This window comes from Pleurodeles waltl, unplaced genomic scaffold (genome assembly GCF_031143425.1).
Source record: "Pleurodeles waltl isolate 20211129_DDA unplaced genomic scaffold, aPleWal1.hap1.20221129 scaffold_67, whole genome shotgun sequence".
Classification (NCBI taxonomy): domain Eukaryota; kingdom Metazoa; phylum Chordata; class Amphibia; order Caudata; family Salamandridae; genus Pleurodeles; species Pleurodeles waltl.
In genome coordinates this window covers 1986819-2058907 of record NW_027150384.1, presented here as the reverse complement: position 1 = coordinate 2058907, position 72089 = coordinate 1986819, and the positions used below count along the sequence as shown (strand labels likewise).

The 72089-nt window shown below is 46.9% G+C and overlaps 6 non-coding genes across 6 annotated transcripts; 4 read left to right on the top strand and 2 right to left on the bottom strand.

The window, feature by feature from the left end:
* The first annotated feature begins 295 nt into the window (after positions 1-295).
* On the top strand, positions 296-367 carry TRNAD-GUC (transfer RNA aspartic acid (anticodon GUC)). Its single transcript has one exon. It is a non-coding gene; the product is annotated as a tRNA-Asp (tRNA).
* A 961-nt stretch (positions 368-1328) lies between these two features.
* TRNAE-CUC (transfer RNA glutamic acid (anticodon CUC)) lies at positions 1329-1400 on the top strand. Its single transcript has one exon. It is a non-coding gene; the product is annotated as a tRNA-Glu (tRNA).
* A 19783-nt stretch (positions 1401-21183) lies between these two features.
* TRNAP-AGG (transfer RNA proline (anticodon AGG)) lies at positions 21184-21255 on the top strand. The gene has a single exon. It is a non-coding gene; the product is annotated as a tRNA-Pro (tRNA).
* A 20911-nt stretch (positions 21256-42166) lies between these two features.
* Positions 42167-42239, bottom strand: TRNAV-AAC (transfer RNA valine (anticodon AAC)). Its single transcript has one exon. It is a non-coding gene; the product is annotated as a tRNA-Val (tRNA).
* Positions 42240-43869: 1630 nt separating this feature from the next.
* On the top strand, positions 43870-43942 carry TRNAK-UUU (transfer RNA lysine (anticodon UUU)). Its single transcript has one exon. It is a non-coding gene; the product is annotated as a tRNA-Lys (tRNA).
* Positions 43943-65102: 21160 nt separating this feature from the next.
* TRNAG-CCC (transfer RNA glycine (anticodon CCC)) lies at positions 65103-65173 on the bottom strand. The gene has a single exon. It is a non-coding gene; the product is annotated as a tRNA-Gly (tRNA).
* Between the last annotated feature and the right edge of the window lie 6916 nt (positions 65174-72089).

Here is a 72089-nt window from a genome sequence, read left to right as displayed (position 1 = left end):
GCCGGTGCCCCCCACCCCCGGCTGAAGCAGCCCCGGAGCTGCTTGTTGTGAGTGTGGAAGGTGATGCTGCTGGGAGCTGCTGAGAGCGTCTGCTGGGAGGGGAGAAGGCTGTGTGAAGTGTTTCAGAGCAGCGGGTTTGTGTGTGTGTTTTGTGCAGTGAGTGTGTGTGTTGAGCCTGTTACACACTGTGTTGGTGTGAAGGAGCTGGGAAATGTGAAGAGTCAGACACTAGGTCAGGACAGAGCAGATTGACGGAAATGTCGAGGAGTTACAGAGGAGTCAGCTTTCTACCAGTTCCTCGTTAGTATAGTGGTCAGTATCCCCGCCTGTCACGCGGGAGACCGGGGTTCAATTCCCCGACGGGGAGGATGGATTTTTTTTGTTTTAAATTTATGATGTCACAATGACACTTTAGGGGGCTGATATTTTTTATTTATGGCCACAGCTCCCACAAGCTGAAATATTTACTAATGCAGCTTTTAAAATCTATCACGGGCAATAAGTAAGGGCTTCATCTTTTGGGACTCTGTGTACTTTCTTGAAAATGGAAAGGTGTAATGAAAGTTTATTATTGAGATAAAAATCAAAGTACCAAATAATAAATACCATGCGTTTTAACACGCGAAATAAATGAAATATAATGGAGGGCTATTTTAGATGGAAATTATAAAGTATTTCGTGACAAATAAATGAAATGCTGGGCGGGCTCTGAATGGGGAATCGTTTAACCCGAAGGTAAACGATTTTTCTTTATTTACGTGCAATAATTCAGAATTTATAGACACATTGTGAGAGCAAAGAAACACTGACCTCCGACGTGGCCGTCCCACCATCCTCATGAGCTCCAGGTGTTTACACTGCATTCTGGGACTTGTAGTCCTGTTTATAACACTCTCACGTTAGGGCCACGGGTTCCAGCATCCAGTGAGGGGCTCTAGCCAGGGGGAGCTGCTCGTGCACCTGGAAACCTAAGAGCTGCCCTTAGGGAGCCCTGAGAAGAAGCACTGACCCCTTTTAATTGCACTTACTATGTATCTTGATGGTTAATTGGTGATTGATGGTTTCATTCTCCAGTATGTGATATGTGAGCCTCATACACCTTGGAGACTGGGAACTCTCAGCAGATTTCAGTCCATTTAAGGTGCAGTCTTTTTTTTTTCCTCACAGTCTTCCTTCATGTAGTGTGTTTTCTGTGTCTACTGCTATTTTCCCCCCTTTAATTACCACCAGTGTTTTCTACCTTATTTAGTTCCTGATATAAAACTGGACACACAACATACATGTCCACAGCACATTATTAGAGAGGTTTAGGCATCATTCTCACACAGTCCCTGGTGGTCTAGTGGTTAGGATTCGGCGCTCTCACCGCCGCGGCCCGGGTTCGATTCCCGGTCAGGGAAGGTTTCATTTTATTTTTTCAATTCTATTAGCGCGCACTTTATTACTTTTGAAATTGGAACTGTTTCATTACATGTACTTCTTCTTCACTTGAGTTGTCACCAGTAACTAAACATTTTATGGACAGTCACAAACCACTGCCAGAGGAGTGAGTGACTGCTGGTTCACAAAGCTTATCAGTGGCTTAGTACATCCAGGAGACCTTTTCTGAAGTCTTTTCCTGCTTACTGGTGTGAAACTATTAAAGTTTATTTTAGAAGAGAAATCAATATTAATATCACGTGACACAGGATGGCGTTTAAACAACATGAAGGACAGTGTAAGCAGGTTTAAATATTAGCAATAGCTCACGTGAGTGATTTTTATTAATAGAAAATTAGCGCCCCCCCAATGATTTCATCATCACTTCAATTCTTTATTAAAGTGCATCTTTCATTCACTTCGGTTTTCTGTTTGGTCTCTTGCAAATCCCTCAAGTTATCATAAAGTTCAGTTCGCATCTCCTCGACTTTGACATCCGTCTCTTTCGGTTTCTTCCTCTCGTTGCTGCCATCATCTTAGTCCCACAAGTTTTCCCTTCAATTATGAAAGTCTTTTGCAACATTTCAAGAAAATAAACACACGTACAATACCGACTAATGTGACAAACATTGGTGCTAACAGCAACTTCTAAACTCCACCATCTGCACCACCAGCCATTGGCCCATCTACCCAAACCTGTGACCGACCGATCCCAAAAATGATCTGGATTCTTCCCATGCACCTGTCTCTTCTGCTTCAGTTAATTCATGCTTTATGTGTGTAATATTAACAATATAGCCATTAAGCTTATAATTTATGAGAGGAATGTAAGCACAGCACTCTCGAGCATCAGTGGCGGCTGCCTCAAATCTCAAAAGGGGGGTAAAGGTGAGGGGGAAATACTAAAATATATATTTTGTTAAACATACCTATCTTCGGTCTCTGGCTGCCCTGCTCCTCTCTCGATGGAGTTGGTGTCCCAGCACTCCCTGGGACACCAGCACAGACTCCCACTCAATCCTGGAGCTGCTCTCATTCTTTACCTTGCATGAGAGCAGCGTCAGGATTGGTCTGAGCGGTGCCTGTGTTGTTTCTCCAACCCGGGTGCACAACACAGCCAGGGTGAAGAAACCCAATTGTGCATGTCAGTTTGCCGGGCTAAGACAGCTGGCCAAACTGACATACGCACTTTTAAGTGCACTCACTCCCCTCCTCCTCCCTCCTCCCATGGCCCAGCCCCCCCCTGCCGATGCTGGCTCAGCCAGCAGCTGAAAATTAAAACAATAATTAAATATTGTTTTATTTTTGAGCTGCTTGCTCTGAGCCAGTGGGCGACGCTTCTGCGCCATTGCGAACGAGCCGCCCCTATCGAGAATTGAAGGCTTTGCAAACTCCGTATTTGTTTGGGAGGAGCAAATCCAACATAAGACGGTTTTGTGTAATCATAGCCCGTATTGCAAGCATCCCTTTATTAATCAGTGTGCGTACAGTGTGAGTAGCAAGCTGTCAACCAAGGCAGACATTTTTCTAATCTTTATATCATTCAGCGCTATTCCTACAGATGGTATTAATGCTCCAAAAATATCAATAAGAATCTACTTAAAGCTTCCTCTACTTATTTTAATATAATTATCAAGAGGAGAATCTAATTAATTAATTTTGTAAATTTGAAGAAAACCTAATGCAGCATAGAAACTTCCTACTTAATTAGGTGGTCACTGAAAATAAGCTGATTGACCAAATACATAATGTAGGTCTTTAATGCTAGCTTCTACAGTGGAAAGGGCCTTTCCTTTTACTAAATAGCTGTGTCCACACTCACTGCATCCTAATTTCTCGACTGTCTCATTTCCCTCTGGCTGACATACTGTATACAGTGCTCCTTTTCTTATTCACTTCAAGACTCAATTCAGGAGGAGTTTCCTTTAAAATCTCCTCTCCGTTCCCAATAATACGGACATCATTCATTTTCTCTTCTCTTTCTTCACCTACTCTTATCCTTTCATTCAATTCATCTGTGAATATTCTTTTGTCTGGGTTAATTTTACAGGCTACATCGTGCACATTATGATCAGTATTGATCTTGTTAGTTAAAGGAGTAAACAATGTCATTATTAGAAATGGGGTCTCTAGTTGGCGGTGGTTTTCACCTTGTCCAAGTAGGGACCCTCACTCTAGTCAGGGTGAGGGAGTCATACAGCTAAGATAACCCCTGTTCACCCCTCTGGTAGCTTGGCTCAAACAGTCTGACTTATCTCAGAGGCATTGTATAAAGTATTTGTACACACACACATAGTAACACAGTGAAAACACCACCAAAGTACTCCACACCAGTTTAGAAAAATAGCCAATATTTATCTGAGTAAAACAAGACCAGATCAGCAAAATCCAACATTCACAAGTAAAGATACACATTTTTAAAGATTAAATGTAGTATAGCACTGAGAAACACAATAGCTCCAACTGGGGCTATCACAACGTCTTGACAGGGTCATCTCCAGTCTGACGCCACTCGCGAGGGCGGGCCGGTCAAAGAGTCCCACGGACTCCGGTTACTGTACCTTGGAAAACTATGAGGAAACAAAGATGTTTCAGAGTATGGGAAGTGAGGCTTTGCTGGAGCTGGTGCGACATTGGTTCCTTACCGCCACCGGGGAGTTGAGGCTTCGGTTCCTTACGGTTGTAGGGGAGGTGATGCGGCATTGGCGGAAAGGCATCGGTTCCTTATGACATGGCGGGGTCGATGGATCCAGCACCTGAATACGTGAGGTGTTGACTTTGTGTGCCACGATCACACCACAGGCCACATTTGCTGCGGCAGAGTCGGAGTCGGGTGCCATGAATGTCAGTGACGTGGCGCTTGAGACTCATGTTGTGGCAAGACTTTGAAGGTGCTGCAGCAGCGTCGGGCCTGCGGTGAAGGTCGCAGTCATTGCACTGAGCGAGGAACATGGCTCTGGTGCAGGCAGTGGCACAGAGTCACAGAGCGGTGCCGATCCTGATGTCATTCTGGACATCGATGCACTAGTTTGTTTTTGGTTGCACCAGAACTCTTTTGCAAGGGCCCAGGAACTGGTTTTAGCTCCACTTGTCAAGTCACGACATTCAACAAGAGAGCACATGTCCTGGTAAGTGAAGTCTTTGAGGGCCCTGAGACTCCCTAACAGGAGGCAAGCTCAGTTCAAGTGCTTGGAGATCTTTGGAATGCAGGATGTAGAAAGCAAAGTCCAGTCCTTTCACTCCCAGGACAGAAGCAGCAAGAAGCAGGCCAACACAACAAAGCAACAAGCAGAGTGACAGTCCCTCCTACAGCATCATGCTCTTCTTCCTGGAAGAATGTCCTCAGTTCAAAAGTGTTCTAGCTATGTGGTGTCAGAGGTCCAGTACTTATACCAATTTCTGTCTTTGAAGTTGGCAAACTTCAAAGTGAAGTTTTTGTAGTGCACAAGTCCCTGTCTTTCCCTACCCTGTCCCCAGGCACACTCCAGAGGGTTGGAGACTGCTTTGTGTGAGGACAGGCCCAGCCCTATTTAGGTGCAAGTGTCAGCTCCTCCCACAACTCTAGCACAGGAAGACCTATCATCCTGGTAATGGGCCATCAAGATAAGCACGGCACACCCCAACTCCATCTGTGTGACTTTCTAGAGTGAATGCACAAATATGATTTTTTTTAATATCTTTTAGTCATCGAGTGCATGCCTCTTACATTCCATGTGAGGAATTTATATGAATTTAATGTTGTCATATTGGTGTTTCCCTCTCCCCACCTGGCCAAGTACCCCTTCACTAGCACTGCCACTCGTTCCTCCCAGTTTAGTAGATATCCATGTTAGCGCCTTGTTTGTAGAAATTCTTATCAGAAGCTCAGTTGTCCCCACCCCTAAACCCCTATAACTAACATCCAAACTCCCCATCCCCAGGACAAAAGTAGGAACGTCTCTCGCCCAAACCAAAGAAAAGCTATAATCCAATGTGTCAAATAGGGGGGGGATGCTCTTATCTCAAATCTAAGGTGCACTGTGACACCATCTCCCCGTCCCGGGGCAGGTAATATACTGGATCAACATTGTTCCTGTGTTTTTGCAAGTTCAGTTATTGTTACACAGTAGGGCCCAGAGATGATCTCAGATTAGCTCTTCAACGTCTCATTGCTTGTAACATCCTCTCAATTTTGGCCTTGCTATTTTCAATAATCAAGTTCAGACAACGTCTCCTCAAGTGATGCAGTCTGAGGTGCCAGGTGTCACACTGGGGCCAACTTTATCCGGCGAGCGTGATAGATCCGATTCTAGCTCAGATCCTGACAATTCGGGTTCCTCTTGTGTCGGTTTATAGGAGTCCGGGTCTTGGCTCCCAAAGGAGGCAGGTGCCTCCATCGCCTTTTGTCTCTCTTTCAATATTTCGGATAGAGACGGGCTACCCATTCTGCTGGTTCTACTGCGGTTTACTTTCTTCCGCCGTTCTGACTGAGAGATCTCAGAGCTCTGTAACTGTTCTTCCTGGGATTGTGTGTCAATCCATTGCCTGGTTTCTTCGGCTGTGTTGAAAAATTGTATGCCCGCTTTGGTCACCCCTCTCAGTCTGGCCGGGAACATCATTCCATATTGAATCCCCATTTTATGGAGTCTCTGTTTGGCATCCCTAAAGGAAGCTCTTTGTTTCTGTACCTCTTTGGAGAAGTCTGGGAAGATGCGGACCACTTGGTTATCTATCGTGTTGTCTCCTCTCTTCCTGCTCTGGTTCAGTATGAAGTCTCGATCCCTGTAGTGAACCAATTTAGCTATTATTGGTCGTGGTGAGGGCCCCAGAGGGGTGGGGCAAGCCGGAACTCGATGTGCTCTCTCAATTGCAAAAAAGGAGGAGAAACCATTCTCAGCCACCTCCTCTCTCAGCCAGCGCTCAAGGAAGTCCACCAAGTTAGGTTTTTCTGCCCGCTCAGGTAATCCAATTACCCGAATATTGTTCCGGCGAGAGCGGTTTTCTGCATCTGCTCGTAGTTCTAGTATTTGGATCCTTTTTTCCATTTGCAGCGTTGTTTTGATGTTGTCTTTGATCTCGGACCGTAGTTCCTCAAGTTGTTTGTCTGTGGCATTCACTCTCTCAGCCAGGCGACGATGATCATCCCTAAGTACCGTAAAATCAGAGGCCAGCGCGTCGATTTTCCCTTCCAGGGTGACCAGGGATGCCGAGATAGCTAGTAGGACATCTTGAAGAGTGGGGTCTCCTCCCCTCCCCTCTGGAGCGGGATCTAATGGATCTCCCAGATCTGCCATCTCTCTCGGAAAGGGTCCACTTTTTGTTTCTAGTTCTTTTTTCTTGCCCGTCCTACCCATCCTGTTCATTTTTCAAGATAGACACTGTGTTAGGTTCTGTTCCAGATCAGTGGGGGTCCTTTCACATAAGGGGTCAGGCTTGTTCTGTTTGTGGGATTGTTTCTCTCCTTATAGCCCCTTCTTTCTTCCCAAGCGCCTAGCAGTGGTCTCCACCAACTTTCGTCCTAACTCACCGCTCAGGTGTTCAGTATTTCGTTCTGCTCCAATGGGGCTTCAGGTCTGCCCCGCTCGATCCCTCCCACGGTCATCAACAAGGCCGCTCTTTTCCTTTCCTTTCCTGCAGGAAGATGCGGTCCTGGGGGGGGTGGGGGGAACCAGGTTTTAATAGTTCTAGTGGCTTTCTCCTCGTATCTCCAAAGGGGTGAGGTCTTTTGTGCGCCTCTTATTGGAAGTTTTTGAACAATTTACCAGGTGGTCGATGCTATACCTGGGGTTCCCGCGGTTGAGCGCCTCTTGGAATGTTGCTTTTACACTCCGTTCAACTCAGTTTGTGTCCCCCTGGCCTTCGTTCCATTTGGGTTCAGATCAAATCAAAGTAGGGGGTTTTCAAGTTTGGTTGCGCTCTTCGAATTTGGGCTCGGCAAGTCCTCGGGCGTCCATCTGCCCCCACGCCGCTCCCACTGGCCGATCCTGCGGCTCGGGCGGTCCCTGAACTGACAGTTTCCTAGCCGGGTCGTCCGGGCGATCTCCGCCGCGTCAGCGCGGTTTCAGCGCGGTGCCAGAGATGGCAGCTGCCATCTTGGATCACTCGCGGCTCCACGACGATCGAAATATCAGCCTCAAAAAATGGTCCCTGGGGCTAAAAGCGCTCCCGCAGTGCTTTCGCTGGACACTCCATATCTTCAGCCCCACTGCCAGCTGGTTTGTAGGGCCCATGCAGGTCAGGATCTCCTGGGACAGGGAGAGAAGGACGGGAGCCTCATAGGGAGGCTGCTACCGTCATGGCGCCCAGCCACGCCCCCCCGTTGGGGGTCTTTTAGATTCTATAATCCAAGCTATCTTTCCTGGCCCTTTGCATTATTGGGCTTTACAGAGTTTGAAGGCGAAACATTTAAAAGATGGTTTACACTATTCAAAATCTGCATGTCTGACTTTAAAAGCAAAAGAGGAATTGACATGGTGGATGAGGAATATCGAGGTATGGAATGGATGCACAATTATTGGAGAGAATACGGACTTGATTGTGGAATCAGATGTAATTTTGGGATGTTGGGGTGCGAGATGATGATCAAAATGCACTGGGGGGTCATTGGACAGAACAGGAAAAGAATTTGCATATAAACTGTTTAGAACTTTTAGCAAGATCCTTCTATGTGAGATGTTTTGCAGACAAAATTGTCAAGTGTTCTGTACTGCTGAGAATTGACAATGTCTCAGCAGTGAGATATGTCAACAAACTAGGAGGTGCACGTTGAAGGGGCTTAGCAGATTTAGCAAAGATATTTTGGGACTATTGTCTTCAGTGAGGTCTGAAAGTTCAGGCGGAACATATTCCAGGTCTACGGAAAGCAGAGGCAGATTGTCAAGGAATTTCCTAGATTCAAGCGATTAAATGGTGGATCGGAATGTTTTAAGAGAGCTAGAGAGGTTTAGAGGTCCATTTCTGGTAGATGTTTTTGCAAACAGAGTAAAAGCTCCTTTGAAAAGATTTTCAGTTGGAGGCCAGATCCGGAGGCAGAAGAGGTAGATCCCTTCCTTCAGGATTGGAGAGGTCTTCGCCCATAAGCTTTTCCACTTTTTGCATTAATAAGCAGGGTAATGGGCATGATACGCAGATGGAAAGAGAAAGTTGTGGTAGTAACTCCATTGTGGAGGTCCCACGCTTGGGACCCGATCATGTTGTAGATGAGTGTAGATTATCCTCTGTTGCTCCCTCAGTTTCCAGAAATCTTACAAGGGCCAGAGGGAGCCATTCACTATCTAGTAATTTCCGACCAGTTAATACTGGTGGGGTGGGATCTTTCAGGAGAGTTTGGAGGAAGCCAGGCCTTTCATCAGAGGCTTCTGGACTTATCAAAGAATTGTGGGCAACAGGAACTAGAAAGAGGAATAGATTGGCAATGGACAAATGGGTTTGCTGTTGAATGGACAGAGATCTGGATCCCGTTTCAGTGGATGTAGCTGAGATAATACATTTTCTATCTCAGTTATTTGAGAAAGGCTTGGCTTACAGAACAGTAAACATGTCTAAGTCGGCAATTGCTGCCGGACATTTTTTGGTCAAAGGGTTATCGGTAGGTCAGGATATTATGGTTAGGAGACTTTTGTGCAGTATTAGAATTGCTAAGCCACCAGGGCTGAGATAAACTTCACTTTGTGATGTTGCCAAAGTTCTGAGGTTCAATGAAAGTTGGAAATATAAGGAGAAATTAAGTGGAAGAGATTTGTCTTTCAAGCTAGCAATGTTGCTGTGTTTGATCTTTTTAGAAGAATGTCTGATGTACAAGCCTTGGAAATATCTCAAAGATCTTATACTCCAGAAGTAATATGTTTTCATTTAAGGCAGATAACTAAGACGTATTCAATTTGAATTTGTTATTCATATTTTGAAGAAAGAAAGGACTTGTGTGTGGTTAATTGTGTGAAAGAGTATGAAAATAGAACTGAATGTTTGAGACAGGCTGGAGTGACTCAGATTCTCATTTCACTTAAACAACCACACAAAGGGGTGTCTGCACCTAGTCTAGCTAGATGGGTGACAGAATTAATGTACAGAGCTGGTGTAGACGTGAATGTGTTTGGTGCCCATTCGGTGAGAGGAGCTGCAGTTTCCAAGGCTTGTTTGTTGGAGGCAAGCTTGCAAGATATCCTATATTGTGCTGACTGGTCTTCTGTTTCTACTTTTCAACACTTTTATTTCATACTAATAGATAATGCAGCAAAGTCATTGATTGCAAAGCTTTGAACTTGCATACTGTCAGCCTCTGGGTCCTGACATAAAATGTAGATTTTCATCAGCTTTGGTGAACAGAAAATCTGGATTTTATTAAAGACACGGCGTATTATCCCTCCCTGTTGTCTATCCCTCTCTAATTTGTTTGCTTTTTCTCGCAGGTCAAGATTAAGCGGACGTGGACATATACAGGATTTTGACGTGTGAGGAGGATTCCGTTTGGAACAAGTTCTGCTTCATGAAGTAACCTCGCAGCTTCAATAAAAGAAGGAGGTGGACCGGGTGCCAAGGAGTTTGATAGTCTTTGGAATATTTAGAATGTTGTGAGTTCTGGTGACTTCATAATGGCTGCTGGGTGGTAGCAGTAAATGAATTACTACATAATATTAGCCTCTGTGTCTTTAACAAAATCCAGATTTTTTGTTTACCAAAGCGGATGAAAAGCTTCATTTCATTTTTAAAACTGTCTCTATTCGTTCATGAGACACTTGTTGCGCTCCTTTTGATATTTGGTGACCTAGGTACGTGACTACCTCCTGACAGTGCTGAAACGTCTCAGGCAAAACCTAATGTCCATTCAGAGCTAACTGATTAGGTAAAGCCGTGGTGTCTTGTCTGCAAGCTTCCTTTTTCATTGACACAACGAGTAGATCATGTATTGGATTAGAGTCGAGCTACAAGATAACTGCAAAGTCACTAAATTATTTTTAAGAATTTGAAGGACTCTCTGTATAGCCTTGTGGGGCGCAGCTCCACACAAGGTTTTTCACTTGGGACTGAAACGCGAGGAGATACTGGCTCTCTTCAAGCCACAAACAGAGAAAAATGCCTGGCAAAGATCAATGACCGTAAACTACTCTGTACCTGAGGGAATATGAAACAATATCACAGCAGGGTTTGGTACCCCAGGAAATCATGGAATGACAATCTGATTAATCTTTCGGGGGTCTTGTACAATCCTTCATTTCTTATTTGATTTTTGTAAGGGCAATATAGGTGAATTACACAGACCTCCAATTACTTCTTTCAAGATTCCTTTTCTCTATGATAATCTCAATAACAGGGGTGATTCCTTCAGTGGCGTCTGGGGTCATTTTACATGGGCGAATTTGAGTGTAAACAGCATTAGGATTGAACATTGTCTGGACTGACTGTTCTGTGGAACCGCTTCTCTGCTTTGCTCCTCTGCTCGGCTGCCTGCCGGTCTCTGCCCTGCTGAGGACAAGGACTTGACCCCGAAGTGACTCCAAGGACTTGCTAGCTTGCCTCCTGTTTACTGAAGTCTCCGGAACACAAAATACTTTTTGCAACTCTGCTGGTGCTGCTGGACACTGTCATCTGTGAATCCTACCCTTACCTGAGGTGCCACAGAAGTGGGCTCTGTAGCTGCTTTCTGCAAAAACGGATGCATCGTCACCACTATGCCTGTCGGAACAGATGCATCGTCCTTCGACGCAGAGGCCGTTCAGCGACAGTTGATTAACAGCTTGCACGACTTAATGACGACGCTCTGCTCTGCTCGATGATGGCGCATTGTCTGGATTCCAATGGAGCCAAAGATGCAGACCCGTCTGCATGGAACAGGTCAATGCATCGTGTCCTCGACGTTGATGCTTTGCTCCATCTGAGGTACTTTTTCAGTGGACCCTGCTTGGGTTCTTCGGGTGGCCTTCCCTCCATCGCGGTCGGCCTGAACTTCAGATTAGCAGCGGTCCCCCGTGACCTGAAGTAACCTTTTGACAGCTAGTGACTTCTAAGCACTATTTTCAGTTTATTCTTTAAAAATATCATATCTCGACTTCTATTTATTGGGGTTTTGTCATTTTGGTCTTGTGTTGCTCAGATAAACATTCTCTATTTTTCCAAACCCTTGTAGAGTATTTTTCTGGTGTTTTCATTGTGTTACTGTGTGTGTATTGCCCAAATACTTTACACATTGCCTCTTAAATTAAGCCTGCCTGCTTTATGCCAGGCTATCAGAGGGTGAGCACAGGTTAATTTAAAGTGTGTATCTGACTTACCCTGACTAGAGTGGTGGTTCCTGCTTGTATAGGGTACACACTCTGACAACCAGAAACCCAATTTCTAACAACAAACATACTGCTAATATCGAAAGTTTGGATTCTAAGTGGGACATATGTCACTCTTAGCTATTGCTCTTTACTGCTGTTGCACAATTTGGAAATGGGAGCAGCAATTTTAAACACATGAGTTATTGTGCTAGTAAGAAATGAAGTTAGCCTGATAATGTTAGTACTGATGAGATTGGTTTTAACTTTGAGTTTTTTACATAATTTGCAGCCCAAAGTGATTGTGGCCTGTTTCTGCTTTTTTAACTCTGTCTCTATGATCCAAGACTACAAATTCTCTCTGCACTTGCACTTTTATTGTTTTAAGTGGAACCCCTCCTCTAAGCATTTGCACTTATTAATGAGGATATTGTATTTGTTTTAGTATGCATTGCATAACTTAACCTAAAACTTTCAAGGGAAGGCTGGTGGTATCTTCTGAAACAACAATAGTCATCAAGTATGGCAACTGACTTGTTAATTTGATTCTGTGCATAATTGATTTGATTTTATAATTAATTTTAATCCCGGCGCCCTCTATTCATAGCTCCAAGCAATTATGTTGTAGTACTACTCGAGCAAGATTTGTGAAGAATTACGTATTACTGACCTTTGAGTTATGTTTTTTGTTTATGTGTACACTACTGTGATCATTTTTTGCTTTGTTTGTACTTTTATGATCTTGGTGATTGAAATAAAGTTATTATGATGATGACACAGCACAATCATATACCCTTAGCTCCAAGAAACAACCACACAGCACATCAGGACTGGGATCAGAAAACAACAAACACAACATCCTGTCATGAGCCGGATCAGACTCTGACCCAGCGGCGCCCGGTGCGCTGCACAAATGCCCGGAACAGGCGGTCGCCGCTTTTTACATCCAGAAGGATGAAGGATCAGGGCTTGTGTGACTGTCTTAAAGACGAGAGCCCTGAACGTAAATCATGTAAAACTAGAGAATTTACATGGAAAATCCCCACAGGTAAATCTACACATGACTAGGTTGAAAGTGCAAACCACGAAGGTTTATTTAAACATAAAAAATCAATGCAGAATAGAAAGAAGGGAATTCAAAACGTGCAACGTGCAAATAAATGTAAGATATCATTGGCAGCGGGAATTGAACCCTTCTGTGATCAGTTGTCAGGCCTGGTCACGGTCTAGCATGAGGCAAATGAGAGCCACGGCGCATGCGTCATGCTGCTCAGTATAGGCGAGAATAAAACATTTGAAACATGTTCCAGTTGCAGATTGATAAACAGACTAACCTGGAGTCTGCTCTCTAAGCGGGATGTGAAAGAACGTGGCTCATTTCCGACACTGTGAGTTTTTTTACACTTTTGAACAGAGAAACTGAACAGGTTGTGTGGTTTGATGAAGGAAGTTGCATTATATAACCCAACAGTACAACAGAAACCACATCACATGGTCACATGACTTTCCCTCTACATCTAATGAGTAACTCTGCATTTGTCCTACAGAGAGAACAATTCCACATTCAAAAATATACACAGTACCTCAGTCCGGCCTCAGGAACCGGCCTTCAGTTGTGTACAGTTGTAAATCTGTCCTCTCCAGTAACATCATGAACATAAAAATAATACAACATAATAATGTTGCAGTGCAAACAAGGCCATAGAGCTACTGAATTTTGTGCAATTAATCAAGTAATGAAGGTCACATTTGAGGCTTTTAATGCACTGTCGGGGGGAGGGGGAGGAAAGAATGAGCGTCAGGCACTGAGTCTCGCACATTTGAAATGTGCAGTTTGAACACACACGTAGGGCAAGGCCAAGGTTAACATATCTGTTATATTAAACACAGTAAAAAGACTGCATTTGTGACTCTTTAGTATCAATTAAAACACAGACGGGAGCACCGCCAACAGGCTGGCGGTGCCCCGCAGGGCATTCTGACCGCGGCGGTTTGGCCGCGGTCAGAAGAGGAAAACCGGCGGTCTCCCGCCGGTTTTCCGCTGCCCAAAAGAATCCTCCATGGCGGCGCAGCTCGCTGCGCTGCCATGGGGATTCTTACACCCCATACCGCCATCCTGTTCCTGGCGGCTCTGCCGCCAGGAACAGGATGGCGGTATGGGGTGTCGTGGGGCCCCTGGGGGCCCCTGCTGTGCCCAAGCCAATGGCATGGGCACTGCAGGGGCCCCCGTAAGAGGGCCCCACTTTGAATTTCACTGTCTGCATTGCAGACAGTGAAATTCGCGACGGGTGCAACTGCACCCGTCGCACCTTCCCACTCCGCCGGCTCCATTCAGAGCCGGCGTCCTCGTGGGAAGGTTGTTTTCCACTGGGCTGGCGGGCGGCCTTTTGGCGGTCGCCCGCCAGCCCAGTGGAAAACCCAGAATCACCGCAGCGGTCTTATGACCGCGGAGCGGTGTTCTGGAGTGTGGAACTCTGGCGGGCGGCCTCCGCCGCCCGTCAGGGTTAGAATCACCCCCAGAATGATTAATTGTGGAGTCTGCTCCCACAACCGCATAACAACAGCTGAGCCAATAACACTGCATGACCACAGCAGAGATAATAACACTGCACGACCACAGCAGAGTCAATAACACTGCATGACCACAGCAGAGTCAATAACACTGCACAACCACAGCAGAGATAATAACACTGCATGACCACAGCAGAGTCAATAACACTGCATGACCACAGCAGAGATAATAACACTGCATGACCACAGCAGAATCAATAACACTGCATGACCACAGCAGAGATAATAACACTGCATGACCACAGCAGAGATAATAACACTGCATGGCCACAGCAGAGTCAGTAACACTGCATGACCACAGCAGAGTCCATAACACTGCATGACCACAGCAGAGATAATAACACTGCATGACTACAGCAGAGATAATAACACTGCATGACCACAGCAGAGTCAATAACACTGCGTGACCACAGCAGAGTCAGTAACACTGCGTGACCACAGCAGAGATAATAACACTGCATGACTACAGCAGAGTCAATAACACTGCATGACCACAGCAGAATCAATAACACTGCATGACCACAGCAGAGATAATAACACTGCATGACCACAGCAGAGATAATAACACTGCATGGCCACAGCAGAGTCAGTAACACTGCATGACCACAGCAGAGTCCATAACACTGCATGACCACAGCAGAGATAATAACACTGCATGACTACAGCAGAGATAATAACACTGCATGACCACAGCAGAGTCAATAACACTGCGTGACCACAGCAGAGTCAGTAACACTGCGTGACCACAGCAGAGATAATAACACTGCATAACTACAGCAGAGTCAATAACACTGCATGACCACAGCAGAGATAATAACACTGCATGACTACAGCAGAGTCCATAACACTGCACGACCACAGCAGAGATAATAACACTGCATGACCACAGCAGAGATAATAACACTGCATGACCACAGCAGAGAGAATAACACTGCATGACCACAGCAGAGTCAATAACACTGCATGACCACAGCAGAGATAATAACACTGCATGACTACAGCAGAGAGAATAACACTGCATGACCACAGCAGAGTCAATAACCCTGCATGACTACAGCAGAGATAATAACACTGCATGACCACAGCAGAGATAATAACACTGTATAACTACAGCAGAGATAATAACACTGCATGACCACAGCAGAGATAATAACACTGCAGGACCACAGCAGAGATAATAACACTGTATAACTACAGCAGAGATAATAACACTGCATGACCACAGCAGAGATAATAACACTGCATGACCACAGCAGAGATAATAACACTGCATGACTACAGCAGAGTCAATAACACTGCATGACCACAGCAGAGTCAATAACCCTGCAGGACTACAGCAGTCAATAACACTGCATGACCACAGCAGAGTCAATAACACTGCATGACTACAGCAGAGATAATAACACTGCATGACCACAGCAGAGATAATAGTACTGCATGACCACAGCAGAGTCCATAACACTGCATGACTACAGCAGAGTCAATAACACTGCATGACTACAGCAGAGATAACAACACTGTATAACCACAGCAGAGATAATAACACTGCATGACCACAGCAGAGATAATAACACTGAATAACTACAGCAGAGATAATAACACTGCATAACTACAGCTGAGATATTAACACTGCATGACCACAGCAGTCAGTAATACTGTATAACTATAGCAGAGATAATAACACTGCATGACCACAGCAGAGATAAGAACACTGCATGACTAAAGCAGAGTCAATAACACTGCATGACCACAGCAGAGATAACAACACTGCATGACCACAGCAGAGATAATAACACTGAATAACTACAGCAGAGATAATAACACTGAATAACGACAGCAAGGATAAAAACGCTGTATAACTGCGGCAGAGATAATAACTGCATAACTACAGCACAGTCAATAACACTGTATAACTAGAGGTGAGATAATAACACTGCATGACCACAGCTGAGATAATTACTCTGTATAACTACAGCAGAGACAATAGCACTAAATAACCACAGCAGAGATAATAACACAGTATAACCACAGCAGGAATAATAACACGGTATAACCACAGCAGAGTCAGTAACACTGCATGACTACAGCAGAGTCAATAACACTGCATGACCACATGAGAGTCAGTAACACTGCACGGCCACAGCAGAGATAATAACACTGCACGACCACAGCAGAGATAATAACACTGCACGACCACAGCAGAGTCAATAACACTGTATAACCACAGCAGAGATAATAACACTGCACAACCACAGCAGAGATAATAACACTGCACGACCACAGCAGAGTCAATAACACTGCATGACCACAGCAGGGATAATAACACCGCATAACTACAGCAGAGTCAATAACACTGCATAACTACAGTTGAGCTATTAACACTGCATGACCACAGCAGAGTCAATAACACTGCATGACCACAGCAGAGCCAATAACACTGTATAACTACAGTTGAGATAATAACACTGTATAACTGCAGCAGAGATAATAACACTGCATGACCACAGCAGAGTCAAAAACACTGCATGATTACAGCAGAAACAATAACAGTGTATAACCACAGCAGGGATAATAACACAGCATAACTACAGCAGAGTCAATAACACTGCATAACTACAGCTGAGATATTAACACTGCATGACCACAGCAGTCAGTAATACTGTATAACTATAGCAGAGATAATAACACTGCATGACCACAGCAGAGATAATAACACTGCATGACTAAAGCAGAGTCAATAACACTGCATGACCACAGCAGAGATAATAACACTGCATGACCACAGCAGAGATAATAACACTGAATAACTACAGCAGAGATAATAACACTGCATAACTACAGCTGAGATATTAACACTGCATGACCACAGCAGTCAGCAATACTTCTTGCAACGCCAACAACGACAACTCTCCTCTCACCCCTGGTGCACCAACTCCTGCTCTCACCCTAAACCTTTCCCCACCTCTGAACCCTATACCCCTACTCCCCTCCCGTCCCCCCACCTCTTCCTGCCGTACACTGCCTAGTGCACCCCCTCCTGTTTCCATCGAGCCACCCATTACGCCGTGCTCTTCGTTACTCTCTCTGGAAAAAAAGCTAGGCTCTCTAATCACCGCCATCTCCCAACTTGAAGCTACCATTTTAGTTTTAAGCTCCAAGATCTCGACTTTTCCACACACCTCAATTCCTTTGGCTAACACTCACCCTTCCACGAGATGCACCTCACCACCACACCCCACTATAGCTAAACATAGCCAGTCGTCTGCAAATCCACACAAGCACTCGAACGCCACCCTTCCTTCACTTCCACTTCCCAGTAACCCTGTAATCTACACTATTCCGACCATCTCCTCTGTCAGAACCACTCGCCCACCTAAATCCTCCCGAGCGCCCTCATATAAGCACAATATCCCTATCACCCCTCATAGCCCAAGTGCCCCCGTCACCAAAACAGTTGCGTCAGAGCTGCGCTGTCTGCTCCACAACTGCAGATCTGCAATAAAACACAAACTTGAAATCTCCGATACCATCAACCAGCACAATATTGACATGATCTTCCTCACAGAGACCTGGTTCAACGATTCCTCTCACTCTATGTTTGATCTCCTTGTACCCACAGGCTATTCTATACTTAGAAATGACAGAATTGACAAAGTGGGGGGAGGTGTTGCGGTCATCTTTAGAAACTCCCTTCAACTTAAGGCCCTTCCTAACAGCTCCTGCCACACTTTTGAATGCCTATCACTTGAGCTTCAATTGCACCACCGCTCACCTCTCAGATTCCATGCTATTTACCACCCGCCTGGTAGCAGCCCTTCGTTTATGGAGGAACTCACGGACTGTATCAGCGACCAATTCACGCAAAGTGACAATCAGATCTTCGTGGGTGACTTCAATGTCCACTGGGGCTCGCCTCAAGACACAAATGCGAATTTGCTGGCCACCTTCCTCTCTGCAAACGATCTTATCCAACACTGCACAGAAACAACACACTCTAAAGGCTCAATCCTAGACCTTGTCATTTCTAAAGCAGGCTTGCTGACTATCGCTACCCCTATTCATGTAGACTGGTCGGACCACCTCCTCATCCCATTCTCTCTTCACCTATCACACTCTATAACTCTGGGCCAGCCTAAGAGGGCTACTTCCTGGTTCCGTGACACTAAAAATATTTACCTCAGTACCCTCTGTAATTCTGCCTTGCTATCACTTCCAAGGCTAGACCCGGACCTAGAGGTCAACGAACTCACCTCCCAATGCCTCACAGTCCTTGCAGTCGAAATCAATAATGTCGCTCCTCTCCAAAGCAAAAAGAAAAGGCCCACTCCCTCAGCACCTTGGTTCAACAAATCCCTCTATGAAGAAAGGAAGCTCATAAGAGCCCTTGAGAAACAATGGAGACAAGCACCCTCCACTGAAAATTTGGCCACGCTTCGTTCAGCAAGATCCAAGTACCACAATCTCATCTTCCTTGGAAAAGCGTCGCACTACAAATCCCTCCTTGACTCAGCCAAAAATAGACCCAAAAAACTATTCGACCTCATCAAGAACCCAAACAGCTCTCACCCAACCTCCAAATTGGAAGATTCCACAAAGAAAGCAGCGGAATTCGCTATATTCTTTGACGAAAAGGTAAAATCACTTGTAGATCAGGTCATTCATCCTACCCCCACAGAGGAGTGCAAATCCTTAACCATTTGGCAAAACTTTGACCCCATCTCTGACGATGCTCTCCTCAAATGCATCCTCGATACAAAGCCCTCTAACCATTCTCTTGACCCCATCCCTAGTGCCATTGCCATTGACTTCTATACTAATTCTCTTTCCTACTGGACCACTCTGGTCAACCTCTCCCTCAGTCAAGGCTCCCTTCCTGTGTCCTTCAAAACTGGGCAGGTCACCCCTCTGCTAAAAAAACCCACTGCTGATGCGAACGACCTCAACAACTACCGTCCCATCACTAACCTACCCTTTCTTGCGAAAATCACAGAAAAATGTGTAGCGAAACAACTCTCTCGCCATATCAAGGAAAATGATCTTCTTGACAATTTCCAGTCTGGCTTCATTCAAAACCGCAGCACTGAAACAGCCCTGCTGCTAGTGATTGATGACGCGCTGCGGATACTCGATTCAGGGGAGTCTTGTCTTCTAATTCTTCTTGACCTTTCTGCAGCCTTTGACACTGTCAATCACAACACTCTCCTTAACACCCTTCAACAGAGAATGGGCATGGAGGGCACTGTGCTCAAATGGTTTGCCTCCTTCCTCTCTGATAGATCCCAAATGGTCAAAATAGCTAACAGTCTTTCAGCTCCTGTAGCAGTCAGTCAAGGTGTTCCTCAAGGCTCCATACTTGCACCCACACTGTTCAATCTCTATTTAGAACCGTTGGGAAATCTGCTGAGTAAATCCGGGATCCACTATCATCTATATGCGGATGACACTCAGATTTACCTTAAGGTGGCCTCCAATCACGATCTCTCCTTCCTTAGCTCTACCCTCGACTCCATTCAAAACTGGATGGTAACTCATCAACTGATCCTGAATCCCTCCAAAACAGAATTCCTCCTCCTTTCCTCCTCCCTTTCTCATCCCCCAGTGCAAACATGGATGGATCAGATCAATCTAATGAACAATAAGCCCATCATTGTCGAGAGCGCAAAATCCCTGGGTGTCATTCTCGACAAAAAACTTAATCTACTCTCCCACATTAACTCCATAGCAAAGTCTGCTCGACACCAACTGCGCCTTCTTTGGGGGATTCGTCGCTTCTTCCCGGAGTACGACCTTAAAACCCTGGTCCAAGCGCTGGTTCTCTCCAGATTGGACTACTGCAACTCTCTTCTTACTGGCCTTCCCAAATCCCACCTTTCCCCCCTGAAGTCTATTCTCCATTCAGCAGCGCGTTTCATATATGGGGCCAAAAGAAGCGACCACATCACACCCATTTTATCCACCCTCCGTTGGCTTCCCATAGAGGCAAGATCTATCTACAAAACTGCATGTATCACCCACAAAGCCTTGCACTCCTCTTCCCCTCGCTACCTGGTGAATAAACTGAAACTCTCTGGGGGCTCCAGACCTTCACGTAATGCAGAAAAGTTATTGCTTGAACCTCCCATTTTCAAGAAGGAAAGATTGATGGCCCAATCCTTTTCAGGCAACGCGGTGAGAATCTGGAACTCACTTCCGCCTCAGCTTCGGACCACCTCCTCTTCCCAGGCCTTCAAAACTGACCTCAAAGCTCTCCTCCTTCAAAGACACCTCCTAAGTTAATTCAAGCCCTCTGTTTTCAGAAGGAAGTCCTTCCATTATAGGATATTCTGTTCTCCATGCCTATAGAAGTGCCTTCCCAGGGTGTTTTTGTGTTTTGAGTGTCTGCCATTTAGTGCAGTATTTTACCTCTACCTGTATCTTGTACTCGTTTGTAACATGCACACGGCACCTTTCCTTTTCAACGTATCATTTGCTACCTCTTATATCTTGTTTGCTTTTGATACATGCACAACGGCCACCACTGCCTCATGTAACGTAACTATTGTTTTAGTGTTTTGAGTGTCTACCATTGATTGCAACTTTTTTACCTCTATTCGTACTTTATTTTCTCTCGTATCCTGCACACGTCACTTTTTCCTCTCATAACGTATCGTTTGCTACCTCGTTTATTTTTTGCTCTTGATACGTGCACAATTATCACGATTGCCTCTTGTAATTTAACGCTTGTTTTTGTAACAGGCTCACTTGTAATTTGTCTCCTCTTGTATCTTTACTTTGCCTATTGTGAAGCGCTCTGACACCTTCGGGTAAAAGTCCGCGCTATATAAAAACGCATTAAATAAATAAATAAATAAATAAATAAATAAATAAATAAATAAATAAATAAATAGGTACAGACAGGAAGAGTGCCTGACACGTGGTAAACACAACATATACCATGTGTAACGTGTAGCTGTCAGCTGGCTCGTTGGTCTAGGGGTATGATTCTCGCTTAGGGTGCGAGAGGTCCCGGGTTCAAATCCTGGACGAGCCCTCTTTTCTTTTCCTAAATTTACTCATTCTTAAAGTCACATTTCAATAAATAGAAAGCAGACGATTCAGGAAACAAACTACTTTGAAATAACCTCTGATGGTTGTGAATTTCAACCCAGGACCTGCTGCACTAGAATCGGAGCCCCAGACCAGCTGCAGAAACAGCTGGAGGGGGAGCTACCCTGCCACATCAGCATTGGAGGGGGACTGTATGTTACATGCGTAGAATCCTACAGCAGGGGATGCACATCTCGTGTTAAACCCACACTCTGGGGGCAGCAGGGTGAGCCGTGGGGGTGCACAGGAGAGTGAGACACTGGGAAGGGTGAGGGGATTGTGAGGACCCCAGCAGCCGGGCCCAGACCCCACCCAGCTGAGGGGTAAGAGGACGGTGTGTTCCATGGAGTGTCTGCTCGTGAGACGCACATATAATGCATGACCCGTACTGCCCTGTTCTGTACTCCTGCCCCCCTGCGAGTGTCTGTACCTATACACATGGACGTACGGGGGCACCGAAGGGGCAGGAGAGAGTGCAGGAAGAGGTCAGACACCTGTGAGGCTGGTGACACCGGGAGGTGATGCTGGAGTCAGCTGGTGATCGATGTCTGACGGGCCAGACACCAAACTGACCCTGGTGAAAAGGGGGTCGAAGTGGAGGGATTGAGTGAGGTCTGACGGGTCAGACACCGAACGGGCCCCGGTGGGCTGGTTTCTGATGTCACGTGATGCCTTCTCAGGAGTCTCTCCTGGAGCCTTCGATAGCTCAGTGGGTGGAGCGGAGGCCTGTGGTGGAAGAACTGACATCCTCAGGTCACAAATGCGGCTCCCAGGACTTTTCCTCAGTCTGCTCTGTTTCCTCTGCTTTCCAATCCAAAGCAGCTCCTTTCTCGGACACCTTGACTTTTTCTGCCTCCTCTCTTCCCCTTCCCAGTCCAGCTCCCTCCTCCAGCTGAGGGGGGGGGGCGGGGGAGGGAGAGTCATCCCTCAGTCCCTCTGTGCAACCCCCCCTTAATGAGACAGAGCCGTGGCCCAGGGTGAGCCGTGGGAGTGCACACGAGTGTGAAACGTGTGCACTCCCACGTGTGAGGGGATTGTGAGGACACCAGCAGCCGGGCCCAGACCCCACCCACCCTACACGTCTGTGCTTACACACATGGGAGGTAACAGCAAAGGTGGACCCAGAGCAGGAAGAGGTCAGACACCTGTGAGTGCTGTTTTTGGCGTCATGTTTAAGGCCTACTCACAGCAGGTATTAAATGGACGCACCCATTGAGCCCAATGGGCCTCCTTGCACTTTGCTACTCTAGCGCCAACATTTTTTACGCTAGTGCAACAAAGCGCCACAATAGCATTAAAAAATGGATTCTATTGTCCTAATGTGCGCCATGGTGCGCCACATGGTGTCGTTAGGTGCCGGTGGGAGGAGCACAAGAAAAGCGGCGCATCAATGCTGGTGCGCCACTTTCTTGTAAATCTGGCCCTTAGTTTTAGCGCCTTGTCACTGTTAGAACTCTCCAGACACTCTCTCACAGCCCCTTCCACCCCCAGGGGCAACAAAATGCCTCAAACGAGCTAACTCCACAATCTTTCTATGTAAAGAACCAGGACCACCAATCTGGGTCACTCTCAGACAGTTCATCCGTAACCAATCCCTGAAGTTTCAATCCTTTCACTAACGTCTTCTGAGATGTATCATCCTTCAAACACCTGACCATCTCCACCAATATGAGGCCCCCCTGAACTACCCTCTTCCAGTCCTCCTCCTGCATCCCCCATCAGTAACAGCGCACACTCCAACCTTAGGGCAGTGGCCGCTCCTCCGCTATGGGCGCAGGAGCGTCGCCCCCTGCCGGCAGCAACCACTGCAAATACTTTAACAACGAAAGGATAATAAACTAGAGTTTATTATCCTTCGTACAGTTTATTATCCTTCGTTGTTAAAGGGGCGGGGCATTGGGGATGACGAGCACTGAGGGGAGTGCACTGTGCACTCTCCTCTGCGCATGTGTGTTTGGCCGGACGTCTTGAGCCAGCCAAACACACATGCGCACTGTGCTCTCTCCAGCCCAGCACTGTGTTGCCGGTGTGGAGAGAGCAGACACAGACCCCGTCTGCCTGGGATTGCCTGGGTGCTCCCAGCCAATCCCAATGCTGCTCTGAGCAGCGTCAGGATTGGCCGCAGGGCAGGCTGGGAGCCTGTGCCTGCTGAGGAGACAGAGGAGCGGCAGAGTGGCATGGCATGGAGCAAAGTATTTTTAAAAAACATTTTGATATCCCCCCCTGCGTGCCGCCCCGCCCCCCTGTAACGCCAGCGAGCTGTGACTTACCTTCAACTCCAGCCCAACATGTGCCTCAGCAGAGTCCACAGACAGCTAGCCCCTTGTTGCTATGGTGTGTGTATTTGTAAAGCACACTATCACCCACAAGGGTACCCTGGCATTGAGTAGCTGTGTGTGCTTAGCCCTGCCAATGGTAGGTTGGATGATTGAAAAGCCAGGTCTTCAGCTTTTTGCAGAAAAGAAGAGAGGAGGCTCTAACATGGAGTGGGGGGCCGCTCCATACTCTAGGAGTGATGTAAGTGAAGTCCGTCCTCCTGATTTGGTTCTGTGGATGCATTGAATGTGTACAAGTCGGAGTCCTGCATAGCGGAGATGTCTGGGTGGTTGTAGAAGAAGATGCAACTGTTTAGGTAGTTGGGGCCTAATCTGTGTAGTGCCTGGAATGTGTGAAGAGTTTGAAATAAGCACATTTGTATGTTATAAGCCAGCCAAGCTCACTTAGGTGTGTGTGATGTGAGTTCTGTTTTGAAGGTTGAGGATGAGTCTGTCTGCCGAGGTTTCAATGGTTTGTAGTCTTCTGGTAAGTTGGTTGGTGATCCTGGTGTAGAGGTTGCTCCCGTACTCCAACTTGCTTATAACTATGGCGTGGGTGAACGTTTTTCTAGTATTGCTTGGGAGCCATTTGAAGATCATCCCCAGAATCTTCTTGGTGTGGAAGCAGGATGCAGTGATGCCGTTGACTTGTGCTTTCATGTCCAGTTTGCTGTGAATGATTATTCCAAGGTTCCTGGCGTGGGTGCTGGGTGTGGGTCCGCATTCAGCTAGCCATCAGGTCGAGTCCCATGCTGAGGTGTTATTACCAAAGATCACTATTTACATCCTGTCGGTGCTGAGCTTGAGGCCGATGGCTTTCATCCAGTTAGTGACTTTGGTATAATTTTGGTGATGCAGGGTGTGAACTTGCTTTTTGTGCTGGGGGTCTTGTCCGAGAAGAAGAGTATGAGGTGCATGTTGTCGGCAGACGAGAGGATGTTGATGTCACGAGCATGGTTATGTTGGCCAAAGGGAATCATGTATGCATTGAAAAGGGTGGAGATGTGCAATGAACTTTAAGGCAACCCGTAGGAAAGTTCACAGGCTTCCGAGGAATAAAGTGCCAGGCTGACAGCTTGTGTTCTATCTGTTAAGAAGGAGCAGTGTGAGCAGATAACGGGTCTTGATGCCATCTCATGCGGGTGCCTGATGAGGATGGGGTGTAAAATGCTGCAGAGAAGTCCAGGAGAATGAGGCCTGCCATCTCCCCCCTTTCAAGGATCGTCTGGCTGTTGTCTGTGTAAATGATGAGTGTTGTTTCTGTACAGTGGTTGGGCCTGAATTTGGACTACGTGACATTGAGGAGACAGTAGTTGCTGTAGTGGTCAATGAGATTTTGTATAAGTCCTTTCCCTGGTATGGTATGAGGCAGAGGGGTCTATAGTTGGAAAGCATGGCTGGGTCAATGGGTGGTTTCTTGAGCTGGGGAATAATGGTGTTATTTTTCCAGGTGTCCGGAAATGTGACTGAATCCATGGAGAAGCTGAGGATGGGTGTTAGTGCTTCGCTGTTTGGTAGGAGTCCTTTGGTGAAGATGTGGTGAGGGCAAGGGACAGATGGGGCCACAGAGTGGATGATCTTCACTGGAGCAGTGATTTTGACAGTGTTGATGACGAGCCATAAGGTCAGAATTTATTCTTTGTCCATGCTGGGAAATAAAGTTGCGATGGTGACGGTGTCCGGATGAGGGCTGCATTGCTGTATATGGAGATTAAATTGAAAAATTCTGAGAGTTGGTTCCATGGGTCTTGTTAGGGGGCGATGTTATTGGAGACGATGGAAAGAGCAGTGGAATCTTTGATGGTGGCAAAGATTTCTTTGCTGTTGTTAGGGCTGGCATCAATGCAATCTGCAAGAGCTGTGTGCTTGGTCTTTCATAGCTGCTGGTGGTGTCATCTTAGATCTGATTTGTCTTTATCTGTGGTGTCTTGACTTGCTCTCCAATTGCACCTAAGTTGCTTGCAGTGGCGTTTCAATAGCCTGAGTTCCTGTGAGCACCAAGTGGCCTGTGAGTGCACTTGAGAGGAGTTAGAGTGTGACACATGCAGTGATCCAGCTGTTGAGGTTCTTGATAGCTTTCAGCACATTGCGGGTGTGCTCAGGCAGATGAGTGAGAGGACGGAAGCCCACTCCTCTTCTGTGATGCTTTTCCAGCTGTGGCTGGTAGTTCTGATGGTGGTAGGTCTGCCCTGGTCCGGGATGGGTATGCTGAAACTCACAAGGTTTTTTTTTTTGTCCAGATCATGGTTGCTGGCTTGATGACGGCGATGTTGCTGATCAAGGAGAACATTGGTTCCAATAGGTGTCTAGTGGTGTGGGTCGGTTTGGTAACATGCTGGGTGAGGCCAAGGTTTCTGAGGTTTCCTAGAAGAGTCAGAGGGCTTGGGAGGGTGCGATCTTTTACGTGAAAGTTAAGGTTTCCTGAGAGGATGATGATGCTGACATTGTTAATTAGGGGGTACCACATAGTTGTGATGTTGCTGGTGATATTGGTGGTCTTTATACAAGGATTAGGCCCAAGGAGATGTGGACTGTGATGCATATCTTGAGCATGAGGTGTTTCATGTAGCTGGTTGGGATGTCAGCAGAAGGTCTATACACAGTGGAAGGAAGATCACAAGATATGGCTTCCACCAGGACTAGTGCTCTCCCCTCTACAGCTGGGTAATCCCTTCTCTGCACACAGCTTTAGGAGATGATCAACCCACAAGCTTTCCTACCATGATATCGCTTTCCCTTGAAAGCTAATTTGCTGATGGAGGTTCTGCAGTACTAAACCCTCTGGAGACCGATTTGCATGAGCTTCACCTGTCACCTGGCAAATGAGTTGGCCCCTTAATAAGTGAAAACTGATTCCAGAGCAAGACCAAAGCCTTGAGTGTGAGGAAGTATTTGTGTTCCTCTGGCAGGATGAACATATGGGCTTGTTGCACCTGGCCCTTTTTGCAGGGTAATCACCAATCTTTTTGCCACCTTCCTCCTAATTTTTCTGACCAGTTTTTGTTGGCTTTAGGACTCTGGGCACCTTACCACTGCTAATCAGTGCTAAAATGCAAAGGCTCTCTGTGTAAATTGTATTGTTGATTGGTTTATTTCTTATTGGCATTTTTGATTTACTAGTAAGTCCCTAGTAAAGTGCACTAGAGGTGCCCAGGGCCTGTAACTCAAATGCTACTAGTGGGCCTGCAGCACTGGTTGTGCCACCCACATTAGTAGCCCTGTAAACATGACTCAGACCTGCCACTGTAGTGTCTGTGTGTGCAGTTTTAAACTGCTAATTTTTTGGGTACATGTAAGGCACCCCTAAGGTAGGCCCTAAATAGCCCCATGGGCAGGGTGCAGTGTATTTAAAAGGTAGGGCATGTACTGGTGTGTTTTTCATGTCCTAACAGTGAAATACTGCCAAATTCGGGTTTCACTGTTGCAAGGTCTATCTCCCTCATAGGTTTTATATGGGGCCTGCCTTTAAATAACTTTACAGCTCAGATTCCCTTTGAGGGCAGATAGAAATGTGGAGTTTGGGGTCTCTGAATTCACAATTAAAAATACATCGTTTAGTGAAGTTGGTTTTTAGATTGTGAGTTTGAAAATGCCACTTTTAGAAAGTAGGCATTTTTCTTGCTTAAACCGCACTGTGACTCTGCCTGTTTGTGGGTTCCTCGTCTGGGTCAGTTTGACAGTTGGGCTGTTCACACCTCTCCTGTAAACAGTGACACAAAGGGGTTGGGGGTGTAGCCTGCATATCTTGATGAGCCATCTGAGCTAGAGTGGAGGGAGGAGTGGTTGCTTGCACCTGAAAGGACTGTGCCTGCCCTCACACAATGCAGTCTCCGACCCCCTGGTGTGTGTCTGGGGCCAGGTCCGGACAAGGAAGGACCTTGCAAGCACTTGAGACCTTGCTTTGGAGTTTGCTAACCTCAAAGGCAGAAAGGGCTATAAGAAGAAGACCCAAACCCCCAGACTTTTAGAATCTTTCTGGAAACAAGAGGGACCTCTGCCAAGGAGAAGATCTGAAGAGCGGGAGGAGGAGTACTGTCCCTTTGCTGTGTTGCTTTGCTGGACTGGCCTGCAGTGGCTGCTTCTGCCTGAAAAGAGTACAAAGGGTGAACTTTGCTGTGTGTCCTGCTTGAGAAAGTTCTCCAAGGGCATGGAATAGAGCTTGCCTCCTGTTGGAAGTCTCAGGGACACCAAAGACTTCAGTTTCCTCGACCTGCAGCACTGGGAACTGTGTGTTTTGTGCTGTTCAAGAAGAGAAATCCCTGCGAAGCCGGCAACGATGCTGCTTTCCTGCACAGTGACCTGCCCCGCAACGAACCGTGACCCTGGTCTCACCGATGCTGTCATCAGACGACTTCACTGAGCCTCTGCTTGCACCGCAACCTGTGGGCCCGCACTCCGGCATCATCTGCTCACACCGCAGCCTGGGCCTCCCCGATGATGACGCTCCTGCTGACACTGGCGCCGCTGCCTGCACTGTGCCCTGTGGACACTGTTCATGAAGAGCACAAAGCACTGTCCTGTCCCGCACCGCAGCCCCGGTCCACCAACGCCAGCACCATCAGCTCCAGTGTTGTCACTAGGCATCCCTGCCTGCACCGTGGCCTGTGGACACCGCTCGTGAAGGTCACGAAGCACCGTCCCGTCCCGCACTGCTGTCTTGGGCCTACCAACGACAGCGCTTCAGCAACCACACCACCGCTGCCTGCACCGTGACCTGTGGGCACCGCACGTCGCATCGTCCCACTTCGCACCACAGCCCCGATGCCATCCACGCCAGCGCTCCAGACTTCATAAGCCCGGAGTTCAATCTGCAATTCGTGTGACTTCAAGGGCTGGACGATTCTGGAACCAACAGCACGACGTCTGCGACGCCACTCTCCGGAGCTCACCGTGAGGATCACGACGCCCTACAAATCCAAGGTACTGTTTGCGGGTCTTCCTAACACCATAGCTGGCCCGCGAAGCTGCGGCCAGCCTGAACTGTTGGTTTTATTGATTACGACACCGTGATAGCCCCAGGTGGAGCTATTAATTTCAAGGAACTGTATTTTGGAGTAAATCTCATATTTTTATTACTGTATGTTGGATTGTTATTGTATTTTGTCTCGTTTTAAATAGATAAATATTGGCTATTTTTCTAAAACTGGTGCAGTGTCCTTTTGTAGTGTTTTCACTGTGTTACTGTGTGTTATGTGCAAATGTTTTACTCATTGCTTCTGAGATAAGCCTAACTGCTCGTGCCAAGCTACCAAGGGGGTGAGCAGGGGTTATCTGAGCGGGTATCTCCCTTATCCTGACTAGAGTGAGGGTCCCTACTTGGGCAGGGTGCAGACCGACTGCCAACTAGAGACCCCATTTCTAACAGGGCTGTTTCCAGGAGCGTGATTAACTTCAAGGGGCCTCCCCTGTCACAGGCAGATCTTACCTGAGGGGCAGTGTGAAACTGTTTACTGTAAGGCAGACAGGAGCTGCTGCAGACGTGGGTAGGATTACTGTCCCGTGGAAGACAGGACAGAAGAAGGACTGCATCTGCTGTTGAGATACGTGAGGGGACCTGGAGGGCTAAATCCACTCTCACGTATACCCACGACTTGCACTAGGCACTTTCCTTTACCTGTGTCCTTCTTTTTTGTTCATTGGTTGGGACGGTTGTATCTTATGAGGACCTATAACAAGGCATCTGTTGGGAAAGAAAGGTTCCCTGCATAGTTAAAGATGTGTAACCCTTGACCGAGGGCCCACTTCTATGAAGCTGTAGAGAGTAAGATGGAACTGTGCCTCTTGGGCCCTGGGGGACTCGCTGCTAATGGTGCTGCAGCACCACAGACACTTTTAACTAATAACTAGAGAGTCAAAGGGGACATCTTGAGTACAGGTTACTAGTACGTATTCCCTGGATGCAGCCACCAGTGAATTAGGAATAGACCTGAGCACGTTACAAGGTAGAGGGTGAGACAGAGATTTACCTGACAAGTACTAGAGCCCTGAACTCAAGGGGAGTGTGTTTTTTCGTATAAGTATGGTTATTATTTTGCATGTGTAGAATTAGACATACAATACTTCTTCTTATTATAATTATTAGTATTGGACTGGACATGGATTTATTGTTGCAACAGTCTGCACTTTGAGTTATGAGTCGTGTTCACTTACCTGTTTTCACACTGCTGCTCCTGAGGGAGCTTGTGACTGCTCGTCCACAGATACCACTGAGAGTCCAGTGCAAAAGAGGGACTTGGCCCAGTTTCTCAGGCTCTATAGTAAGTCGGACACCAGGACATCAGAAGTAAAAGGCCTCAACCACCATTGTTGGACCCAGGAGCCCCTCTATGCCCGTGACCTTCTGACAATATCTAAGAATGCACTCGTTTTCAACACCAAGAATACGGCCCCATGTAATAACTTTAATATTTCTAATGAGTGTCCTCAGATTATTTATTTATTATGAGAAGATCAATTGGCAGGAACTAGTATGTTGTTCCACTTTAGTGTTTGAAGGGAGTGTGAGGAACATTAATTCGGATGTATTAGGACATACACAAACAAGATCTAACTAGTTATTGATAGTAGTCGCTACTGGTTTGCGTGGAGCCATCATTTGATATCACACACGAGTATAGAAGGGTTTAATGACTTTCATAGGAGAATGCTGTATGTGGACTCACCACTTGGGGTGTACAATATGGCTTTGGCACATTTTACCCATTCTTTCTCTTGTTTTGTGTTATTTGTTGAAAAAGAGGTTCTTGAGACGGCACATCCCTATATGTCCAAATTGGCGCCTATGTTGAATGCCAATAGTATTAACCCATGAGCGTGCACACTATATTTTGGATAGATTTCAATAATCCATTTAACATGAGTATCTATTATAACTAACTGGGCATGTTACCATATTCTACAATGGCCTCTATTTTACATTAGATACGAGGGCTGTAGGATGGATTCCTTCCCTTTTGCTATTGTTATCAGTTGGAGGGGTTTTGTTTTTTTAAACAGCGTTTCCTTATATATCCAGGATGGTGCTCACACTGAACGTTGAGAGTAGAAACCGAGCAATGTACACACTTTATTCTTCATATATCAATTTGATAGTTGTGGGGCCTGAACCCCAATAATCACCTGAATGCCCATATTTCAAACACCCCAATTTTCACCCAATTAATTTGGCTCCAGAATCTCCAATAGCTCTAGCCGTTAGAGACTACGCTCCTCATGGAGAATATACATTTCAGCCGAATAAAACAAAATAAACAAGGAAGCATTATTAACTGAGTTCTAAGTAAAAAATGAGGCAAAAATAGATTTATTACAGAATTATTAGTAAATACAGTACAGGGAAAACTGCATGAATTGCCTTGAAGGCCCAATTGCACTAATACAGAGTCATACAACTTAACACCACTTAGACAAATCTAAGGAAAATCCCAAGTCAAACACATAAAGAGGGCTGAGACCATCCCCACAAGAAAATCTAAGTCAAAATGACATAAAAAATGAAAAATCTCCCCAGCAGCAACAGTCCTAGAGACAACTACAAAAATGTCCACCCAGGATCCAAAAGCCCACGAGTTTCTCTGCACAAATCACACATTCATTACTAGATTCTGTACATTCAGCTTGGGATGGTCATGGTTTGGCCACTCTGTCAAATCAGGAGCAGCTGCGCTGTATTTTAACCCTTTAGGATTCACCCATTTCTTAAGGTAAGAGGAATCTTCCACCTGCTCTCGCAGCACCTGCACTCCGGGAATGTTCAGCACAGAATGAAACATTCCTTAAACAATGGGTCATACCATTAGCAGCCTTCACCGGACTTCCAGCCAAAGCCCTTGGATATGACACTTTGGGTACATGATGGAAACTTCATTCACAACACACACTTCCTAACACAACTGTTCGTCTTTGAGTCCGTGACGTCATTCTTCCGATGCTCTGCGGAAACGAGAGGAAAGATGGTTTGCAGCAGGACTCTGATCCGGAGGAGGGGTGAACAGGAGCAAGATGAGCTGACACCAGGACCGTCATCCATATTAACATAAATAGAAGAAGGTCTCACGTGAAAATGTGGATAACTTCTTCACGCTATTAATTATACTTCAAAGTGACTCAGTAAATGTGTTTTAAGTGCATCATTAATTCATCAATTAGGACTCTATGCATCACTAAAACCGTCAAATTTCAAATGTAATCTTTACCTGATATTACACATTTGCACATTTCAAAAAAGCTACTACAACGCTACTAAAGCTACTAAATGCGAATGATTGATTGAACCTCCTCCCCGATTATTTTTTTTTAGTAATCAATTAACCTAATTTGAAACCTTTCCTTAATCAGCTATTAGTCTTTTGAAGTCTTCAACTTTTTAATTAATGAAACATTCTCTTCCCTTCATTACATCTGTTGGATTGCTTGATCCTGGTAATCACCCAGTTCAAAGTCCACTCATCTTTTCCTTTTTCTTCGTATTATTCTCATTACTTATACTCTTTTATTAATAATATTCTAATCATACTTTCTTTTAGGATTACTAATAGAAATAGGGAAATTGCACAAATCAATACTATTATAGGTGTTAAAACCTCTTGCTGCACTCCATCACCAAAACTACTTAGCCACTCACCTAACATTCCTAAACCCCTCCTTATTTCCCTTACCCAGAACACTATAGTGTCCCATTAACCTTGATCTTCTAACAATCTAATCTCAAATTAGATATGTCAGTGATGTAAGAGTCAATCATTCCACTATAATCCGGTATGTATGTACAGCACTTCTTCATCTTTATTACTTTATAGACACCGCCCTCTTTCACCAAGAGTTTACCTAAAGCAAGACAGTTCTGCATCACCATTGCTCTAATTGCTAATATCTCTTTATTCACTAATTTATAAGACGCTGGAGCAAGGAAGTAGCCAGAAAATTAAATTACCCCCCAGTTCGAACTAAACCTCTCATGGCACCAAGCAAGCAAGGCAAGTGAGCCCAGTGTTACCTAAAAGAGCTCCCTGGTCTCTTCCATCCAAGCATCTAGCCATTCATCCATTCACCCTTTAATCAACCCGCTGATAGCCACTATTTCACATTTACATTCTGTCATCCATTATTTCTTTCATCCATCATTCAGTCTTTCCCAAATCCATTCATCCACTCTGCCATCAATTGGTCTGTCCATCCATCCATCCACTCTGTGATACAGCCAGCCAATCTACCATCCATCCTTCCATCGATCCAACCTTCCGTCTACTCATCCATCCATAGCCATGCATTCACTTTGCAATCAATCCATCAATTTTTCCATCCATTTATCCACTCTGCCATCCATCCATCTATCACTCAGCCATCCATCCATTCATCCACCTTGCCATCTATCCTGTCATTCCATTCATCCACCCACACATCCATCCATCCATTCATCCATCTGCTCTACCATCCACTCCACCAAAACACATTTTCCATCAAACTAGAGTTTCTGCCATCCACCCATCCATCTTCATACAGCCATCCATCCATTTGTCCATCCTCTCTGCCATCCATTCACTCATTTTGTACCTGCTGATCCATCGTTCCCTTTACTCTGACATTGTGTCACCTGTTCGTCCACTCATCCATCCACACCTTTACTCTGCCATCCGTTCACCTGTCCATCCATCTATTAATCCCCTCATCCTTTCACCCACTCTTCCATCTTCCCACTTATTCATTCACCCACTCATTCACCCACTCATCCATACATTCTTCCTTCCATTCAATATTCCTTTCATCATTCTCTCTTCTATTTATCCATCTTTCCTTTTTCCTTGCTCCTGTTTACACTTCTGTTGACTTTGTTGTCGTAGATGGCCCTTCTTAGGGGATTTCCCTGAATTGATTTGCTTTTTCTCCAGGGCTTTTGCTGACTCTCTTTGCATGGCCTTAGGACTCTGGGCACTTTCTCACTGTACTGCAGTGGGAAAGTGCACGTGCCTACCTACACCTGCTAGGAGGGGGCGCTTATGTGATTGGTTCAGGTGCTATACCCCGTAGTGCCCAGTAAAACTGTACACCACATACCCAGGACGGGTACAGCTCTGGCTCCTAGTGTGCCATCCACTAGGCTAGCATTTGAAGCATGTATTGGGCCTGTCAATGTAGGCCTGTGGAGGCGCAGTTGTGCTTGGGCTTCGGTTGGCACAACTAACTTCATAGACAATGCTGAGTCGACCCTCCAATACCCCTTGAGCACCCCCAGAAGGGCGGGACAGGTGGTAGACGGAAGGATAGGCAGGCACACATGGGTGTCCCATTCCTGGTAGTGAAGTACCCCCACGTGTGTTCTCCCTACCTAGGGGGGTTAGCTCTTCCCATAGGTTTTTACCTTATTCCCTACACAGGGACCTTAGGGCCCTGGGCCCTTTCCTACTGTCAACACAGTACAGCAGTGGGCGTGCTTTCCTACATATATGAGGAAGAGGCACTGGCCATTGTGTGTACGCATGCCCACTGGCACGCCAAACATGTGATGAGTCTGTCATAGCAGGCCTGGACGTGCACTTGCCCAATGGCGTGTTTAAATATGTATCCAGCATGTCGTAGCAGGCCTGGGTGTGTGCACTAGCACATATGGTGCTTTAATCCTGTATCCAGCATGTCGTAGCAGGCCTGGGTGTGTGCACTAGCACCTATGGTGCTTTAATCCTGTATCCAGCATGTCGTAGCAGGCCTGGGCGTGTGCACTAGCACATATGGTGCTTTAATCCTGTATCCAGCCTGTCACAGCAGGCCTGGGTGTGCGTCTAGCACATATGGTGCTTTAATCCTGTATCCAGCATGTCCTAGCAGGCCTGTGAGATCGCACTAGCACCTAGGGGGGGGTTTGAATATGTATCGAGCCTGTCACAGCAGGCCTGGGTGTGTGCACTAGCACCTATGGTGCTTTAATCCTGTATCCAGCATGTCGTAGCAGGCCTGGGTGTGTGCACTAGCACAGATGGTGCTTTAATCCTGTATCCAGCATGTCGTAGCAGGCCTGTGAGATCGCACTAGCACCTAGGGGGGGGGTTGAATATGTATCGAGCCTGTCATAGCAGAGCTAGTTGTGTTCACAAGCACATATTGTGATTCTAAACATGTTTCCCACCTGACTTAGCAGGCCTGTGTGCGCCCTTGCTCCTATGGTGCTTTTACACATGTGTCCAGCCTGCCAGTGCAGGCTTGTATGTGGGCGAGGGCACTGATGCCCAGAGAGTGCAGAATACCCAGGGGTGTTTTCACTGCATAGAGAGCTGCTCTGCCGTAGGTTAACAAGGGGGAGTTACAATTACTCCTGGTTGCAGCAGTGGATGCAGCAGAGCAGCCTCACGCTGTTCACTTTCATTGGATTCGTCCTGACAAATCCCTTTCTATGGTAAAGGTGGTTTTGACAACAATCATAGAGAAAGGCCACTTCTAGAAAGTGGACATTTCTCTGCCCTAAAAAACTTTGGAAAAAGGTGTGAAGGGCTGGGGAGGAGTAGCCTCCCCCAGCCTCTGGAAATGCTTTCATGGGCACAGATGGTGCCCATCTCTGCATAAGCCAGTCTACACCAGTTCAGGGATCCCCCAGCCCTGCTCTGGTGCGAAACTGGACAAAGGAAAGGGGAGTGACCACTCCCCTGACCTGCACCTCCCCTGGGAGGTGCCCAGTGCTCCTCCAGTGTGCTCCAGACCTCTGCCATCTTGGAAACAGAGGTGCTGCTGGCACACTGGACTGCTCTGAGTGGCCAGGGCCAGCAGGTGACATCAGAGACTCCTTCTGATAGGCTCTTACCTGTGTTGCTAGCCTATCCTCCTTCCTATGTAGCCATACCTCCTTTTCTGGCTATTTAGGGTCTCTGCTTTGGGGAATTCTTCAGATAACGAATGCAAGAGCTCATCAGAGTTCCTCTGCATCTCTCTCTTCACCTTCTGCCAAGGAATCGACTGCTGACTGCGCTGGAAGCCTGCAAAACTGCAACAAAGTAGCAAAGACGACTACTGCGACCTTGTAACGCTGATCCTGCTGCCTTCTCGACTGTTTTCCTGGTGGTGCATGCTGTGGGGGTAGTCTGCCTCCTCTCTGCACTAGAAGCTCCGAAGAAATCTCCTGTGGGTCGACGGAATCTTCCCCCTGCAACCGCAGGCACCAAAGAACTGCTTCACCGGTCCTCTGGGTCTCCTCTCAGCACAACGAGCGAGGTCCCTTGAACTCAGCAACTCTGTCCAAGTGACTCCCACAGTCCAGTGACTCTTCAGTCCAAGTTTGGTGGAGGTAAGTCCTTGCCTCCCCACGCCAGACTGCATTGCTGGGAACCACGTGTTTTGCAGCTACTCCGGCTCCTGTGCATTCTTCCAGGATTTCCTTTGTGCACATCCAAGCCTGGGTCCCCGGCACTCTAACCTGCAGTGCACGACCTCCTGAGTTGTCCTCCGGCGTCATGGGACCCTCTTTCGTGACTTTGGGTGAGCTCTGGTTCACTCCACTTCGTAGTGCCTGTTCCGGCACTTCTGCGGGTGCTGCTTGCTTCTGAGAGGGCTCCTTGTCTTGCTGGGCGCCCCCTCTGTCCCCTCACGCAATTGGCGACATCCTGGTCCCTCCTGGGCCACAGCAGCATCCAAAAACCCTAACCGCGACCCTTGCAGCTAGCAAGGCTTGTTTGCGGTCTTTCTGCACGGAAACACTTCTGCACGACTCTTCACGACGTGTGACATCCATCCTCCAAAGGCGAAGTTTCTAGCCCTTGTCGTTCTTGCAGAATCCAAAGCTTCTACCATCCAGTGGCAGCTTCTTTGCACCCACAGCTGGCATTTCCTGGGCATCTGCCCACTCCCGACTTGATCGTGACTCTTGGACTTGGTCCCCTTGTTCCACAGGTACTCTCGTCAGGAAATCCATAGTTGTTGCATTGCTGGTGTTGTTGTTTCTGGCAGAATTCCCCTATCACGACTTTTGTGCTCTTTGGGGAACTTAGGTGCACTTTGCACCCACTTTTCAGGGTCTTGGGGTGGGCTATTTTTCTAACCCTCACTGTTTTCTTACAGTCCCAGCGACCCTCTACGAGCTCACATAGGTTTGGGGTCCATTCGTGGTTCGCATTCCACTTCTAGAGTATATGGTTTGTGTTGCCCCTATCCCTATGTGCTCCCATTGCATTCTATTGTGACTATACATTGTTTGCACTGTTTTCTATTACTATTACTGCATATTTTGGTATTGTGTACATATATCTTGTGTATATTTGCTATCCTCATACTGAGGGTACTCACTGAGATACTTTGGCATATTGTCATAAAAATAAACTACCTTTATTTTTAGTACATCTGTGTATTGTGTTTTCTTATGATATTGTGCATATGACACTAGTGGTACTATAGGAGCTTCACTTGTCTCCTAGTTCAGCCTAAGGTGCTCTGCTAAGCTACCTTTTCTATCAGCCTAAGCTGCTAGACACCCCTCTACACTAATAAGGGATACCTGGGCCTGGTGCAAGGTGTAAGTACCCCTTGGTACTCACTACAAGCCAGTCCAGCCTCCTACAAGTAGTCCTTCATGCAAAGCAGTCCAGATGAGTTTTTTGTGCAGCCAGGCAGTCCCTCTGGCAGAGTACACTTGTAGGCCCAGAAGTTTCTGATTTAGTGGGGTCACAGACCCAGTATATATACCTAAAAGTTCCTTTGAGTGGAGGAAACTTCAAAGAGTGTTTTTGAAGTTTCAACCCAGGCCTGCCTGGCAGGAGCCCTGTGGGGGTTATCAGTCCTTTGTGTGAGGGCAGGCCTCTGGCCTTTGAAGTGTAAGAGAGAGCCCCTCCACCCTTCCTGCCCAGGGAAACCCATCTGTAAGCAGCTGAATGCAGATGCAGCTGAGTGTCCTGTGTTTATGGCTGTTTGGGTGGAATGCACAGGGGGAGCTGCCAACCAGCACAGAGGGCACTGGGATTGGAGGCAGGCTGTAAGGCACAGATGGCAATGAGGGCATAGAAATGCCCACTTTCTAAAAGTGGCATTTCTAAAACAGTAATGTAAAATCCAACTTCACCAGTAAGTAGGATTTCTCACTACCATTCCAAGCATACCAAATATGACAAAGCTACTCCTCTTAGATATCCTATGAAAGGTGCAAGCTTCACAGTAGTGAAAAATGACTTTGGGAGTTTTTCACTACCAGGACATGTACAACTTATAAGTACTTGTCCTGCCTTTTACTTACATAGCACCCTGCCCCATGGGTTACCTAGGGCCTTAAGGGTGACATATTTATGAAAAGGGGAATTTACGGCCTGGCAAATAGTTTTAAACGCCAAATCGAAGTGGCAGTGACACTGCACACAAAGGCCTGGCAATGGCAGACCTGAGACATGGTTAAGGGGCTACTTAGGTGGGTGGTGCAATCAAAGCTGCAGGCCCAGTAGTAGCATTTAATTTACTTGCCCTGGGTACATCTACTGCACTTTGCTAGGGACTCATAGGTAAATTAAATACGTCAACTGAATATGAGCCAATGTTACCAGGTTTTAGGCAGAGAGCACATGCACTTTAGCACTGGTTAGCAGTGGCAAAGTGCCCAGAGTCCTAAAGCCAACAAAAACTAGGTCAGAAAAAGAGGAGGAAGGCAAAACGTATAGGGTGACATTCAGAGAGGGCCATTTAGCAACACAATGATAAATAGGATACTCGCTCAAGTCAGACATCAACAAGCCACCCTTTTCCTTGTGGCTCCCTTTTGGCAGTCTCAAGATTGGTTCTCTTTGCTTCTGGGGCTGACCATAGACTTCCCAGTTCTTCTCCCGTCTTCTCCCATCCTCCTTCTAATCCTTCTGGCAGTCCTCACAATCTGGTATTGGACAATTCCCTCCGGCTTTCAGCTTGGACACTAGCAGGTCTGCTGAATCTGAACCCTGCATTCCTCCAGAGGCTTCCCAATACATTAACAAATCATGGGCCCCAGGAACGTCGAAGGCTTACAAGTCAGCTTGGTCTTACTGGGAAGCTGGTGTGTGGGATAATGTATCAATCCCCTTTCAGCGGATATAGCGTATGTTGTTACCTTTTTCGTAGCTGAGGCCTGCAGTGGAAAAACATACTGTACCATCAATCATCACAGATCGGCCATTTCTATCAACCATCTTTCATCAATGGGCAACCAGTAGGAGAACACCCACTGCTCTGTCGCCTATTAAAGGGAGTAACATTTTGTAATCTTCCTACTCCAAAATACGATACTTTTAGGGTTGTGAATGTTGTTTTGAAATGTTTCTGTCATGGCCAGATAATGATGCCCTCTCTCTCAAAATCTTACAATGTTGTTGTGTCTTATTTCTATGAAACGATTGTCAGATGTTAGAGCATTGGATATTACTTCTCTACAGTTTTCTCCTACAGGTTTACTTCTCACAATCCACAAACGTACAAAAACAAACCTCACTTCTGTATTTCCTGATAAGCCTAATCTCTCAATGTTTGTAAGAATATGAACAGCATGCAGACAATCTCAGAACATCCTCTGACTCCCGGCTGCCCTTTTCCTCCCCGACGCTTGCTCCCTGGGTTAAGGGGGTCATGTCCCTTGCGGGTATTGATGCTTCCATTTTTGGTGCCCACGCTGCGAGAGGAGCTATGGCTTCCAAAGCTTTTTGGGCGGGCTCACGTTTGCAGGGTATACTGCGATCGGCTGATTGGTCTAATGATTCTGTTTTCCATACTTTCTACTGTAAACCGGTTCATACTGCATCTTCAGTAGTAATTAATATGCTTTAAAGAAGCCTAATAGGAGTCTCCAGTCTGTCCATAAAATGTAGATTTTCCTAGTAATTTATGAGAGAAAGTCTTAATTTTATTAAAGACACAGAGACAAGTATTATCTCACCGCAACTCAAACTTAACTCGTTCTCTGTTTCCCACCCTAACAGCGGGTCCAGCACAACCACAGGTGTCTGCCTGAGGATCTGTCATCTGATCCTGGAGCTTCGGGCCTTTTTCTTCTTCAGCTTCAGTCTCGCCTGGACTCCAAGATTCTCCTTCATCCAGCTTGTTGGGATCTACGTTTATAAACTTTTGCCAAGATGTATTCATGTTTTCTTGAACCATTGCTATTGTGCTTTCAATTTTACCTTTGTTTAATATTTCTATTCAACTTCTCGCACAAGAAAAGAGGACTGTTCGCAGTCAAGCTAGATGCTACACTTTGGGCTTGAATGCTATTGGTCATTATGGTGACTGTGTTTTTTCATCCAATTGGCTACTCTTCTCGTTGCCTGATGGGATTTGTAGTTTATTCTGTTATCTTGACTGCTGCGATGAAACTAAAGCAAGACTAGTAAGCATAATACTCGCCTCCTTGTCTTTAATAAAATTAAGACTTTCTGTCATAAGTTACTAAGAAAGTCTACATTCGTAAGTAGTCCTGGAGACTTCACAATGTGTGTATTTGTAATCAGTCCTGGAGACTACACAATGTGTGTGAATTTGTAAGCAGTGCCGGAGACTACACACTGTGTGTGTATTTGTAATCAGTCCTAGAGACTACACAAGGTGTGTGTATTTGTAATCAGTGCTGTCCCCTGAAACCCCTGCTCACAGGGTGGGGAGAGTGGCAAATTTAAATCATGGAGGACATTCCAGTTAACCAGTAACAAGTGGTTTCTTCTAGATTCATTTGCTGCAGTAGGAGATTCTTGCCTTTTATGAAGTATATACTATGTGATTCCTGTTGCAGCGGAACTGGCTAATTGTGTCTCCAGTGATTTTTCTAGAACCATAAAATGTTGCTTAATCATTTAGGTAAGTGTCCTAGTGATCTTATGCTGATCAGGATCCAGTAGAAACCACTTGCAACTGGTGAACTGGGACTTCCAAGGAATGAAGGAAGGAGCTTGTATGACGTAAGACCAGTGCATGCACATTATATTTAGATGCATTTATTAGGAATCCCTCCATCTCTCTTTACTCTGCAGGTGTAACAGGCTCCATTTCTTTACCTCTATATCTCTTTTCTGAGCCTGTCTCTCACAGTCTCACACTCTCTTAAGTCACTCCCAGTGACTGTATCTCTCACTCTTTCTTAATTCATTCCCAATGGCCCAGTCTCTCACCCTGTCATACTCTCCTAACTCACTTTTGGGGCATATTTATACTCGATTTGCGTCTTTTTTTCACTCAAATTCAGCGCAAAACTAACTCCATATTTATATTTTGACGTAAGACCTGTCTAACGTAAAAATAATGGAGTTTGCCTCATTTTGTAGATGCGTGAACCTACCTTGCGTTAATGAGATGCAAGGTAGGCGGTACCATCTAAAAAATGGTGCAAACCCCATATCCCCATTTTTATCCCAGTGCTAAAATGACGCACGGTGGGAAGAGGGGCTAAATAATGGTGCAAAGCTTGCTTTGCACCATTATTTAATGCCTGGGTCAGACCAGGCATTAGGGAACCTGTGGACCTATTTCCATGGTCGCCCTCCTCAAGCCCCAGGCAGGAACACCCCCACCCACACCAAAGGGACACCGGAGGATGGGGGACCCCATCCCAGGTAAGTAGGATGAGTATAACTAGGTATTTTTCTTTTTTTATTAAAGTGCCATTGGGGGCCCAACTTGGGGTCCCCTGCATGGCACAGGGTGCAATGGCCATGCCCAGGGGACCCTGGCCCCCTCTGCTGGACGTTGGGGTGGTGTGCATGACTCCTCTCTTTTCTAAGACAGGAGTCATGTAGTATGGATGGTTTTCCATCAGAAAATGACGCTAAGCTGGTTAGAGGCATTTTTTTTTGCCTCTAACCAGCCTAACGTTATTTTTTGGTGCAAAACTCCCTTCTCCTCTATACCGCCACCCCCACCCAGCTAACGTCATTTTTTTATGCTAGCCCACCCTTTGCACCGACTTGCGCCATTCCATAAATATGGCGCCCGGCTGGTGCTCAGGAATGGGGCAAGCCGGTGCAAAACCTTTTGATGCAAAACTGCATTAGTGCAATTTTGCATCAAAAAGTATCAATATACCCCTCAGTGCCTGAGTTTCTCAGTTTCTCACACTCTCTTAACTCACTCTCAGTGCTTGAGTCTCTCACCCTCTCTTAACTCACTCCTAGTACCTAAGTCTCTCAGTCTCTCACACTATCTTAACTCTCTCAGTGCTTGAGTCTCTCACCCTCTCACACTTTCATAACTCACTCCCGGTGTCTAAGTCTCTCACTCTAACTCACTCCCAGTGCCTGACTTTCCCTGGTGGACCCTCAGTTGTTGTCACTTTTGCTTTATGATTCTTTGCTCAGAGTCTGGACATTTCCTGCCTGTGTTTGTGTAAAGACTGGTGCCTGCCTGTGTCAGTGCCTGCGGTATAAGCAGTGCCTGTGAGTGATGGAAGCAGAAGTCCTGCTGTCTGATTGTAAAGGGACAGAGCCCGATGTCAGTCTGTCCTTGAAGCAGCTGAATGTTTAAAGAGATTGTAAATAGAAATGATGTTATATGTGGGTCCTATGGAGCCCTAGAGCGCATTAGAAGAATAAAAGGAGCAGCTGTTGTGAGTTAGAGGAGAAAAGAAAAGTGTGTTTCCGCCCGGTCTCGAACCGGGGACCTTTCGCGTGTTAGGCGAACGTGATAACCACTACACTACGGAAACCTGCATGAAACATAGCGAGGCAGCTTCTTCTGCTCTGATAAGTGGCTGGAAGTACATGCAGTGTGGCACACAGTGCACGGAATGGTGCACACTTAGGAGGGCTCTCAGTGCATTCAACTGAATGCTGCAGAGATAGGCCTCTGACTGATCACTCAGCAGTGACTGATGCACAGATAGGTCTCAGGGAAGGGATCTCTCACTGATCACTCAGCAGTGCACAGATAGGTCTCAGGGAAGGGATCTCTCACTGATCACCCAGCAGTGAATGATGCACAGATAGGTCTCAGGAAAGGGATCTCTCACTGATCACTCAGCAGTGACTGATGCACAGATAAGAGGTCTCATGGAAGGGATCTCTCACTGATCACTCAGAAGTGACTGATGCACAGATAAGAGGTCTCAGGGAAGGGATCTCTCACTGATCACTCAGCAGTGACTGATGCACAGATAGGTCTCAGGGAAGGGATCTCTCACTGATCACTCAGCAGTGACTGATTTACAGATAAGAGGTCTCAGGGAAGGGATCTCTCACTGATCACTCAGCAGTGACTGATGCACAGATAAGAGGTCTCAGGGAAGGGATCTCTCACTGATCACCCAGCAGTGACTGATGCACATATAGGTCTCAGGGAAGGGATCTCTCACTGATCACTCAGCAGTGACTGATGCACAGATAGGTCTCAGGGAAGGGATCTCTCACTGATCACTCAGCAGTGACTGATGCACAGATATGAGGTCTCAGGGAAGGGATCTCTCACTGATCACTCAGCAGTGACTGATGCACAGATAGGTCTCAGGAAGGGATCTCTCACTGAGCTCCATCACTAACCAGTGTCTGCACTGCTGAGAGGTCTTCGCTCTGCACACTCACAAGTAGATTCTGTATAAACCATTTGTGACTGGTGAACTGGAATGTGCAGGGATCAAGGCTTCCTGTCTCGCGTGAGAACAATGCAATCCTGTATCACGAAGCCCCACAGTAGAGACATCAGTCTTCCCCTCACAGCTGTGACATGCTCACTGCTTCACTCTCACACGTCTCTGTGTCAGTCTCACACTCCCTCACACTCTCCACGGGGGTCTCACTCTGACGCCCACGGCAGTCACTCGGTTCTCTTCTCTCACTTGCACTGTTGGGACATCCCAGCCGCGTTTCCAGCATCAGATTGTTTCCTGTGAGGGTGAAAGGTCGCACAGTCGAGTCAAGGTGGCTTTTTAAATCCATCTGGGGCTGAAGCCCCCCGGTTTGTTCTTTCTCTGCGCGGATTCCCACACAATGTATGTGATGTGCTGCGATGACGTCACCATTGCGTCACATGTAAGTGCTCCAACGTCTAGTGATGGGGTTAATATGCAAATGAGTGGTTGTAAGACTTGAGAACCGCCCGAGCTCCCACAAGAGAGGCCACGTGTGGAATGAGATCGGTGGGGCGCCAGCAGCTGTTAAAGTGGGATTCTAGGCGCTGGCTTCAGTGAAGCTGACTCTGGCTGTGTGTGTTGTGATTGGATGACAGCTCAGGTGCACCCAGGGGTAGGAGGTGGACCCCAGATATGAATAAAACAGGAGCACCATGTCTGCTTACATAGGTACAGAAGGAGGGAAGGGGGGGCCCACATCAGTCAGTCTGTAGCCCGGATAGCTCAGTCGGTAGAGCATCAGACTTTTAATCTGAGGGTCTAGGGTTCAAGTCCCTATTCGGGCGGAACTGTGACTTTTTTTTAACATTTACCTGTTATTAGACGGTATTAAAATGATCAATGATTTTTCCTGCTTTTCACTCTTTCATCTCTCTCTAACATTTAATCTGTTATCACTCCGGTTTCTTAAACCCAGCAGCGCCCCCTGCTGACATTATAGCAGTTTTCAGTGACGTTTCATAGTCAGACACTGGTTTGTGCCACGTGGCCCTTCCTTGCCGCCACTAACCACGGTGAGAGAGTGAGTCTGGTGCAGCCACAAGCACAGCACCAGATTACCCCCCACAGACGCCCTCAGAGTTACTCACAAACCACAGACCGCTTCCACAGGAGACACAAGCACAGCACCAGATTACCCCCCACAGACGCCCTCAGAGTTACTCACAAACCACAGACCGCTTCCCCGGGAGACACAAGCACAGCACCAGATTACCCCCCACAGACGCCCCCAGAGTTACTCACAAACCACAGACCGCTTCCCCGGGAGACACAAGCACATCACCAGATTACCCCCCACAGACGCCCCCAGAGTTACTCACAAACCACAGACCGCTTCCCCGGGAGACACAAGCACAGCGCCAGATTACCCCCCACAGACCCCTCAGAGTTACTCACAAACCACAGACCGCTTCCCCGGGAGACACAAGCACAGCGCCAGATTACCCCCCACAGACCCCTCAGAGTTACTCACAAACCACAGACCGCTTCCCCGGGAGACACAAGCACAGCGCCAGATTACCCCCCAACAGACCCCTCAGAGTTACTCACAAACCACAGACCGCTTCCCCGGGAGACACAAGCACAGCGCCAGATTACCCCCCACAGACGCCCTCAGAGTTACTCACAAACCACAGACCGCTTCCCCGGGAGACACAAGCACAGCGCCAGATTACCCCCCACAGACGCCCTCAGAGTTACTCACAAACCACAGACCGCTTCCCCGGGAGACACAAGCACAGCGCCAGATTACCCCCCACAGACGCCCCCAGAGTTACTCACAAACCACAGACCGCTTCCCCGGGAGACACAAGCACATCACCAGATTACCCCCCACAGACGCCCCCAGAGTTACTCACAAACCACAGACCGCTTCCCCGGGAGACACAAGCACAGCACCAGATTACCCCCCACAGACGCCCTCAGAGTTACTCACAAACCACAGACCGCTTCCCCGGGAGACACAAGCACAGCGCCAGATTACCCCCCACAGACGCCCCCAGAGTTACTCACAAACCACAGACCGCTTCCCCGGGAGACACAAGCACATCACCAGATTACCCCCCACAGACGCCCCCAGAGTTACTCACAAACCACAGACCGCTTCCCCCGGGAGACACAAGCACAGCACCAGATTACCCCCCACAGACACCCTCAGAGTTACTCACAAACCACAGACCGCTTCCCCGGGAGACACAAGCACAACAGAGAGGGCTCTGCAGCGCTTTCTCCACAGTGAAGCAACCCCGCTCGCTGCGCTGTTTGTGCAACTTTATGGTAAAACTGTCCCAAAGAATCACCAACCTCGGTGCAAGAAGAGGTGCAGGTCACCCTGGGAGCTCTGTGGCCTTGTAGACACACCCGGCTTGTGGCCTCCTCTCTCCATCGAGTCACGTGCCTGGATGACGTGTAACACCTTATAATGCTCGGTTTGGGGGACTTTATCCCATGTATGCAACGTGGGGGTCACTCGTGTAAGTGACAATTGAAAAAGTAGCTTCACAATCCTTTGTTATCACTAACATAGGTAGATTGGGCAGTGAAATAGCACAGTGTTATATGGCTGCCACTGACACCTCTTGTGATCTGCAGCTTATGATCTGCAGCTCGAGAGTTTAAATCCTGGGAAGGGTAACTCAGCTTTCCATCCTTTCAAACCTAGTACACTGAGCGTTTAAATTATAGAAACACCCGTTATTTACAGTGCTTAGAAACAGCAGGCAGAGCTGCAATAATGAACATCTTTATTAGTGCTTGGTAATCAGTGAATCAGTTCTTAATTTGTAAATATGTAAGTGCCAGGAGGCCTCCTGAGGACACTGAACAGCCTCAGGCGTCTGTGCCTTTCTAAGGGTCTTCTCTGGCATTTTTCAGGGGGACAATAAATATGACAGACATTGGTGACATTGGGTGCACGTCAGTGCTGAATTTGAGCCGGTGGAGGGTCAGACAAGCATTTTTAGGGACTGGGACTTATTTTATCGCAACGGATATTTCATGAGAGCGCGAGAGAGAAAAAGAAATAAAGAGGAAAGAAGGAGGAAGAGAAAGATGGAAAACCTGTCACAGAGGGAGAAAGCAGGAACCGGCAAGAGTGAGATCAAGGAGCAGGGAGTGTCTGGTAGTGGATTAAAGAGGCAAGAAGAGGGTTGAAGATTGCACACCTTTTTTTTCAGTGCACTGACATTCAATAGTGCCGGCTGCAGCCATCTGAGCAGAGCTTTGGGCACCAGCGCTGATTATTTTACAGATTAAGTACTGGTGCACTAGCACACATACGCACACACGTGCACTCACACTCACGCACACACATGCACACACACACACACATGCGCACACATGCACACACACCCACACACGCGCACACATGTGCGCACACACATGCACACATGCACACACACACACACGCACACACATGCACACACACGCACACACATGCACACACACACATGCACACACACGCACACACATGCACACACACACACACACATGCGCACACATGTGCGCACACACACACACATGCACACACACCCACGCACACACACACACACTTACAATTTCTGTAGTTTTACCATATTTTTCGATTCTGTGCTTTGAATAATACGGAGTACTGTATCGCAGCGGTACTCAACATTTTGACTTTTGTGGACCCCAATGAATCATGACTGGAAAGACCAAGCTGCTGCATCCCTCCTGTCTTCTTGCTTTTCCCTCATTTTCATTGCTTTCTCTGTGTCTTTTCCCTATTTTTTGAGTGCCTTCTCAATGCATTTCCCTTGTTTTCACTGCTTTCTCCTTGCTTTTTCCCTCATTTTCACTGCTATCTCCGCAATTTTTCCCATTTTTAAGTCCCTACTCCTTGTTTTTCCCTCGTTTTCAGCCTGCTCCTTGCCTTTTTTGAGCGCCTTTTCCTTGCTTTTCCCACATTTTCACTGCTTTCTCCTTCCGTCACCCGTTTTTTGAGTGCCTTCCCCTTGCTCTTCTCTTATTTTCACAGCTTTCTCCCTTCTTTTCCCCATTTTTTTGACTGCCTTTTCCTTGCTTTTCTCACATTTTCACTGCTTTCTCCATCCGTCGCCCCGTTTTTTGTGTGCCTTCCCCCTGCTCTTCCCTCATTTTCACTGCTTTCTCCTTTCCTTTTCCCCCTGTTGTTTTGTGTGTCTTCTCCTTGCTTTTCCCTCGTTTTCATTGCCTTCTCCTTGTTTTTTCCCCTGTTGTTTGAGTGCCTTCTCCTTTCTCTTCCATCGTTTTCACTGCTTTCTCCTTGCTTTTCTGCCCGTTTTTTGAGTGCCTTCTTCTTGTTTTTCCTTTATCGCCAATTGGTGTCTGCAGCCCATTCCTGGGTTACATAACTCGGTGTAGTTAGCCATTAGACTTTGTTTATTCCTCCTAGACAGCTACTTAATAGATGGATGAGGTGTGCTTGGATGGACCACTAACTGGATGAGGGGGGCAGAGCGGGGCATAGCCCCACTTGCAATGGAATAGGCTGTGCTGCGCCTTCACACAAAGGACTTGCCACCACTGCATTGTTCATGCAGCCAGCTTGGAGCCAGAGCAGAGGAGGCAGGAGACTTCAAGATCTTCAAAAGGAAACTTGCAGATGCTTCTCCTACTTCAAAGTGGGCACCAGATACAAATATTGGACCCTCAGACCCAACTCTTCAGATGCTTGTGAACGTGTGCATGCTACAGAAGAATGACTGCGGTGCTGCTTTGCTGCCAGGATTGCCACTTTGCTGCCCTGCTACTCTGCTGCCTGATGCTGCTTGCTGAGAAGGAAGACTGGACCTGCACCCTTCATCTCAGGCTTAAGTGACTCCAAAGGTCAGCTGACACCTGTTTTGAGCTACAGTGACATCACAAGCTCCAAAGGCTACCTGCAAGTGCCCAGCTGACCTGCTGCCTGGACCTCCAACTAGACCTGCTTGAGCTTTGCTGGCCTTTGCAGGACTGAATTCCTGATGCCTAGGAGGTGCTCCTCAGGTCCTGGAACCTCGATGTGGCCCCGGTTAAGCTCCACTTCAAAGAAAAGGAGAAATTCTGAAGATTTGGACTCTTCATAAACACAAACCCGTGCCATCTGTCACTGTGAAGTTCCAGTGAACCCGACTCTTCATGCCACTGCAACTGCCAGCAACGCCTGACAACTCGTGATGACCACCACCACGAAGCTCCAGCAAAGCCTGTTCGTGACACCTGACAGAATCATCGCGCTACAATGGCGACCATGCGCAACGCCCCTTTCACTGCAAATGGAATTATTTGCACTGCACCTTGAAGGTGACTCTTTCAGCTGGGTTAACCTGGCCTATCTATCCAGCCAACGCGCTCCATCGCGGTAAGCCTGAACTTGTGATTTGCACCTGGTTTTGCACGACCAGATAACTGCAAGTGGTAGTTTGCGCTTTTGGGCACCTTACTAACCTGAAATCTTTAAAATTGCATGTCCCCGGGTCTAATGATCAGACTTTTGTTGTTTTGGTATCAAATAATTTACTAAAAGTTTACTCTACTTTGCTAAATTGGTGTGAGATTTATCTGGTGTTGTGTTTTCACTTTATTATTGTTTGAAATGTAGCATAAATACTTTGAGCGTTGCCTTTAAATTAAGCCTGACTGTTTATGTGCCAAGCTACCAGAGGGTTAAGCATAGATTAATTTGGGGTTTGCTTGTATTTCATCCTGACAGAGATTGTGGGTGCTGCTTGGTTAGGGTTTCAGCCCACCCCCCCAACCAAGAAACCAATTTCCAACATATTCCAACTTAATTTTTAGTCCCCAATTTCAAATTCCTTCACATTTACAAAACATTTTAACATTTTCAATTTTACATCCAACATTCTTATTTCTATATACTTTACTATTCTGCTAACATTAATTCATTTTCCAAGCAGTTGTGGAGCCCCTGAGTGGGTGTTGAGGACACCCAGGGGTCCGGTACCCCTGGAAAAGAACAGCTAGTGTCTTGAGTACAATTAATATGTCTAACACCTGACACTGACAGCACTTACAAATGGCAGAAGCACGGGTTGAAGCACTGTATAAAAAAGGGATTCTTATTACTATTAATTATAAAATAAACTATGGGGCTCATTCAACATGTTCTCAAAGACCCCAACTAATCCATCACTAGTGTATATTTATTAATGCACTTAAACATCATGTTCAGAACCACTTGATCACTCACCTATGCAGATTTGAACATTGTTATTAAGCATGTCTTTTATTTGTGCCCAAGGTTTCGGAATTATGATGACTCGCTCATGGATTGTTTTAGCTAAGCTAACTATTGGTTTCTGTCTGATGTACAACACAAACAGTTCTATGTATTTGATCCTCAGGTTTGTACCAATAATCTACAAACATTACTATGGTATCCTCCTCCTGAAAAGCAGACCCAGAAGTGTTAACCAATTACTAAACACTAAACATAGGATACTCCACTGTATCTGCATTCATCTGCATACTGATGGGTCTTCCTGGGGAGGAGGTTGGGAAGGGCTCACACTTACTCTTCAAAGGGTAGTGGTCTGAGCTCACACAAAGGGGGCTGATTACCTCCCGCTGATTGTCTGGAGCCGGTGCTGGGTGAAACGGGGACCTGTGCATTTTAGAGAAACCTTCTGAAGTCACCCCAACATCAAAGGCACATTTTGGTATAAGTTCTGGGTCTCTAAACCCCCAAAATCAGTACACGTCTGGACCTAAGACAGAACCCTGCTGGAGTGAAGGCTGCTATGCTGAAGGATTGTCACTTTGCTGTGCCTGACAGTTTCAGGGCACTGCCGTCCTGCTTTGCTGAGCTGCCATGATGCTTGCTGACCTCTGCCCTACAGGAAGAGAACACAGAACTGCTTCCAGAGTGACCCAAGGACTTGCTGACTTGCCCCCAGTTCTACCAAAGGTCACCAGGACATCAAAGACCTCAGAGTTCCGCTATTACCTCAAAAACGTGGCGTTTGTATTCTTTACACTTGATTTGAAGTATTCCAGAGTTTGCTTTGATGACAGGTGTGTTCTATGACTCCGATCGTCTCATCCCCTTCATAAGTTCTTTGGAGAACCACTGTGATGCCCTGTTCTTACCCTCATTACCACAGCAGCCTCTGCTCTGATTGGTGGCTGCTTGGATTACAACAAAGCATCATACAACGGCCTTGCTAAGGCTGTGCTAGCGTGCATCCAGTATATAAGCAACATGGTACAACCAAGCATCATACAACGGCCTTGCTAAGGCTGTGCTAGCGTGCATCCAGTATATAAGCAACATGGTACAACAAAGCATCATACAACGGCCTTGCTAAGGCTGTGCTAGCGTGCATCCAGTATATAAGCAACATGGCTATTGTAGGAAGCTGGCCTGGTGTGTGGAGAGCATCTATGGTGTTATCACCCTATACCAGGTCCAGGTATCCCCTCTTACTGAGATGTAGTCAGGGTCTTGTAAGACAGGTTCTCTAGAGGTAGCTGTGGATGAGCAACCAAGGCTTATCTAGGAGACATGCAAAGCTTATGCAATGCCACTTATAGTCACACAGTACTTATACACATGAAAGAACCACACAGTGTTACAAAAATAAAGGTACTTTATTTTAATGAAACAAATACCAGAGTACTATATAGGCAATACTCTACTAGCAGGTGAATATGCACACCATTATATAAACCTTAGTAATCACTAATGGGCATAGAAAGCAATAGAAAGCAGTGAAATAACAGTAAGCAATAGAGACCCTAGGGGAGACCAAACCATATCCTAAAAAAATGGAATGCGAAAGTCAGACCCCCACCCAGGTAAGTGGAATCTGTAGAGGGGAGCTGGAGGAACTAGGAACCCCAAAAGGTAAGTACCAGAGTGCCCCCCAGTGACCAGGAGAGAAGAGTTAAGCACCTAGTTTTTCCCAAACCCACAGAGAAACTTTGTAAAAAGACTGTGTGAGACCCAAGCAAAGACTGAAAGAAACAGAAGATGGAGCCAGACAGAAGAGGATCTGCAAATGAAAGGGACCAAGTCCAGTTCCAGTTGGAGTGTCCGGTTGGGGCAGGACCAGGTTGACGGTGAAGACCAGGAGTTGGCTATGCAGCACAGGAGCAGAGGAAGAGTTCCAGAAGTGAAGTAGTCAGTGTTCCACGTCGGTAGAAGAGTTGCAGTCTGTCAGTGGTGTGGAAAAATCAGCAACAATCCTTGGCAAAGGCAAGAGTTGCAGAAGAGAAATTACAGAGTTGCTGGGGACCAGGAAGGTCAGAGGGGACTCAACGGAAGGAGGGAAGTCCCAGGCAATCCTCAGCAGTGAAGAGAGACAGAAGTCAAGGATGCAGCCCCCACAGGCAACCTGCAGGTAGCAGGAACATTAGTCGCAGTGAGGCCCACTCAGCACATCTAGAAAGGAGTCCCACGTCGCTGGAGCAGCAGGTAGGAGACTACGCATTGAAGAGATGGGTGCTGGAGGCCAGGGCTGCATGGAGCCTGGAGATCCCTTGGATAAAGAGCCAACAAGCCTTGGTAGCTGCAAGAGTTGCGGTGCACAGGGGTACTGTCCTGCAAGGAGAGGCAAAGACTCACCACCTCCAAAGTTGGACCGCTGGTAGAGGGGATCGAGGGGACTACTCAAGATGTGTTGCAGGATCCACATAGAGTTGCAGGAGAGAGGACCCACAGAGCCGGTCGTCTTTGCAGTTGGTGTCTGCAGATGCAGGGGGGTGACTCCTTCACTCCAAGGGAGATTCCTTCTTGCTTCTTGGTGCAGACTGAAGACTTGCCACCCTCAGAGGATTCACAGCTGGGGAAATGTTGCAGTTGCTGGAAGGAGCCAGAGAAACAATGTCGCAGAGGGAAGTCATTGGTGGCGCTGCTGATTGTAGGTTCCTGTGAAGTACAGTTGCTTTTCCAGTGGCCAGAAGTCAAAGTAAACATTGCAGAGTAGTACAGCTGGTATCTTGCATGTCAAATCTGAGGACCCACCCAAGAGGGAGACCCTATATAGCCCTAAAAGAAGGATTGGTTACCTAGCAGGGTGACCAACTATCAGGAAGGGGCTGTGACGTCACCTGCCTGACCTGGCACTCCCCGGGGCCTCTGCCCACCTTTAATTCAAGATGCTCTGGGCACCACCCTTGGATAACTCCCCTTTCCATTGCCCAGTTTCACGCCAGAGCAGGGACTGGGGGTCCCTGGACTGGTGCAAACCAGTTTATGCAAGGAGAGCACCAAATGTGCCCTTTAAAGCTTATCATTGGCTTGAGGAGGCTACCCCTCCCAAGCCATGTAACACCAATTTGCAAAGGGAGAGGGTGTTGCTTCCCTCTCACAAAGGAAATCCTTTGTTCTGCCTTCCTGGGCTTGAGCTGATGAAGCAGCAGGAGGGCAGAAACCCATCTGTAGGATGGCAGGAGCGCGGGCTGCCCGGGAAAACCCTGCAAACTGGTAGGAGCAAAGCTGGGGGTCCCCAAAGGAGCCCCCAGAGTGCATGGAATCATACAACCAATACTATTGGAGTATGATTCTGACATGTTTGATACCAACCATGCCTAGGTTCAGAGTTACCATTATGTAGCTGGACATAGGTAGTGACCTATGTCCAGTACACGGCAAAAATGGCTTCCCTGCACTCACGAAGTCCTGGAAAAATTGAGCTGGAGTTTGTGGGGGCACCTCTACTCATGCATGGGTGCCCTCACACTCAGTACTAGCACCATGCCCTCTGGGCTAGGAGGGCCTACCATAGGGGTGGCTTACAGTGACCTGGTGCAGTGGCCTGTAGTGAAAGGATGCATGCACCTTTTAATACAGGCTGCAATGGCAAGCCTGCAGACACATTTTGCATGGGCTCCCATAATAAAGATCCGAAAAAAAAGGAATAGATAGAGCTCTGAAGGTTTGCCAGGACAAGGTCCTGGATATTTTAGGACCACTAGCTAAGATTCTAAAATTAGCTCTTCAAGCTCAGGAAACGGGGGCTGCAATCCACACAGAGGTCCTGGCCGGATGAACTCCAACGGGCCATTTGTTTTTGGAGAATGCGAACTGTGCTTTAACATCCGAAAGAAGAAAGTCCATCTTACTTCGAATTGACCCTCAATTGGTGGATTTAGCTTCTGCTGAAGCGGAACCCCTGGCTGAAGGTCAATTATTTGGAGATCGATTTGTAAAGGTTTTGGGAAGTACGTGAACGAGACCTCTCTAGATAAGTCTCAGTCCTCCCTCAAACGAATGTTCAACCCCCTTTTTGGAAGGGCCGGTCGTTTTCGAGGACGTTCGACCGGCCGGGGATATCAGCAAGGTCCTTCAAGGGGAACCTTCCCAAGACGCAGGAGTTGTACCCAGAAGCCTTCACAAGCGGGTTCCTATGCCTCCAGATCTAGAGGCTCATGCAACCGCAACTCCTGAGGCTCCGGCAGAGGCTACAGAGCCATTGACAACACCCTGCAGGTAATAAACCTTGCTCTTCCTTATATTCCTTTAGGAGGTAGACTCAAACATTTTGTTCAAGATTGGGACTCCATTTTTTCAGATGTATGGGTGCTGAATATAGTACAAGGTTACGCCATAGAGCTAATTTCCACACGTCTACAACCTCCGCTTCCTCATCCTATCCTTTTTTCCCAACTAGACAAATCCTTTATCGATTGCAAAATTCGATTTGGAGGGGCAATTAGTACGAATACCTGACATCCATTTGGCCCGTCTTCAGCCCTGTGAGTGCTCACCAAACTGTTGAAACCAGTGGTGGAACACCTACGCGGGAGGGGTATCCGCTTGATCCTCTATCTAGACAATATGATTCTTTTAGCACAAGATCAGTCCCTGCTGTTAACTCATCTGTCATGGGCGGTTGCTCTTCTTCAGGATCTGGGGTTTCTGATCAACCACAAGAAATCTTCCATGATTCTGTCACAGCAAACGGAGTCCTTAGGATTCCAAGTGGATTCAGGCAAACCTCAATTGCTACCTCCTTCCCAGAAAATGAAATCGATCAAGAGAGAACTGAGAGTGACATTATCGAATCAGACGGTCTCTTCGAGATCCCTAGCTCGGATTGTGGGCCTACTTGCTTCTTCAATCCAAGCAGTTTTTCTGGGACCTCTGCATTACAGAGCCTTACAAAGACTGAAGATTCATTACCTTCAACAGGGCCTTTCCTACGATCATCTGGTTCCGTTACCTCTCGAAGCCCAAGAAGAACTCCAATGGTGGCTTTCTCACATGGAAGCCTGGAACGGCAGAGCCATTTTTAGAGTGTCACCAGAGATTGTGATAGAGTCCAATGCCAGTCATTTGGGCTGGGGAGCGAGATGTGGACAGTTCTTGACAGGAGGGCGGTGGTCATCCGAGGAGCTTCGGCTCCACATCAATTGCCTGGAACTATTAGCGGGTTCGATCGCCATCAGATCCCTCTCCCCGCTCAAGAGTAATTGTTGCATTCTCTTGAGGATGGACAATGTGTCCGCGGTGTGGTACATCAACCGCTTGTGAGGGACAAGGTCCCGCCTAGTGGCGAATACTGCCAGAGAATTTTGGCATCTCTGCCTATCACAAAAGATCATGGTGATAATGGAGTTTCTTCAGAGAAAAGACAATCAAGTGGCGGACTGGCACTCCCAGTTCCTGAAATATTCCAGCGACCGGAAACTTCACCCATCTGTCTTTCAGAAGATCATGTATTTGCTGGGTCAGTGTCAGGTGGATCTGTTTATATCTCGTCTCAATGTTCAGATTCCAAACTTTTACAGCTGGAGAATGGATCCATTGATGCTGGCAACGGATGCATTTTTACAGGATTGGTCAACTCAAATGAATTATGCCTTTCCTCCATTTGCCATGATCCCAAGAGTAACGGCGCTCACGCAACGCCAACTAGCATCTTTGATTCTCATCACTCCTGTGTCAAAGAGTCAACCATGGTTTCCATCTCTTCTGAAGCTGTCTATTGCTCTACCTCCTCAACTTCCGGTCTTCCCACAGCTCCTTCTGGACCCTGTGGGATCTCCTCATCCCCTTCTGCTGACAGGGCAGCTGACTCTTATGGCCTGGAAGATATCAAGAGACATACACAAGTGCAAGGTCTTTCGTCTTCAGCTGCCTCTTTTATACAACAAGCTTGGGCTCCATCCACCCGCAAAAGATACTTTTTGGCATGGAAAAAATGGGTGGGTTGGTGCCTTCGAGGGGAAGTGGATCCCATGGGATCCGAGATCGAAGACATCATAAACTTTTTTGTCAGAATGCGCAGAAACAGGCTTATGCTACAGGTCAGTAAATAACTTTAGATCAGCTATTTCTGCAGGTCATGAATGGATAAATAATAAACCAGTAGGTCAACATCCTTTGTTATGAAAATTCCTTAAAGGGATCAGCGTGGCGAATCCTCCCAAACAACGTTATTTTCAACTGTAGGATGTACATATTGTGTTATTTTTTTGAGCGACTGGCCTGACAGTCTTTTGTTAACAATGAAACAACTATCAGCGAAGTTGACCATGTTGTTGTTTTTAATCCCATGGCACAGAGTTACTGATGTGAGAGCTTTAGATTTAGCAGGTAGGTTATTCTCTCCTTCTAGAGTTTCGTTCGTTATTTCTAGACATACAAAATGCATGTCTAATTCTGTTGATTATCCTGCTTTTCCTCATAACGAAAATCTTTGTGTGGTTAAATGTTTAAAGGTTCATGAAGAGCACACAGCTAGTTATAGAATGGATCCTCGGACCTCTCCTGATTTCTATTCAAAAACCTTTTCGACCAGTCTCAGCCGCCACTTTGGCCCGCTGGATTCAGTGGGTAATGTCAGACGCAGGCATTGATGTATCTTTATATGGTGCTCATTCCACCAGAGGTGCTATGGCGTCAACAGCTTTTCTCTTGGTTTCTAGATTAAAAGACATTCTTCCAGCCGCTGATCGGTCCAGTGATTCCATGTTTAAAATGTTTTATTATAAGCCAGTGGTACATGTTTCTTATTTAGTGGTGGATCAGCTTTGAACCAGCATAATCGGAGCCTCCGGTCCTGACATAGAATACAAAATTGTCTAGCTTTGCGACAAGAATTTATGATTCTATTAAGGACACGGGCGAGGATTATCCCACCCGTTGGGTCAAATATATTTATATTACGGATGTTTATTGCTTGTATTGCATTATTATGTAGGTGTATTTGCACCCCTTGATTTTGTCTGTTGGAGTAGAATTGGATCTCATTTTTAGGGTCGAGCCTGCGCTAGCATGCGCTTGCACATGCGTATCGCTTGCAAGACTCTGTAGTAGTTAGAAAAGGGCTCGGAGCCCCGTCCATGTCACGTCAGTGTCTTTCATTGGTTTGTGGGCTTGCCTTTTAAAGTCTGCTTGCTTTCATTAGTGGAAGGCATGCATACGTCATGCCTTTTCCGGTGGTTAGCCTTCCTCGAGCGCAGCGACCAAGTACTGAAAACATATGAGGCTCACTGTTTTCGGTCCGGTTTATGGACTACTTTGTTAAGATGCTGAGACCATTGATTTCAATAAGGGAGTTTTATTCAAGGTAACCAACCCACAGCAGCATTCAACGGCCATGGAACCCACCCAGCTTCACGTCAATACCTGGAACACCTGTGTCATCGAGGTTCCAGGCTCCCCATGCTGGAACACCAGTGCCAACGAGGTTCCAGGCTCTCTAACATTCCCAGAACAACACAACACATCCCCCTCCCTTACACTAAATATACTAAAGGATAAAGAAGAACAATTAGAAAATAACAAGGTAAAACCTCACATAAAATGTGTATCAAAACATAATAATTCACAACGTAGGATGCATGCATAATAGGTGTTACAAGGTGTTAAAAAGTCAGGACCATAGTCTATGAAGTATCAGGATACATAGGGGGTCATTCTGACCCCGGCGGTCTAAGACCGCCGGGGCCAGGGTCGGCGGGAGTACCGCCGACAGGCCGGCGGTGCCCCGCAGAGCATTCTGACCGCGGCGGTTCGGCAGCGGTCAGAAGAGGCAAACCGGCGGTCTCCCGCCGGTTTACCGCTGCCCTTAGAATCCCCCATGGCGGCGCAGCTTGCTGCGCCGCCATGGGGGATTCTGACACCCCCTACCGCCATCCTGTTCCTGGCGGTTCGCCCGCCAGGAACAGGATGGCGGTAGGGGGTGCCGCGGGGCCCCTGGGGGCCCCTGCCGTGCCCATGCCAATGGCATGGGCACGGCAGGGGCCCCCGTAAGAGGGCCCCGAAAAGTATTTCAGTGTCTGCTAAGCAGACACTGAAATACGCGACGGGTGCAACTGCACCCGTCGCACCCCTGCAACTACGCCGGCTCAATTCTGAGCCGGCGTCCTTGTTGCAGGGGCATTTCCTCTGGGCTGGCGGGCGCTCTTTTGGAGAGCGCCCGCCGGCCCAGAGGAAATGTCTGAATGGCCGCCGCGGTCTTTTGACCGCGGTGCGGTCATTCAGCGGCGGTACCCTGGCGGACGGCCTCCGCCGTCCGCCAGGGTCAGAATGAGGCCCATAGTCTTTCAACCATAATGGTTTGGAGTGTATCCAGAAGGAAACTTTGGTGCGTGGTGACCCTTTCGATCCATTCAAGGAGTGACTTCCTCCCTGGTTTTCCAAGTTAGAGGAATCTTCCGCCAAATCACTCCATTTCACGATCCTGGACATGCTCCATGCATCCCCATTGTCAAGGATCACAATATTCTTTTTCACCTCTCTGATGCGGAATGGACCTTTGAAAGATGACTTACCTTTGGTTCTAAAACCAGGATTCTTCACCAACACCATGTCACCAATTTTCCACTTAACATTGGAAACACTATATTTAGAATCATAACGCAATTTGTATTTACGCTGATACCTCTCTCTAAGTTCAGGTGCCTTATTAAATTTCTTCTGATCAAGTTCATCCTGCCCCAAACTGTTTTTGAACCATGCCGGAAACAATTTAGTGCAACCCGACCTGCCCCTCATATACTCAAATGGGGCAATGTTAGTGATGCTATTAGGGGTATTGCGATGTGCCCACCACATGTCCCTAAGGAGATCAGCTAGAGGAACCCTGGATTCAATAGCTTCCTGCACACAGGACTTCACCATTCTATTCATACGTTCAGCAAGACCATTGGCCTGGGGTAGATACAACGTTGTTTTCAAATGTACAATGGCTAAGGAGTCTAAAAAAACTTCATATCTTGAGATGTGAACTGTACACCATTGTCAGTGACTAAATGGCTAGGTATACCCTCTCGAGAGAATTCCTCCTTCAAGAACTCAATCACCGTTCTGATGTCTACCGAATTCACACATTTAGTCACCACCCATTTGGACGCATAATCCACCATGAGTATGACGTAGCGTTCATTCGTAGGCAGAAGATGGAAAGGACCCATAAAGTCAAGGCCCAGCTTAACCCAGGGTTTTTCAGGAATCACAACTAGAGAAAGTGGGGCTTTCACCATAACTTTGCTCTTGTCATTCCGTGCACAACTTACACAGTCTTTCACCACTGCTTCAGCATCACAATCCAACCCTGGCCACCAGTATACTGTTCTCAGTCTGGATTTGGTCAAATTCCTGCCCAACTGTCCCTCATGGGCCAAATTTATGATTTTACTCCTCACGCCCATAGGAGGTATAGATTTAGTACCTCTGAATAATTCACTTCCACTTAAAGAGAGCTCATCTCTCACATTCGAATACCCCTTCAGAGAGTCGGAAATATCCTTGTACTCTGGCCAACCTTTCACAATGAATTCGACAAGTTTATGCCTGTCAGAATCCAGATCCGCTGCTGACTTCCACTCCTCTTCATTTATGGCCTTCTCCCTCATCCAATTGACCACACCCTCATCATCAGACTCCTCACTACTGTCAATTGAAGATCGGGACAGCAAATCTGCTACTATATTCTTTGGCCCTGGTACATATTCCACAACAAAATTGTATTCCAATAATCCTTCCACCCACCTTCTTATCCTTGGCGTCAACTCTTCCCCTTTCTTAGAAGAAAATATTTGGACAAGAGGCCTGTGATCTGTCCTCACCACAAAAGGTAAGCCCCACAAATAAAATTTGAAATGCTTAACCGCCCACATACACGCAACGGCCTCTCTTTCTATAACCGAATAATGCTGCTGAGCCTCCCTGAGGGAACGGGAAGCAAAAGCGATTACTTTCTCTTCCTGGTCTACCCTTTGGATTAAGACTGCCCCTAAACCTTTGACACTGGCATCTGTGTACAAGAAGGTTTTAGCACACGTATCAAAATACCCCAAAGCGGGCATCTTCCCAATGCAGTTCTTCACAAAAGTGAACGCAGCCATACACTCCTCCGTCCAAATGAAATCGCACCCCTTCTTTAAGAGAGATCTCAAGGGTTGAGTCACATTTGAAAAGTTGGCAATGAATTTGGAGTAATACTCCGCCAACCCTAGAAAAGATCTCACACCATCCTTGTCTTTGGGTTCAGGTGCTCGGACTATGGAATCAACTAGTTCCAACTTGGGCCTGATTCCCTCACCAGATATAGGGCCAGATGTAGCAAAGGGTTTTACCCATTCTGTGTCTATGGTAAAATCCATTGGTACATATGGCCCATAGTATGGCCCAGATAAGTCACTGAAGTGACCCTGAACGCGCACCTTTCTTTCTTAACAGTAAGACCACCCCTGGCTAACTTACTCAAAACTTCCCTTAGAATTTTGTCATGCTCATTCACAGTTTTGCCATGAACCAAAATATCTTCCTGAAAACATAAGGTACCAGAAATTCCCTCTAAGACCCTCTTCATAATCCGTTGGAAACAGGCGGCCACAGAGGACAGCCCAAAAGGCATCCTCAAAAATTGGTAGGCCCCCAACGGCGTTACAAAGGAGGTGAGGTGTCTAGACTCAGGATGTAAAACGATTTGATGATAAGCCGAGGATAGATCCAACACACTGAACACTTTCGAGCCACCCAAACACGACAACTCTTCCGAAATGTTAGGTAAAGGTTGGCGATCTACCCATATATGCATATTCAGATCTCTAAGGTCTACACACATGCGGATCTGCCTCCCATTGTCCTTCGGTGCCAGGACAACAGGGGCCATCCATTCGGAAGATTCTATCTCTTCAATTATCCCTGCCTTCAATAACTTGTTCAATTCCGCCCTTAGGGGTTCTAACATCAACTTAGGTACTCTTCTGGCTTTATGCACAGAAGGGACTGCATTTTTCTTCAGTATGATCTTGTGCTCAAAATTAGTCAGACAACCCAATTCCTCACTAAACACTCCTGGGAATTCCTTACAAATCTCTAGAGTAACATTCTCATCATTCACCACCATGACTTGGTGTTCAGAATTAGGGTCTAACTTAATTCCCATGTCCCGCTGGTGTCACCAACCTAGAAGATTATTACCCTGTTTCGCTAGATAGGCTTTCCCTATAGTGGTCTTATTTTGAAATTGGATATTCATGATTTTGTACCCAATCACTTCTATTTTGGCACCACCATAGCTGACTGGGTTAATATCAGGTTTAATCAAGGAGTCAGGATCCTCCCCGAAGATTACTTGCCAGTTTTTTTCACCTACCATGGTGTAGGGAGATCCAGAGTCTGCTAAGACTGTAACTGTTTTACCATCAAGTCTAATAGTGCACTCAGGCATAATTACGGGTCCCTCGTCCACCATTCCAGTGTTGCCCCCAACCTGGTCAACATCATGTTCCACACACAAAACCATCTTGTTAACATTCTCAGTCACCGAATCTATGTTGCATTTGTCATTATTACAGACCCTTGCATAGTAGCCCTTCTTCCCACACTTCCTACACAATGAATTACGCGAAAAGAAATTTGAGCTATTCGCTGCATGTCACGTGTTGCCACAGCGGTAACAACGCAGATGCTTAATTTCTCTCCTCTTCTCCTGAGTCGATGCCTGTATCCTATTGTCATTGCCAATTCTTAGTACCTCTTCCTGGATGCGTGGTGCCTGTACCATGCACAGATTTTCCCCTTCTGGGTGGTTCATCTCCTTGATCCAGTTGTTGGTACTCTCCAACTATTCAACAATTGCAATAGCTTCCCTCAAGTCGGGGTTCTTCGTCAACAGTTTCTCTTGAACTCTCTTGTTATTTGTGCAACGCACTAATTGGTCACAAATAAGAGAATCCGTGATATCTCCAAAGTCACAAGTGCATGCTAATGTGCGTAAAGCAGCAACAAAATTACCAACACTCTCAGCGTTACCTTGGGACCTTGCAAAAAATGTGTGTCTTTCCAAAACAACATTGAGCTTAGACTCAAAGTGTGCCGCCAGCATCGCTACAGACATTTCATAGATGTCTCTGGGTTCACCTTCCGCCCCCCGATGGTTAGGGTTTCTAGACTATCATAAATGTTCCTGCCTTTGATTCCCAGATTGTGCAATAAAATAGCCTGTTTCCTAGCGGGAGAGAATTTTTCTCGCCCTATGGCTATTAAATAGGAGTCAAAAAGGTTCTTCCAACGTTTCCAAGGAAGAATTGGGTCCCCTTTGTCTGATAAAAAAGGGGGTGGTTGAGACATCGTGGGCGTAGCCATAATGTGTTAACAGTAGAACACTCAATAGATTTGCAAAGAAGGACAAGAATAGTATGTGTAATATTTATAACGTCTTTTTCAGAAGCAATCAAGTAGAATCATCAACCCAACTGGCCTGAATTGGGATAATACAAAAAAAATTAACAGACCAGTGTTCAGTGGAGAAGAGGAGACAAGAGAAAAAACAAAAATTCTTAACTAGTGGAAAAACATCAATGTGGGAAAACAGTGTGCGGTCTAGTCTTTTTCCCACAATGCACAACCTTGGGCACGCGCGCGAACACAACAATGTGGAAAAAGGTGTGCAGTCTAGTCTTCTGACCGTGTTCAACTTTGAGCACGCGCATGACGTCGCGCCCTGGTAACGTGTCTCATTCAGCACACGAAAAACGCGAGGCGCGCAAAGGAGCGCCTGCAGTTACCTCGCTCTCGCGGGCCCTTGAAAAAACAATAAGGCAAAATACCGGGCCCAGAATTGAGGAAACCCCAGGATGTCCAGTGTTCAGTATGTGCCTTCGGGCACCAGCCGCTCCGCAACACTTGTCCACCGAGATTTCGGTGCGGTAGGACACCAAGACCAAAACTGCCGCTGGAGTTCTTGGCAATGGTCGCTGAGACTCTGGATTGTCCTGCGTTGCGCTCACTGGGACTCAGGGTAAAACAGCTGAAAAGCCGGGACAGTCACCGCTCCGACCACTTCCTTGAGTCCTAGCCAATGTCGGGCACAGGATATAGCCTGACCAGTCATCGGTAGAACTGTTACACACCACTCCGACCACTCCCTTGAGGTCCAGCCAATGTCGGGCACCGCTCTCCTGCAGGTAAGGATCCGTGGGTTCTGGGTTGGTTTTACCTCGTCGCCAGTGTTAAGAAGCTGAGACAATTGATTTCAATAAGGGAGTTTTATTCAAGGTAACCAACCCACAGCAGCATTCAACCGCCATGGAACCCACCCAGCTTCCCGTCAATACCTGGAACAACAGTGTCATCGAGGTTCCAGGCTCCCCATGCTGGAACACCAGTGCCAACGAGGTTCCAGGCTCTCTAACATTCCCAGAACAACACAACATACTTTTTCTCTTTTTTTGCAGCGCGATCTCGCTGGGCAGATGTCAAGCTTTTTGCATGACATCGACCCTGTTACATAGTTTGCCGGTTACATACCTAATTGCACTTTTGCCGATAGGTTTCGCTATGAGTGAACTGTAGCAGCGCGATTGCGCTCTTTTTTTCTATTTAATGGTGCAAGAAAAATCCAGTTGGGAGTTTACAACTGCTAATAGCTCTTACTCAGAGAAATTCGAGACCCATTGCATTGCAAATGCTTGTTTCTTTTCATACTGGAACTGATTCCAAACAGGCGTAAAGATTTGTGGATCTTCCATGTTTCGTTGTTGGCAAGAGCTGTCGATAAGTCTTTTTGATGTTGAAGTTATCCAGGAGGATCATGTCCAGAACTGTTCATCTGAGAGTGGTATTGGACTTTGCAAAGAAAGAGGAAGTCAGATGGTGCCTTTCTAGTTTATAGACTGTGTTGGACTACTATTGGTGCGTTATGCGAGGGGCGTGGTTCAAAGCCTCATACTAGTGTGTTTAAGGGGATCGCCGACCCGCCGCGCAGAAGAGGAGAAACCTCACGCTCGTGAGAATGCAAGGAAAAAGGCACACCGCGTGATCGGGAAAGGGAAAAGGTCCTTGACCCCGCGGGTGGCTTAACTGCACAAGAGCAGGACCCCAAGCGTGTCCAAAATCACAGGCCCAGAAACCGAGCGCCGTTCAGCCCTGCTCCCGCTCCGCTGTCCTAGTACACACAATAAAAAACAACAATACAAGATAATTGTTTTAATAAGAGAAAAATGTGACTTAACTCCGGCTGTGCAGCAGCAAATAAAGAGGAAGGACGATTGTTATGGTGACTCTTACAGTGAGGGGCTAACCTGGGATGTGTCAGGCTGGACTACAGGTGTTCATGGGAGTTGTAGTTTTTCATTTTCTGTAAACTTATTGGCTGCTGTTTCTATTGACTGTAAAGAAAGAGAAGCATAATCCTCGCCTCCATGTCCTTAATAGAATTGAAAATTCTTGATGTGGTAGCTACAAAAATTTTGTATTCCTGTAGCAAGGCTAGAACATTTTGTATCCTCTGCATTACTTTATGATGAGTCTAAATTGCCATTAAACAAAATTCCGATCCTCACCAGCAGGGACATTAATCACCAGTTCTCTTGAGATTTTTATAGTTTCATGAAAATTGCTGGACGCACAAGGAAGTTCGCCCATTTTTAAGGTATTTTTAAACACAGCGCCCCCACCAAAGTCAGCGCCAGGTGCGGCTGCACCGGTCGCACAGCCCAAAAGCCGTCCCTGGCATTGGTATTGCCCTGTTTGTATTACTCGTCATTCTACGAAGCCACTGGAACATAGGCATCCTTATTTAAACAGCTGGTTGTTTGCTGTGAGATTTAACCATCAAGGCAGTTAGAATTAATTTGCCCCTTTCAGGGTTTATTTTTAGGGATGGGAGGATTTGCAAACAGTTTACATATGGAATAGGTGTAATTTACATGAGAATTATGCCTATTCCGCCAAGTAAGCTTGTGGGGTTGTCTCTGTCCAGGAGCCATGCTCTAGTACTGAATGTCACGCGAGATACATGCTCAGTGCATCTCCCTGTGTATTTTTAAATTTACAAGATGAGCATCTCTAGCACAAGTCACGGGGCAGCAGCAACATTCTAGGCTCTCAGATCCGCAAACTATTTCTCCAAACCAGTTTCCTGAAAGCAAAAATTACACGAACTGGAAGCACAATTTAAAAATACTCAGGATTACACCTCAAAAAGTCTGTCTCTGTGCACTGTTCAGCATCAGTCACACATCACCTCTTGCAGGGTCACCGCGGGCTCTAAGATGAACTCCTGACCCCCGCCCGGTTGTCCTGTAGGGCAGGATCTAAACAGCTGCTCACGTTTGTGGATTTAAAGATCTGTAAACATTCCTCACGCTCCTCTCCGCCTCTGGATATAAATGCTCCGCAGCTCTTGAGATTGAGGGGTTCTCCTCCTCTCCGCCCCTTCTGGGGGCTGATCTTGGAAGCTCCGCGGTCCCCCTCAGCAGCTCCGCGGTTCCCCTCAGCAGCTCCGCGGTCCCCCTCAGCAGCTCCGCGGTTCCCTCAAACTGTTACTGAGGGTCCCCGGGCTGCTGTGATCGACGCGGCCACAGAAGAGGGTAAATCTCACTGAGTGAGAAGATATCTTTAGTTCTAAGTTAAAACCTGGCTCATGTGTACTTCGTTATCAAAGCAACATTGTTTTTCCTCCAAGATAAAAAAAAATCCCAACCGTACATTCTAAAATAAACTTATTCAAGTGTTAAAAATATCTAAGTCATGAATAAAATATGTGCGCCAGCCGGGAATCGAACCCGGGTCGCAAGAATGGGAATCTTGCATGATACCCCTACACCACTGGCGCGGCTGGTTATCGGATAGCACTTGCACTCTGTCAGCTCTGGCAGGAAACTGCCGTATCTGAGTGTTTTTTGGGTATAATTATTGACTTGCACATGGATTGAAGTATCTTACACTCTACTAGGCGCTAGGAAACTACTCACAATTCATGTCTTTTTTAAGTGAAACAAGGAAGCAGATTATTTATTTATTTAATTAAGTGACTATGAAAGTGGATGAACTGAAGGAAGTTTAGAACAAACACCAAAGTGGACATTGACGTAAACAAACATATAAGTAACAGGGGACAGTGCACTTATGGACATATTGAAGATGTACACCTCACGTAGCAAGACAAGGCGATGCTCTGCCTTTACAGTGTACATAAACTCCGTGCACCCGAATTTCAAATGTGGATCTTATAGAGGCGACGATAGAAAGCAGCATCTGTACATACGTCCGTATATTACACCACCCATCACACGCTGCAGATGTAATCTGCTCCTGAAGTTACATCCTACATCTCACAATGATGACAAGGACCAGTCACAGCATAGCGCCTCTCTTCACACAAGAATGGACAACAGTACAAACAATGCAGCCGACGATAAAACATGTAAATGACTACTAGCCAAAAATAATATGTGTCCTCATTTCTCAGGCTAGTCCCGTGTCAGCCCCCTTCTCACTCCAGAGATTCACCCATCAGGGACCCAAACCTGGATATCCATTTCAGCCATTAACAAAAAGAATATTGTCAAAGCCAGTAAGTCACTCCTATGAGACAAAAGCTGTTGGCTTTGTCAGTGTTTATCCATGTTGTGCAGCAGTGTGACTGCCCTGCAGCGGGGTGTAGGAACCAAACCCCCCCCAGTGTTCAGAGGCACCCCGGGGGCCACACACACAGGAGGAGGAAGGGAAAGACCGACGAGGATCACAACAACCACATATACCACAATTACTGTAGTAAGCACAGGATACATCAAACAGAAGGGAAGACAGAACAGGCAGAACCATGCTTACCTGGCAGCAGCACACGTCAGCCTTTACGTCCATGTAATATTTAATATAATTCAGAGGAAGTTAATTTCCAAGGGGAGAAAGTAGGGAAGTCCCAACTACCATTCAATCCTTGGCCTCTCTTTCATGGACACTGCTTCAATTGGTTGATGCAAGATTTCAATGTCTATGTCCATATTATTTATACCCTCTTTGCAATGTGCAACTGCCACATGTACTCGGTGTGCCCATTCCGTTCTTGGCCTCTTTGAATGTAGCGCACTGTGCGTGCCCTTCCCATTGTTACCTGAGGCAAAGTGCGACGCATGCTCACGCTGCGCTGCCATGCCTACTGCGCGTTGTAGCAGGCGCTAAGCACCTCACTTAGAAGTTGGTTGAAGGTTACACATCACAAACCTGACAGATATCCTGTCCACCCTATTACAAGTGCAGTACACATAGTGTTCACACTTAAGACAACTTGTCAGCCAGTGATCCCCGGGCATATGTGAAATTGGATAATTCATCAGGGCCGAAGGTGATAATTATTATAATCAATGGGAAGATGCAATCACTGAAGCCTTTCTCCCTCTTATTGCTGCTCACAGGTCGAGTAAAACATCAGGTGCAGCCCAGACCCTCTGCCAAGTGGTAATTTCAGAAGCCATTTATAGGTCACCAGGGGTCACAGCCGCGACCCCTGGCTTGCCCCTTGCGACACCTTGCAAAGAGGGGGCAGCTCGCCTGCAACACAGGGGCAGCTCATCCTTTTGGGGTTGCTTGTGGCTCCCTCTCCTTGTTTTCTCTCATTCGTTTATTACTCCGATAGTGAGAAGTATTCGTCTATTCACTGTTAATGTGACTGAGGTAAGTCTATGTGGCCGCTGCTTCCTCGTAAATAAGGTTTGTGAAAGGTTTGATTTTTTTAAAATACAGCATGTTTTTTTCTAGGAAAACAGGCTGCATTTATATGAAAAAGTATTGTGCTATTGAAAAGCAATCACAGACTTGTGGTCTGCTGACCTCAGCAGGCCACCATCCCTGTGCTGGTAGCAAATCGAAGTGCATTGTAATCTGGGACCTGCAACATGCATATTAATGAAGTTGATTGCATTGTGAATCACTATGAATGATGTTCTTGCGAATCAACTTATTAATACACAAGTCGATTTTCAAAACCATAATCAATTCAGTGAAAGTCAGTGTGCAGTTTGTGACACTGACTGACTCAGCTCTTATGCATGTGCACGAGGTCCTATGTCTCCTAGCAGCAGGATCATGACTCAGCAGTCACCTCTGCGTGAGCTTCGATTCTGTGTGTGCTGATGACAGGTAAGATAATAATAGCTCCTGATAAAATCCAGCATCAACGTGTTCAGAATGTATTGGATGTGGTAATTACCGCACACATACAGACTTTATCAGGGCGCTCATACTTGAGACAGGGTGTCTTGTATGGAGAAGGGAGACTCGCAGCAGACCACAATGGCTACCTAGATCACGACTCCAGTTACATGAAAACACACAGTGCAGGTCCAAACTGGCACCGAGCACACCACCCTTCCTTTCAATCTGCCACGCACCCTAGCTCAGGAGTGTGTGTGTGTGTGTGTGTCTGTGTGTGAGAGGTGGAACCTGACTGGGGACTTGTGACATCCATGGGAGTGCGCAAGATATAACTTATCTCCCCTAATAGAAACAAAAATGCAGAATACAATTGTGGCACAGTTCATCGTCTAGGATTGGTGAGGCGTTAGTCTATAGTGTCCTTCTCCCGATCCGGGAGGATCACCTTGGTCATGGGAAGATTGGGTTGTGGGTGGGTCACTGGCCAGGGTCACTCTCGTGGCGTTAGTCTAGAGTGTCCTTCTCCCCATCCGGGAGGATCACCTTGGCCATGGGAAGATTGGGTTGTGGGTGGGTCACTGGCCAGGGTCACTCTCGGGGCGTTAGTCTATAGTGTCCTTCTCCCCATCCGGGAGGATCACCTTGGTCATGTGAAGATTGGGTTGTAGGTGGGTCACTGGCCAGGGTCACTCTCGGGCGTTAGTCTATAGTGTCCATCTCCCCATCCGGGAGGATCACCTTGGCCATGGGAAGATTGGGTTGTGGGTGGGTCACTGGCCAGGGTCACTCTCGTGGCGTTAGTCTAGAGTGTCCTCCCAATCCGGGAGGATCACCTTGGTCATGGGAAGATTGGGTTGTGGGTGGGTCACTGGCCAGGGTCACTCTCGTGGCGTTAGTCTAGAGTGTCCTCCCAATCCGGGAGGATCACCTTGGACATGGGAAGATTGGGTTGTGGGTGGGTCACTGGCCAGGGTCACTCTCGTGGCGTTAGTCTAGAGTGTCCATCTCCCAGTCCGGGAGGATCACCTTGGACATGGGAAGATTGGGTTGTGGGTGGGTCACTGGCCAGGATCACTCTCGGGGCGTTAGTCTATAGTGTCCTTCTCCCGATCCGGGAGGATCACCTTGGCCATGTGAAGATTGGGTTGTAGGTGGGTCACTGGCCAGGGTGGCTCTCAGGGCAACAAAGAGCTGAGGTTACTGCCCTTAGGTGCCAGCACTCAGTGTGATCTAGATGGGTTCATAATTCCAGGTTCAGTCACAATGCTCTTGAACTTTGAAATGTTCGTTGTCACACGTTTACATTATTACTGTGCAGCTACCGCCATGCCCTTTCAGTTGGTTAGAGTCCACAGAAAACCTTCAAAAGTTGTGCAGAATTTTCTTCCATGGTGTCGGATACAGCTTTTTATTTTATTTCACATTCTTTGTTCCCAGACTTGAGGAAGGGTTGTAATCAGTAGCCATCCTTCAGTGGTGGGAATGGTGCAACTGAGTGCTTAGTTATTCAGCACAGAGGTAGGAGCACACCAAGGAGAGCAGCAAGGGGGGATTGTGTCACATGCACAAAAAGCTCCAGCTCTTCCTGTTGTTCTACTCTGGTTCTCATTGTCTTCTTGAGAGTTTGGACTAGCCTTGTGTGTATGTATGTAGTATGTGCAAATCATTAAGTATGTAGTATGTGCAAATCATTAATCTGCCAAAGACAGTGGAGCGTTGTACTGCAGTAACTGCAAGGACATAGCCAACAACTGATTGAGAGGTAGCTGTTTTGTGGACTGTTACCGCATCCTGAGGTTGTGTTATTTAAAGAGGTGCGTCTTCAACCATTTCTGGAATCAGAGCATGGTTGAGGGGGTCCACATTGACACAGATGTATGTTGCAGATCCTGGGTGCATAGATGGAAAAGGCTGGTTATCTTAGTTTTTACATCCTTACACTGATTCGTCTGCAGTCTGGTGGTGTCCTGGCTGTGGGCGCGCCAAGAACTGCCGGAGATGGTGAGTTTCTCAGCCAGAAAGACTGGGGTGCTGATCGCGATGCTTTGTAATTGATGCAACTGGTTTTGAAGATGGTCCAGGCCAGAAAGAGGATACAGTGGATATCAATGATGATGGGGGTCATGTCATGATTTTTCTTCAGAGCCTGGATGAGATGTCTTGTGGCCTCTTGGATGCCCTTGTGGGGTAGGCGGGAGCAGAGTGTTATCTGAGAGGCCGTGAGCAGGGCGTTTCCTCTTCCAGATACAAGAGTACAAGGGCTAACATTGGAGTTCTGAAATTACTTTCTGGGAGAGCTGTTTTCACTTTCTTCAGTAGAGAAAGCTGGTACCAGACCATATCTGACTTAACATTGAGTGTAAGATGGCATTTGAAGCTGTCAAGCTTCATGTTATTGAGCCAAATTTGTACTATTCTGTGTTAGCTATTTTTGCAAATAACAGAAATTCTGTCTTGGTGGGGTTCAGCTCCAGATACATTCTGGACCTCCAGGTATAGATGAGGTGCAGTCAGTGTGTGAAACAGTGGATTTCTGGAACAGAGCAGACTTTCAGCTAGAGTTGTGTATTGTTTGCATATAGGTTACTTCTGATGCTATTATCAGTGAGTAGAGCCTCAAGGAGTGCCATGTACAGGTTTAAAATGACAGCGACTGTATGGTATGTTGCGGGACTCTGCCGGTGATAGGGATCTTCTGTGACCTGCAGTTGTCCCTGTGAACACACGGGTGTTGGTTGGAAAGGTAGGAGGAGAACCAGGAAAGCACATTGCTAGTGAATCTTATTCAAGGCTTCAGAGTGTGGGCGATGGTTGAGTGGTAGACAGTGTTGAAGGCGGCTGGGATGTCCAGAAATATGAGGAGGCAGGGTCATCTTCATCTCTGGTCACAAGGGTATTGTCTATGATGTGTATGGTGGCTGCCTCTGTGCTGCTGCATGTGCTGAAGCCTTTCCACCAGAAGTGGTAAATGTTTGGATCTATAAGTATTCAGCAATATCAGTGCCCTGGAAAGTTGGGCCATTGGCTGTTTTGACTTTGTGGGGCAGTTTATGCAAACCCCCAGATTTTCTCCAATTTAAGGGCTACCTGTGCAAATCAGTGCAGTTCAACATTCTGCAGCTTTTGATCACCATAAGTAGCTGATGCTCATGTCTGGAGTTGTCTCCCTTGGCGTAGGTGCAGTGAGGAGTAGTTGTTTGTAGTTGATGCTGATGTCTGAGGTTGTCTCCCTGGCGTAGGTGCAGTGGGGAGTAATTTTTTGCAGTTGATGCTCATGTCTGGGGTTGTCTCCCTTGGCGTAGGTGCAGTGAGTAGTTTTTTGCAGTTGATGCTCATGTCTGGGGTTGTCTCCCTTGGCGTATGTGCAGTGGGGAGTAGTTTTTTGCAGTTGATGCAGATGTCTGGAGTTGTATCCCTTGGCGTAGGTGCAGTGGGGACTAGTTGTTTGCAGTTGATGCTCATGTCTGGGGTTGCCTCCCTTGGAGTAGGTGCAGTGGGGTGCAGTGGGGAGTAGTTGTTTGCAGTTGATGTTCATGTCTGGGGTTGTATCCCTTGGCGTAGGTGCAGTTGGGAGTAGTTGTTTGCAGTTGATGCTCATGTCTGGGGTTGTCTCCCTTGGCTTAGGTGCAGTGGGGAGTAGTTGTTTGCAGTTGATGCTCATGTCTGGGGTTGTCTCCCTTGGTGTAGGTGCAGTGGGGAGTAGTTGTTTGCAGATGACGCTCATGTCTGGGGTTGTCTCCCTTGGCGTATGTGCATTGGAGAGTAGTTTTTTGCAGTTGATGCAGATGTCTGGCGTAGTATCCCTTGGCGTGGGTGCAGTAGGAGTAGTTGTTTGCAGTTGATGCTCATGTCTGGGGCTGTCTCCCTTGGCGTAGGTGCAGTGGGGAGTAGTTGTTTGCAGTTGACGCTCATGTCTGGGGTTGTCTCCCTTGGCGTAGGTGCAGTGGGGTGCAGTGGGGCGTAGTTGTTTGCAGTTGATACTCATGTCTGGGGTTGTCTCCCTTGGCTTAGGTGCAGTTAAGAGTAGTTGTTTGCAGTTGACGCTCATGTCTGGGGTTGTCTCCCTTGGCTTAGGTGCAGTGGGGAGTAGTTTTTTGCAGTTGACGCTCATGTCTGGGGTTGTCTCCCTTGGCGTAGGTGCAGTGAGGAGTAGTTGTTTGCAGTTGATGCTCATCTCTGGGGTTGGCTCCCTTGGCGTAGGTGCAGTGGGGAGTAGTTTCTTGCAGTTGATGCAGATGTCTGCCGTTGTCTCCCTTGGCGTAGGTGCAGTGGGGAGTAGTTTTTTGCAGTTGATGCAGATGTCTGGGGTTGTATCCCTTGGCATAGGTGCAGTAGGAGTAGTTGTTTGCAGTTGATGCTCATGTCTGGGGTTGTCTCCCTTGGCTTAGGTGCTGTGGGGAGTAGTTGTTTGCAGTTGATGCTCATACCTGGGGTTTTCTCCCTTGGCATAGGTGCAGTGGGGTGCAGTGGGGAGTAGGTTTTTGCAGTTGATGCTCATGTCTGGGGTTGTCTCCCTTGGTGTAGGTGCAGTGGGGTGCAGTGAGTGTTCTTGGGGCCACAGGCTCCAATACCCACACCTTCTGTCCTGGTTGGTT